We start from the raw sequence: 62,125 nt of genomic DNA, 5'->3' as shown, positions 1-62,125 counted from the left end.
TCAAACTAGCATTATATCCTTTCCTGTCTCTTAATGTAACTGCAGGCACAGAGAATGAAATTATGTGCTAGGTTGTGTCAAGAGGTGTAGATAACAGAAGCCTATGGCAACCATCCTCACTCTCTTTTAATCACATACACAATAACAAAGCAACCCTACCAACACTCCTTTTGGCTTTCCCTTACCTGCTTTTAGCTTGAATATCCATGTAAAAATGGTATGTTTGTGAATTGCTATATAAGCTTCACAACTGACTGACACTAGGAGTGAGGGTGAGATGTCTCCCAAGAACAAAAATTGTTATTGTTTGTTTTCAGGGAATTAGCAGTTATGTCTCCTCTCTGGATAGCCAATCAAACTCCTGTTTGAAAGTAATGAAAGACTGGTAAGACTATAATGAATATTTAAACATTTTAGACTTGGGAGAAATTTAGATGGTTTCTACTTTATTATATAGCTGAAGTAAAATAAGTCCAATCAGTGTCCACCATTTTGTTTAACACCTTGGAAATTCACCATTTTTAGATGTGCCCTAAAGTTCCAGATATAGAGGCTTAGCAATGTTCCTACTCAAATGTGAATGAACACAGGCACTCTTATCTTACATGATCCTCTTCTTATATAGCTTATTAGCAGAATTTAGCAGTAGGAAAGACTCTATTTCTTAGTGCTTTTGTGCTGTGTATTTTTTTGTTGTTGTTGGGTGTGTTGGGGGGTTGGTTTTGGTTTTGGGTATTTCTTTTTGAGGCTAGTTGTAATGTGAATACAAGTGATAACAGTGAATCATCAGGAAAAAAAAAACCCTTTGGAAATAAGCCAGAGTCAAATTCTTTTCTCGTGCTCTGTTCAATCTGCTTCCTCTTTAAAAGAAAACTTTCACATTAGCAGAAAAATAAATGCTTAGCCAGAGTTCTTTTTGTGTCCCTTTCAGCAGGGAGAAGGGAATGAGTGTGCTGAGCTCAATGCCCATGCTGGCTTCCTCCTGCCGTGGAGAGTTAACACTCTAAAGCTTTTTCTTCCCCCTTTATTTCTCTTTCCATTTAATTCTTATGAAAAAGTTGTGATGTTACAATTTTAGTATTGGAAACTAAGCACAGAGTTTTGTTGTGAGGAACTGAAATGCTTTGATGTAATCCTAGATTTTTTCCGGGAGAAGTAACTTATAGTTTTTAAATAGTTGGTGTGGCTAAAAAACAGCATTGGTATTACAAAGCTCTGAAAAGCACCTCCAGTAAATAAAAATATACCTGTGTGTAGGATATCTATGTGCCCATTACAGAATACAGATACAGGGTTCTGTCAGAACCTGCTGGTGTGATCTCAACCAAGTCACTTTTCCTGTAGTTGTAAGACCAAACCCCCATTCTAACATAGCTAAAGCCTGCTTTGGGAAATTATTACCACTTGAATGTTCTTAATGTGAGTACAATTAATTTTCATCAAGACATGCAGACTTACCCACAGCAAGGAATTTTGCCTTTTTTTTTCTGGGTACCTACAGCACAGGTGTGTGTAGCACAGGCTGAAGACACACACCCTTTCTCCTTAAAAACAGAGATAGTTTATTTCTTTGACATACTCAGTAGTAAGTATAATATGCACTATTTCTTTGGCATACTCACTAGTTAGTATATTTTACATTGTAGCTGATGCATGGGAGTTGAGAGTATTGTAATCTCTTAAGTACCATTGGTTTTATCCCCATCTGTTTTTCTAGTTTCTAAAATCTCATGTCTAGCTTTTGATTTCTATTTTTCTTTCCAGTTCTGAAGAAAAGTTATGAATGAGATGAACAGTTTGGCTGATGTCAGGCTTAACTAAGTTGCTAATTAAGCCTGACTGCTGAAATATAGCTTCTGTTTTCCCCTGTACAGATACCACATTCTACTTGTTACATACTGGGATCCACAAAGAAATGTTGTTCCTGCCATAACTTGGAGTTCCCTGATATCTGTGCAACAGCTGGCCTTGCTGGAGCTCCCTTGCACCTCCCAGTGAGTCACAGCTTGCTGTATAATGTGCAAGAAGACGTGGATTTTGTAAATGGCAAACCTGTTTACAAACCTAAACATGTTGGCCTTTTTCCTCAGAAACCAGTTGCTGCAGCCAGAAGAGGTACTGGAGGTGTCAGACTAATGCTGCTAGTGCTTTTACCTGTAGTTGTACTGAGCTCTGCAATGCTGTATTAGTGTGCTTTTGGGACATGGAGCACCAAAAATAAAAAGTGGGGAGAGAATCTGTCTTGTAGTTGCTCTTCATTGCAAAGATCATTCAGCAGCTGCTGTCAGCTCCCAGTGGTGAGATGAGGGAGGTTATGCTTTGTTTGACAGCCTTTCTGGAAGCACAGGTATTTTTCAGCTATTGTTGGCGAGAATGAGGTTCCTTCACATCTGTCACAAGAGAAACCTGGGTATGAGGAACCTTATGGGAGCAAATGCTAAGGGTCCTGAAGTAGAAATGTTGTTAAGTGAAGCAGCAGCTAAGGTGGATCTAAGTCCTGAGGTCCTGTGTAGAGTTAATTGCCTGTGGTTTACTTGGAGGTGATGTGTGTGTGCTGCTGAGAGCCAGAGAGGCTGTTCTGGTGACACAGCTACAGCTCAGCTTGGAGGCAGTGTCTGTGTGCTGCTGAGAGCCAGAGAGGCTGTTCTGGTGGCACACAGTCACAGCTTGGTAACTGCACTGTGCTCAGCCCAGGGAAATCTGGGGGAGAGCGCGAGTCTGGGAGACTGAGCTAACAATCTCAACACTTCCCAGGTTTCCTTAAACTAAACAATCAAGAGAGAAAATGCAATTCAAAAATGTCCATTAAATAGGAAAAAAAATCCTTTTTTTTGAATTGCCCCTAATGACCCTAGGTTTACCCACACCCCTTTTACTTTCACCCTAAATGAAAGTCTGGTTTGAACAGAAAATCTGATAGCATAGACCAGCAGTGCTATTTATTGATGTAGATAAATTTACTTTGAAATTATTTAAGTAGTGCTTTAGCTAGGGAATTAGATCTATCTAATAGGATACAGTATAGCTGGAGGTGCAGAAAACATTCTTACATGACAAAAATGCAAAGGGTTTCCTCCTGGTCCTGAGCTCCTCTGATGCCTTTTGTTACAGTTCACTGCTTTGTTACAGTTTCATGTGCTACAGTCTGCAATTGCTGAAAAAGGAGTAAATGATGCTGGAAAGTAAATATAATTTACAGCCTTGGTTTGAACTATAGGTTCATGTTCAGCATATTGTATATTTCTTTATTTTTCTTGAACCTGTTAGAAGAATGTTCCATCTGAGCTGTTGTTCAAAAAGCAAATGAAACATAAGGCATCAATGTTTGTTCATGTGTTAGTTCTCTGAGATAAAATGCTTTGTTGTATCCTGCTAATAAATCCTAAATTTTTTTTTTGTTATCACAGACCTACACATCAGAGACTCCAGACTAGAGCAGGCTGCTTTCTTGAGGGATACGAGAGACATTCACATTGGAGCACTCCTTCTTAACCTCCAGACAAACCCTTTATCTTCACTAACATGCATTCTTTTACTTTTTGCAGCAGATACCCCAAATTCTGTTTTGCCATCTGCTCTGCAGCAATTGAGGCTTCAGAGGATTGGCTATTTATTACTTAATAGCCATGGATAGAAATACAGTAAATTCTTTACAAAATAAAAATCAATACTCACTGACATACTGCATATTGAGGAAAATAATTGTTTATGGCACACAGCTTAAGCTGTTCTGGTAATCACGTTGAAAAATACAATATTTATTCATTAGATCAAATTTAATGAGGCCTCCTGGCAGTAATTATAAAAATTACTGTAGCAGTAAATTACTAATGAGTTGTGATGTGCTTCCTACCTGTGAGGAAGGACTGGGGGTTGAAAGAATTGATATCCAGACAACACTAGGGAGGGTGAGATCTTGAGGCTAGGAGTCAAGCTCACAGCAGCGCAGAAGTTGTTCACTGCACCGGAATGGTTAAAGTAAAAAAAAAAAAAAAAAAAGGAAAAAATAGCTGAGAGACTAATAATCATGAGTTTCACTTTAAATTGTAGCCCTACATTTGTTTCCAAACTGACACCTATAGGCAAGGGAACAATGTTATCAATGGGAGGAACAGACTTCTGTACATCCTCTTGCTACAGACGCAGCTGAAGTGACCTAATTTACTGTAGTAGATTTTAGGCTGGGAGCAGCTTCTTGCTTTCCAGTTCTTATAAAGTTCCATGCAAAACACAGCAAAGAGGACAATGTTTTCTTAGTGCCCTTAAATCTTCAGAAGAGTAACCTAAGATGTGGAGCTAAGACAAAGGTTTAAATCCCCCACCAGCTTGCTTTCAGGCAGGGGAGTTTGACCCGGATTTCTTTCTTCTGAGACAAAGCTTTAAGGAATGCAGAGGCTTTTGGTAGCAAATGGTACACAGTATGAATAACACCAGGGCAGAAAGGTGTAAAAATGGTGCCTCTTCTATCAAAGTCCAGGTTGCTGCTGAGCACAGGGTGTTGCTGCAGTGGCAGAGGCTGGCTAGAGAAAGGGGTTCTGCTGCATGCCAAAATGAATGCAAAAATGAACTGGCATATAATTATATTTCTATCTGTAGCTTTTAAAGGTGCCGTAGATGTGACAGGTGGTCTTTGGTATAGTAAAACCCAATTAAATTAGCAAGCTTTTAGCAATTTCTTTTGCAAAAATATTTTTTAAAAGACTTTTTAAAATCTTTTGCTGCAAAAGATTGATTCTGGATTGAAACATCTAGCCAAAATCAAATGGAAAAAGGCTGTGTGTTTTTCTCTCTCATGGCAGAGAACTGCTCTTAAATACACTGTTGAGGCTTTAAAAGGTGTGGGGAAAGCTAGCATGACTTATTTACTCCTATATTGGTGTGTTTTATTAAAAGGAGCCACCAGGCGTGGATACTTCCACACACTCTTACACATAGTGAAGTCAAAAGGGTGAGAAGTGTGTCAACTCACCCTGTAGTCATCTTCCAAAACCCTTGAAAGAAGCAGAAATGCAGGTCCCTTGGACACAGAGATGCAGAGATGCTGGCTTTTGTGGAGCTAGGTGTTTCTTAAGCTGAAAGAGCCCCTAAGAGTCAAGCATTACAGTACTGAGCCCAAGACCCTTTGTGGCTTAAGCCTCACACCTAAAAGGTTATATACACTGAAAATGCATACAAAGCCTTGGGCAAGCTAGGAAATGAACAGCAACCTGTCGGCATACAGCAGCATTATTTTTGCAGTTTCCATACTTTCAAGACAAGGGTACATCTTTTTCCCCCCTCTAAAAAGCAGTGGTTTGCAGTGGTTTGGCTAATTCTCATTACCTGGCTTCTTGTTATTGTAATAAGGCAAGAAGAGCTTTTGCCATGATGCAATTACAAAAAGACGTCTCTCAGCCACTCAGAAATTAACCTTATTTAACTTCATTGCCACTAAATCCACAGACCTACTCTGTCTGTGCTGTTATGTCACACTGCAGAGAAAACCCATCTGGTTTTGGCTGTGAGATGATATCTCTGCTGCTCAAGTCCTTAGTTCTTTTCCTAGCGTTGCCACACATTTCCTCAGTGGCTTTAGGAAATTCTGTCTTCCCCTGTTTCTCTTTTTAAAGCACAGAAATCCTCTCCAGGCTTTCCCTTGCAGTCTGGTCCTGTCTGGAAAAGAAAATAAAGTGTGGTTTTTTTATTATTAGCTAAACCGAATTTGGCAATGGGCAGATGTTCACTTTGCATACAGCTGTGCTGGCTGAAGATATATTTTTCTGTCTTTCTGGAAGCTAAATTAACACTGATAGAAAATTCTGTGGACTTCAGATAGAAAACACTTTAGAAATAGGAATTATTGTGGGTTGGATTTTCAGAATTGCAGTCAGCCACAGCTGAAATCAGGGGAAGCTGTGGGCTGAAAAAACCTGGAGCCCTGAACTACAATAGTTTACATGAATGTAGAAATAGTTAATGGCTTGCACAGGATTTTGGATCAATCTCCAGTAAAAGCTCTCAGGTAAATACAAAAGGTAGATGTGGTGGAATGCTCCTATTTGGGTTTTTTTTCCTGCGTTGTTTTTTGATGTTTGTTTCATTTTTTTTTAAACTGCAGAATGCAGGTCTGAGGACTTACTGCCCAGAAGGCTATGAGCTTTCACCATAGGCTGTCTGTCTATTGTCTAATGATGCAAAATAGGTTTTTGGTTTGTATTGTGAGTTCTTAGGGCAAAATGAGAGCAATTTACCTAATGTTTCTTCTTCTACACCTATGAAATTAATTTACTGTATGTGGAGGAAGGGGGGGACACTGGAACTAAATCAAAAAACTAAATAATAATGATGAAGCTTTTAAAAGAGAATGTCTCACGATCTGACATAAGTAGTAAGATTGTTGCTGTGCACTATTACTATAATTAAATTACATTATGCTATTGCATTAAACTAATCCGTCAGTAATACTGTACTTAGCAGCAAGATTTTGTCACATAAACATTATGTGCCTTTAAACTTCTTCATTTTGTCTTGCAAAATGCAGGGAAAATACAGAAATTGGAGGAGCAGAATATAACATGAAAAGCTATAGTGCTGGAAAAAGGCCAGCTGGTTCAACATGCCAGTCCTTTTAAAGCAGGTAAGTAGAGTGTTAGAATACATTTACCAAAAGGGTGGAACATGAGATGCATGCATGAGGTGCCTGCTATTACTTTGAAAATGTTAGGTACTGATCTAAAAATTATCTTTCCAGCCTTTTCCCAAACAACAGAACACATAAGGCTAAATCAGAAGCTGCTGAGGGTAAACTGTTAAGAAAAACATGCAAATAAGAACTGAAATGAGTCTGCAATCTTTTATCTGAACAGAGGCAGAAAAAGAAGGGGGCTACGGATCACTTAGACTATGATCAGTGAAACGGCAGCTGATCAGAGAGGTGCAGTCTTTAGAACAACGTTAGCTTTTGCAGACCTAGGAAGCAAAATAATATTTTTCAAACTGAAGACTTCATTCCCATCGTAACAGATCAAACCATCTTTCAGAGCAGCAGATCCTGTCCTCTCTCTGCCTGGTAAGCTGTTGTACATTTATTCTGGTGCTAGTTCTTTTCCAAATGAGTTACTGGTGCTTTCATCCACATCCTGTTGACAGCTATCCCTTTCTCACCTTTGCAAAATACAGACTGTTAATTGTTCCTTTTTGTTATCATGCACAATTACTTGGATTTTAGCAAAAATTATCAAGAAAAATGACAAGCAGATTTCTGTCCCTTTGCTTACCTCTCCCATAGATAGCATACAGATACACACTATAAACTTACTGTATGCCAAACTGCTGTAACTAGGACTAGAGCATTTGCTGTCCTTCCTGTATTTGCCTCTGCCTTAAAGTGTTCACTGAACCATCCCAGCCTGCACTCCCTGTGATCTGATTGTGCCAGCAATATGCCGGGATGGACATGCTGTTCATTAAGGATTCAGATGAATATAGGGGTTCTCTTCCAGCTCCTGGGGGCAGGAACAGGATGAAAACATTGTGAGACTTTATTAAGTCTTATAAGACTGCCACCCCTTGCCTCTGGCAGCTTCAGGGGTGGGAATTAGCCTTTACAGGGAGGTTATCATCTGTAATACATATTTATGCTGTGTCCATCCTGTATAAGAATGCTCTCAGTAAAACTTAGGCTAGGCTGTAATAATACTTTGCACTTCTTTGTTGCCTTTCATCTGAGCATTTCATTGTGCCTTTAAAAGCTTTCATTAGCTAAAATTCACAACCCTGTTGTGCAGTAACTGTGGATTAACACCTCCACCACATGCAAAATACAGTTCAGAGAAGCAAGGACTGGAGTAAGTGGTTTAAAAAGCTGGAAAGAATGGGGGGTGTGGGGGGAAATGGAATTGATTATTTCCATATCTGTGTGCTAGCTCTGTGTTTTCTGTCTAAATATCTTAGACTTGGATTGATGTTCTGGCTTCGTTCTGCTGCATTTTTAAATGCTGATGTGTGGCAAATTTAGCATTGTTTCAAGATTCTGAAGATACTCATTTGCAGGTTCATTTATTATCTGCTGGAAATCTATCCTTTGATAACTGGATGCAGATGTAGCCACGAGAGTGATATAATTGCCTGTGGAGCTAGGTATGCATTTTAAGTATTGCTAAGCTACAGGGTCTAGTTTCCCTGGGATATGTATGACTCTTGTGAATGCCAGTTACACACATTCCAGAGAAGAGAATATGCCCCTAAAGCTACAATGTTCTTCGTGCATAGCCTCCAATCCTCTACAAAGCTTACATTTCACAGGATTGAACATTATTGGTTCTTTTGGGATCAATGAGAAACTCACCACCCATCTCCAGTATCTCTGAATTACAGAGCAGAACCAGATCAAACACAGTAGAGTTCCCTCATTTATCCTGCCTCTGTAATACATCAGAGTGTGTGCTGCATTCATTTTGTGTAGGCGGGCTGGTGTCTAATGTACTCTGTGAACATATTTATAAAGGATTAACCTGTGCCTGGTGTTCCTAAAAACTGATTTATTTAAAATACATATTTTATTCTACTTGTCTCAACCATACAAATCATTCCTGTTTAGCTTTGATGTTAGTCATTTTTGCTGCAGTGTAATGCACTGCACATTATCAGTAGTCCTGCTATGTATGACAGGCTTTTTTCCCCCAGCCAATACTTCTCAGTGCATTGTATCATCTGCGTCTGAAAATTTTAACCTGCAGTGAAAGTGTTCACTAATAGAATGTACTGCTTAGCAAATGCTGGAACACTGAGGCTTTGAATAGGGTGCTGTTGCTTTCAAAGTGTTTGGAAGCAAACTGGGTGTAGAAGTCAGGAATCACAGGTGCTGGAAAAGACCTGGATGCACTTTGTACCTGGAATGTTCTCCGTGGTCACACACACTCTGACCTGGCACCTTCATGCTAAGAAGGATCCAGTAAAGTGAAGATCCTGGACTGCAAACAGTTACAGCCCTACCTCCCACCAGCCCCAAGTTGAGTATGTCTATTTAAAATTATTTACTTTGACACGGGCAATATTTAGAAATTTGTTTTGTATAGGAAAAGGAAATACTAATGAATAGCTTGGTAACAGGGAATTCTTACCTTCACCTGCAATACGTGAAGATACTCCAAAATGTGAAGGGCAGTTTGAGAAGTCACTGACTAGGAACTTGGGATAAAACTGAGGAAGGGCAGACTTCTGATGAAGGATTAAGGGTAATTTATTGAAGTTATCCACCATAGGGAAAATGACCAAAGCAAACACTGGAAAACCTGTTTCTTCAGATATTTGAAGACTTAAGGTTTCTTCTCACCTTGATCTTCAACCAAGAATTCAGGGCTTGGTTTGGTTTTGGTGTTTTGGTTTTAATTTTCTATCAGCCTATACTGGGATAGCAACTGTGTGAAAAAGCTTTTAGAGTTTTCAGTATCTTCTGAAAGGAATAGTGGTACTTGATTATACTTTTGTTGCTCATTTGATTGCCATTGAATTCAAGGACTGCAGGCCGCTGTAAATTTTTGTATAACTCCTGTGTCAGATATTATTTGTTGTACCATCAGTCCATCTTATCTGGATATAAGGAAACACAAAAATCAGTCTGTCTAGCAGGGGGAGGAAGATTCTTCTCAGCAGCCCATCAGGCAGTTTTTCTAGTTCATTTTCTTCCCCATTGTTCAAATACTAACTCGGAAGCTTGCAAATGTTTCTGTTTCTTGCCAAGACAGTGGTTCTTTTGCCCTGGCACACATTAATGTTTTTTTCCCTTTTCTTGTGTTTTGAGTGCAGCTGAACAACAAATTTCTCTCTGTTTAACAAGCAACTTCCTCATATTAAAAGTTTTTTTCCAAACCAAACTATCTTTTTTTTTATTTCAGCACAGTTCTGCATTTGTATTTGTTAATTAAATACTGACAAGTGAAAAACAGCAAGTGTAGCAATATTGTGTGTTTGTGGGCTTTCAGAACAGCCCCTCTGGAACCTGAGCCTGTCTGTCTCATGGAGCCACAGTAACAGCCATTCTGTGAGAGGTAAGACAGTAAGACAGCAAGTTGGTATTCATGAAACAAGAGTGGCTGCTTCAAAAGAAATCTAACCTCTTTTCTGCCATTCCATGTGCATTAGACTCAACAGTACTCTCAGAAATTTTCATGCAAGCTACACCCATTTTGCACCCCTCCCTGAAATGGAGATAGTTTTGTTTCACAGCAGCAAAATAATTTGCTGCCTATTTTCTCCCCAATGTAAAACACTTTCTTTAAGTGGAAGTTGGCTCATTGGAGGCCAAAGGAGGACATGGATAGATGGATGGATGTGTGTGTACGTGCATCTGGAGTTCTTTTGTTCTCTCCCTGCTAGCTTTGACTGTTAAAACAGCCATTTCAGTAATTTCTTGGCTGGCTTTGCAGGGAATAAAATCTTGGTCTTTGCTGTTCCTGGAAGAGAGGTTGTCATAATGTTGCTCCCCCACTTGACTGACAGACACCTTTGCGAACACACAGCATGTTTCATCTCAAAGCACTCGATGAATATCCTTAACCCCCCCTCTGGACCAGCCCACCTCTCCTTGCAATGCTCCTTGTCTTTTCTCGCAGGATCGCAATCCTTGCCTTTTGTTCCTCCTTCTCAGGAGTTAATACCTCCCCACCTTACAAGTCAGCAGCAGATTCTGTCAGTTTAAAACCCTAAATAACAAACCCTCCTACCCTGAAGGCCTTTTCCTTTCAAGCCTGTATTTTTCTAGCCTGTGAGGGAGTCAGTGCCATAACCCTGAGTTTTCATGGAATAGTTTCTAAGCCTGTATCTGTGTATCATGAATATCTTCCAAAGAAGGAATGAACATCCCCTCTTCTGGCAGCTCCTGTATTTTGTGCCTTCCTGCCCTCCCTCCCCACCATCCTCTGCTCCTTATATGCCCCTTCACTTCATGCCCTCTACATGTGATGTCTCCTTTCAAGCCCTCATTCACTGCTGCTCTCACCTCAGCCTGCTCCAGCCGTTACCTGACAGTGCAGTCACAGCCCAGAACCCAAACATTTTTTGCCTCTGTTAAGGTGTCCCACTGTTGGTCTTTTGCAGATTTCCAGAAAGCTGGATGACCCGTGACACAAGTTTCCAATCTTTCTCTTTCCTCCACACTCTATTTCCCTAGCTGTTGAAAAAGAAAGCAGAAGCTTGGTTCTGTTCTTTTTACCCTATATAAGATCTCCGGCATCACATCCCCACCTTTCTAGCTGAGGGGTTTTTTGCCAGTCTGTGGTATTGCTTCTTGCTTCCTAAAATGCTGCTATTAAGAAATACTAGACACATCTGCCCTGGGGATAGTTGAGTGCATCTAAGCCAGAGACAGGAGACTGCTGGCTTAGAGGCAAGAGGTGACTCCTCCACAGAAACGTGAAATAGGTGACATATAGGGCCAGCTTACAAAGGGAAGCATTAACAGAATTCGTGTTCATTTCAAAGACACAGAAAATGATCCTGAAGGTAAACTGAAGATCTGAGATTGTTAGGTGATCTGACCATCTCTGTCATTTTATCATTTGTGTTTGCTGTTTCTGACACGTTTGCTGAGCCCAACATGCTTAAACTGTGCACATATTCTGATTTTTCCCTTTACCTCCTCACTCTGTCCCACCTTATTTTAAAATGTCAGCTACTTAGAAATCAAAGGAGTTTTTTCAAATGTCTCAGATGGTGGCATGTCAGGTAGGTATATAAGAGATAGAGGATTTGAAACAGGAGGATAAAATTATCATGATGACTGAGGACTGCATGCTTTGCAGCATGCACGACAGGGAGAATGTCCTTCCCTGGAGGAAGTTTACATCTCCTGCTACTGACAATTACTATGGGGTTTTAGACATGACAGTGATTCAAGTGCTGTTTTCATTCTCTTTTGGTTTTTTTCACCTCCCCAAACCCAGGGACTGACAGCCAGGCTAAGCTGACCACTCCACCAGTGCTGGCTATGTGTAACCTCTCTGGTGCCTCCCTGTCACCTGCTCCACAGTCCCTCCCCATGCATGCTGTGCTCCAGCAGGGAGGCTGTCTTGGAGCCCAGCTGCATAGCACTGCTTCACAGCAATGATTTTGCTCCCTGGTGACTCACTGCATTTTGCACCTGATGGTAAAAGATAATCTGTCACCTTAAATCCTACTAGTTCTGCAAGATAGCTTTTATATAATCAGTGGGTACTTTTACCCTCTTTTGTCCAAACATGAATATAAGGTCCAGCTTGAATCCCCCATATATTTTTTTAAAGAAAGCAGCTGTGTTGTCCTTCAGGAAAACAGCTTGTAATTTAGCATTACTGTGTTATATCCCCTAGGCAACGCTTTCTGTCTTCAGGACATATATTTATCACAGACATCACAGTATCTCTATGGTGGTTTAGTTTTCCATCAAGCAAAGCTAAAAGAGCATTTAATTCCGTAAAGCTCTGATTGATCTTCACCACAATGTACCTCTGGTGCTTTTCTCAATGTCTCCTCTGCTGAACAAGATTTCTTCTTCCACTTTTGATCTCTCAGAAGTCTGAACTGATCTCAGAAGTGTGGGCTTGCTTTGCCTTCTAGCGCTACCTGTCTTTGTGCTTGGTCCTTTGGTCAGCTCTGGAGTCCTGGTTAGCTCCATCAGCCAGTGGCTCTTTGCCTCACTCGGGAGGCTACCTGTGGAGAACTGAGTGTGTGTAAGCAAGGACATAATCTGCCAGCCTTGGATGGCTTTCACTTTTTGTTTTCAGTTTCATTTTTGCTATTATAAAACAGTCATGGTGAGTAGATAGATGGACACATCTTAGGGTGCTCAATTAAGATGAACAGAAACATCATGGCTCCACTACTTGCTCTGAAACTTTTCTCTGTTCTTAGCAGAAGCTACTTTGTTAATTGCTCCTTCTTCTGGTGATCATTTCACCCTTGAGCTCAGAGCAGTGCCCTTTTTATTGTTACAAATTCTGATCCCAAAAACCAATAGAAACCAAGCTTGGTCTTCTGCATAGCAGATACTGAGTGCTACAGCATTTGTCAAATGTATTTGATCAGTGCACACAACTTGAGAAAAAAGAAAGCAAGCAAGGAAGAAGTGGAAATGCAAATTTTAGAGAAATCTTTCAAAGTCTGCAGTAATTGGCAAGGTAAACGCAAGGCTCTTTCTGCTTTTCATAACACTGGTAATATCAGTTTATGATAAAAACCTATTCTGAGTTACACAAGAAGGTAAGATATTTGCCAAAAAAATTCTTTCATTTCAATTCTATTTTTTTATAATGGACATGAAGTGCCATCCATGGTGAATGACTGTTGGCATTCGACTCACCACTGAGCAACTGTATGTTGATGGATAAGCCAGTCTCATCCAAGTGTCAGGAAGATTATCAAAAAAAAAGAGCTGTCTGTAGTTGCTCCATCTCTGAGGAGATTGCCAACTCACTCTAACAAAAGAAAACATTAGTGTGCTATTTGCGTCCCACAAAGAGACTGTGATAAGATGACATGATAAATGATAGAGGGCTTTTTTTTTCCCCAGGAAAAACACATAAGGTAGCTAAATCGTCAAGTGTAAAGAATATTTTGGCTCTTGCCACTGGGGTGAGTAATTTATTTTTTAAAAAGGGAAACAGTCAGAAAAACAAGAGTGTAGGTTCTGGGTTTTCACTCTAATTGCATTAAGTAATTATATGATATAGTAATTCATATACATACACGTGGAAGCACCCACCTACGCGTATGTGCAGAGAGAAAATGATAAAGGGCCAAATTACTAACTTGCTTTCTGATATCCCACAGAAAATTGTACATGCAATCAAGCTACCATTCTGCTGGCTTGCTTGCACTAATGGCTATTTGAGTGCCCATGTTTTGTTACTCTGAATTAAAGATCGAAAGGAAGGTAATTTTAGGTGGCAAAAAAAGAGGTCTCTTAAAAAAAACTAGCTCTATGAATTAGATTTTCAGTACCTGCTTTTGGAGTGGTATGCATTAACTACAGCTCTGCATGGATTTACCACGATTGTCTGTGTAAATTGCTAGCAATGCCTAAGAAGCTATTGGTTGCCCAGTTATGTGATTGAAGATATATTACATGTTAGTGCAGCAGGTACATTGCTTTTTAAGATTGCTAGATATTATGAAAATTTGGCCTTCTGTGATTAAGAACATTACATGTTGCTATTCAGCACTTTGTTGGTGCTGAGAGACATATTATTACCAAAAACTGCTGAAGATGTGTGATGAGTTCCCCACATCCCCTTTTCCCTTCTCTTCACTGCACCCACCAGATGCAGAGTGAGCCCAGAATTTGGGTGCTGCTGATGCTGCACCTTCACCTGCAGTTTAATGGCCATCTCCTAATGATGGTCAAATGCCACATCCTGGTGGCTTTGAAGATGTTGATCATTTAACCATGTGCCTTTTCCAGCAGAGATCTATACAAAGTAGTGTTTGTTTTGGATGCCTCAAAAGGTCTCTTGAGGCATCCAACAGCCACCTCCCTTCTCTCCTATGGACAGCCTAAAACACAAGTGAAACATATACCATAACAAGCAACTAGATCTCTTTGCAGTTATAACAGAAGCAGCAAATTTCTGCCATGGCAGAAGAGAAAAACGTACCAACCTTATTTCCATGTCTGCACTGAAACAGGAATCAGACCATAATAAGAGACCTTGCATTTTGCTTCCTTTTATGCAGAGAGAGGATTTCAGTGTCCTGAGCTGTTTAATGCTGTTTTTTCCCACACAAATTAAAAGAATTTGATATATGGAGGTGAGTTACATGTTTGGAGTAGGCAGCTTATGAAAGCCCAGTTTTAAAAGAAATTACATGAGAAATAAGCTTCCAAAGTGTCACAACTGCCTGTTACTGGCATTTACACTGATGCTATTTAAAGCCATGCATCCCCTAAGATTAGTAAAGCAAAGCACACATATCTTCAGACCGAACTTAAGTTCTTGAAGAGAATGCCTTACCTCATCTATGAGTGGATCCAGTCTTCATATCCTGGAAAACAAATCAGTTTATGTGAGTATCATTCTGCTGATGTTTGAGTAAAATATCTGATCTTCCTTGCTTCTGAAAGATTTTTTCTTTATGTTGTCTAGCTCTGCTTTCATCCTCAAGAGATACCATGTTGCATGAGGCAACTATCTCTTGTACCCACAACTGCATAAATGTAAAGGAAATTATAAACATTGCATAAATGTAAAGGAAATTATAAACTTTGTGTATCTTAACTTCATGCAGTGAAAGCATTTCTGTGCCTTCATGTCATAGTACGAAGGATATGGAGGATTTATCCTGTGAAATGGAGAAAGAGAGGAAAAACTGTGCACATCCATGCTGTTAGGAAGAAAAGCAAATTCTGCCTTACAGTTTGGAAATAATGGCATTTTTCAACCTGACAAAGGATCCTAAATGGCACAATGCTATTAATATATTGTAACATTCCAGCAAGATCATTTTTTCTCTGTGGTGCAAAATAATGCATATATTTACGTCTCATGTATACTAGAGATCCCTCACTGCAAATTTCAGATTGAATCCCTGCAAAAAAACAGGTAGGAAAATATCTATTTCTATTGAAATCAGTTCTGTAGGAGGAAAAAAAACCCCAAATAAACCCATAGACATAGGCAAAAACTGTCTTGTGACAAATTTGAAGCCTGCTTTGTGTTTTGACTGACCTTGTCTTCTACAGCTTAGGAGACTCCTTCCCCAGTCACTCCTTAGTGACTGAGTATTTGAATTGCAGCTCTAATAGCAGATGGAGCATGTTGTCTGCAGGTATTACAAAAGCAATCTCCACATTGGGGTGCAGGCCACAACATATGGCACTTTGGAGAGGTAGTATTTTATCCATATTTTTATGGTAGCCTTCATAATCCAGGTTTGAAGAGACTGCAAACCCTGAAGCAAACACTGACTTCCTATCAAACTGTCAAAAAGATAATAAAAACCTTGTCACTAAGACACTGCTGGCAATCCTCACTAGACAGAATAAGGAACCTGCTTAGGCATAAATGAAATAGTTCTATTATGGAGCCATTGTTGAGAATGAGACTTTTATATCACTATTATATCTGTGGAAATTAATCTAATTTGTTCCCCATTTTAATTAGCCCCATTATGTCACACCCAAGTTCCGATGCTTGCAAGAAAAAAAGAGGAATTTTTTAATAATCAGATTGTCCTTCTGAAAGAAAACAGCTGAAAGATAATTTTAATTTAAAAATAAAAAGACAGGAATATTTTTAAAAGAAAAATGTTATTTCTTCCAAATTATGAATTGCTGCTCTCTGGTGTAACATTATTATTCTGTGTAGCAACTTATTAAATGAAGCAATTTATGGTAGCATCTCTGAAAAATGCCATCCTTTATTGAAATGAAAGTAATAGCATAAGGACTGTAAAATAAAAAGGCAGAATATCTTCTTTTAGACCATTACAAAAATACATGTATTGTCTATTTGAAAATCAATACAGTATCATAAAATAAAATGGAGCTGTGGTATCATCATCATAATTTCTATTTCAAATGGTTTGCTGAGAGCCAAATTGTATCTTTTATGGAAAAAGAATGACAAATGGTTTAATTCAATATCACACGCATGTGTATATATGAGCTGAAATTCTGCTACAACTCAAAGCTGTTAGGCAAATATTTTAGTATCACCACAAGTTTAAAAACAACAGACAGTGGGAGTGCATCCATTTATTTACACTTGTACTGACTTAAAATTCAAAATGCTATTTGAAGCTTTTAAAGTACTGCTGTGGGATGTTAAATTACTGCTGAATTCTTACTGTTCTGAGATACCTTTCAACCTGCCAAGATGCATGATGATGATAATAATAATAATAACAGCAGTAGTGTGGGGATCTTTAAAATAATGTGGGGCTTATTTCTGTAAGATAAATACCATTTTCACTAACCCCTGTTTTATGATTCAGCATTTCTAATACAATAAAGTGAAATAATGAAAGTAAAACAACAACAGGTTTGTGTGGGCTGGGAAAGGGAAAACGAGCACGTGCATTGTCAGAATTTCTGCAGAAATTGTAGGGGGAAAGAAAACCTCATGTAAGTGGCGCTTCCCTCTCTCTTCCCCATGGGGAAAATTCCTCCTCTTGTTTTTAGTGTTCGCTACATTTCCTTCTTTTATTCCTTTTTCTGATCTCGTCCTTTTGTTCCCCTTGTCTCCTCGGATGCCTGTCCTTCCTCCCGCAGCGGGAGCTCCCGGAGCGGGGCCGGAGCGCGGCGGGCGCGGGCGCTGCAGGTGAGCGGGCGGCGGGGGCGGCGGGGGAGGCGGGGAGCCCCGGGCTGGGGCCGCGGCCGTGCGGGGCCCGGAGCGCTCCTGCCGCCCTTCCTCCCTCCCTGCCCTCCCTCCTTCCAGGGACAGCGCGGGTGTGAAGCCCCCGCCTGTGGCGCTCGGAGCTTTCTGCACCTGCCTTGCTCAGGGCTGCGGGGGAGGAGGAGGTGAGATGGCAAACGTGCTCGCAGGTGAGGACGGGGGCTGTGACCCACCCGTCTCCGCCGCGCTCCGCTTGCACGGGTTGGGAAGGAGATTTTTGCTACCTGCTCCATCACCATCTGACAAATGCCGGGTTCAGTGAGGAGCCCTCGGCCCGCCAGGCACGGCCACTGCCACAGGCATACAGATAATCACCAAATGCCCCACAGATGTTGGGAGAGGACTTTTCCGCCTCTCTCTTGCTGAAGTAGTTTGTCGCACCTGGACCATTGGTGATTATCGCCGCTCGGCCGCAGCAGCGCGGGCACGGCACTACAAGAAATCTTTGCATTGCTACAGGATCAGAGGTCACCGCTGCAGGGGACCAGGGCTGGTTTATTAAACAGCCAAGTCTGTTTAAGGTGTAATTCCTCAGGAACAGCAGTGTGCTTGTGGCCATTTAAACGGGTTAACGGAGCGGGCCCGTTCAAGCCCGTGTGTGCTTTTCCCCGAGCACAAAGCCCAGATCGGGCTGACGCCCGGGGTTGCGGTCGGTCGAGTCGCCTAAGCCCCGCAGGTCTGTGACCTCCGGCTCCTGCCCATGTCACATCCCTGCCCTCCGGGTGGAAACTGCAGAAGAAAGTGCAGGATGCAGCTGACACCGCTCCGGCCGCGCTGGCTCCTGCACTGGTAATGACCGGGCTGACACAGGCGCCCGGGCGGGAGGCTCCGGGTGGGGGGGGCGGGTTACACACTCTGCCCGCCGGTGTTGGCAGCGGGTGCTGGGAGTGCGGCCCTGCGTGGCGAGTCCCGTATGCCCCCACTCCAGCGTCCCCACGAGCGTCTGCGAGAGGAGAGCTCCCCTGGAGGCCGAGGCCGCCGTCTCAGCCCCGCAGCGCTGCCCGGGGTCAAAGGCGCTTCCCGCGGGACTCCCCCGGCGGGTCCGGGCCCGGCCGGGCCCCTCGAGCCCGCCCGCGCCTCGGCCCGGCCCGCGGGCAGCCGCCGGCAGGGGGCGCTCTGGCTCCGGGAACGCGCCGCCGCTGCCCGGCCCAGGCCGCCACGGGCAGGGGGAGGGCGGACCGGGGCACGGGCGGCTGCCCTGGGCGCCAGGCAGGTACCGCGGGGCCGGGCTGCCGCAGGGCAGCGAGCCGGTGACGAGCTCCCCGGCAGAGCCGCCGGCCCGGGGGGACGGCCCGGGAGGTGCGGCCCGGCCCGGCACCCCGAGCGCAGCTGGGCGGGCGCGGGGAAGGCGGCGCCGCGGGGATGGAGGGGCAGGGCCCGGCCCGGGCCGCAGCGGGCCCGGCGCAGCCACGGCCCTGGCAGAAGTTGGTGCCAAACGGGCTGAGGCTGTGGCTGCAGCCACGGGTTTCTTTGTGCGTCTGTCTGTCTGTCTGTCAGCACTTTGGGTGACATTCCCTTCGCCGCGCGGGTGGCTGGCGATTTTTCCCTTTTTTACCACTGGAAGACGTTATTCTATACAAGAGAAAAAGAAGAAAAGCCTTTGTAATTTTCACAGAGGTTTTTAGAATATAGTGCCGAAAAAGCAATTTGTTTGGGTTTTTGTTTGGTTTTTGTTTTGTAATTGCTGAGTTTTTTTAGCATTCGGATGGATGCTGGATGCTCTTTCTTTAGTATAGATTTATGTCCTAAAGAGATACTTGATTTCTTTGACCATATCTGTGATCATAGCTTACAACTACTACCTATACACACCTGTGTTTGTAAGTATCTTTTAAGAGTCAGTAAGAAAAATTGTTTTCCTTAAAAGCCTTCCAAAACAAAAATTGAAAAGGACAGAGGAAAATATGATAACCTAGCAGCTGAGCCATGCTTGCCTCTAATGTATGATCCAAATGTTTTTGACCAAACACATAGGAATATAAATTGGTGTAGTGAATCTCACTGATTTACCTCAGCTGAAGACCTAATTCTAGTGCACTGCATGCCCAGAATGTGTAAAAGATATTCCAGAGACACAAAACCACATGGTTGTGCATCTCAAGATAAACCAAACTAAGCTAAACGAAACCAAAATAAAATCTTGTTCTGTATTACAGTAATTACCTGTAGCGACTGCAAATTCTTCATTTCCCATGCAGACAGACAGGTACTTAGCTAGAAACTGTATGTGATGCTTTAAAATTGAAAGAATAGTTTCTTGTTTGATTTTTTTTTCTTTTTTGGTGATAGATGTGCAGTCACTCTATGATATGTGGACAAATCTTTAAGAAATTAAATTAATTCTGCTTTGCTATTGCATGTCCTGTAAAGGCTTTTAGTGACTTCACTGTTTCAAGTGGCTTTAAAATGACAAGTTGAATACTCATATTTTTAAAGTTTTTTTTCTGTGGTGGTTTGCTTGCCTGGTCAAATTTATCCAGTGCAGCACAGTGATCAGGCAGTATTACAGGTAGTGGCTTATCAGTTATTTAATGGGAGATTTCCTAAATCCACTCTGGAATGAAATGTGCTGTAGGGAAAGGAGCAGGTTCCCCACTCTCAAAACCAATCGCCCTGCTCACTTCCTTCCCTGGTTTTCTTCAGTAATTTCTCTAATGTGTCCAACCACTTTACTACAAAATAAATATTCAGAGATAAGGAGGGAGAGGGGGGAGAAGGGAGGAAAAAATAGGCCTCCCAGTGAGCTATTGATTTGAAATTTCAAACATTTTATTGATACAAGAAAAACCCAGACATAAGGAAGCAGTTTGATATTGCACAATATTTGAAAAAAAAATGTGTGCATCTGTTTAGCACAATACACTGCATAATGACAGCAATCTTCCCTGTTTGTATCTATTCATCTGATTATACAGCATAACAATTCTTTTTGCTACACATTTATTTACTAAAGGATTTTTTTTAATGGATAATAAATTAGTAAATCAGATATCATGTGCTTGGGAAAATATGTGAGTTGACTCTCTACATGCAAGATAGTTGCAATTCATATTTTATGTGCTATTCAGCGATCTCACATACAGAGATGAAGTTATGTGCTTCCCTCGTGGCAAAGACAAAGGAAGTTTTAAATCACTATTTAGTACTCTTTCATCTAGGCACATGTTATTTTGAAACGCTTCAGTTTTTAGCACTGCAGTGCAGCACTGATGTAATGAAGAGCTTTGACTTACTTGAAGTATAACCCAGTGGCCTTCTTTTGATGCCTTTTCCACAGCTATTTCTGCTGCAGCTTCCTGTCCTTGACCCAGCGATACATTGTGAAGTTCTCCTGAGTCAATGGTAAATTCAAACTTGTTCCCTAAACAGAACAATATACTGTACTACTTTGAGCCAAATAATGAAGTGTTCAAACAAGCATGTATTCTACACATAGTGTTAAAATGGCACCACATCACATGAGTCACCAAAGGAAAAAACAGCCCTCAAAAATACAGTTTCAATCAATCAGCTGAGCTAGGATATTGTGCTGCTTTCTGGCTAGGTATTCTGTATTAGCAAAATGCTCCTCTGTCTGAAAAGCATCCCAGAGTGAAACAGTTGATTCCTGATCATGGCTTTCCTACATTTTGCCTATATGAATATTTCAATGCACACTGAAGTGGATACGTTAGAAATTTATCTAAAGAAAAAAAATAAATTAATTTAATGTTTCACTGAAGGTGACATTACACACAGGCAATGAAAGGGATTTAACAGAAGTCTTTATGCTGGCATTAGGAAATAGTTGGATCAGAGGAGGGTTAGCAAATTTTCAGTAGGGTCAAATCTGTTGCTCAGGTATACTTGTGCAAGATTGATGACTTGTTGATACAGCAAATACAGAAGAGCAAGCAGCTACCTCTGATTTCAGAAAGCAGCGAGTGTTCCCCAGGCAGCTGCCTGAGCCAAGCACTGAAACTTTCCTCAGACATTGAGTGCTGGAGGTGTAATGCCATCAGTGTGTTAACGTGTGACAACGCTCAGCAGGCATGGAAAGGCCTGGTTTATTTCTCTGGTTGTGGTAGAATTTCTAGGACCAGTGGTATTGCTAACTAACTTGCAGGAAGTTCTTTTATTTCATGGTAAGTGTTATGTTTTCTCATGATTTTTAGTAACAGTATTTAGTCCAGATTGATCTAATAGTTCAGAATTGATAAGGGGAGCAGTCCAGGAGATAAACACTACTGGGGAACAGCACTGCCTTCTTTGGAAGTTTTTGTGAACACTGGGCACATTTAGTCCCAAGTTACATTTGGGCTAAGTTCCCATAAATGAAGAATTGCAGTTGACAAAACCTCGTGAAAAACAGCAAGGTGTAAGACCTGTCTGTGGGGCATAATAGTTTGTCATGACTTCCATTTGGTAGAGATCCAAATTCAAAACACGTTAGGGTCAGTCACAGTACAAAATCTGCCCTTCAAAGGGCTGAGCCTGGTGATGCAAACTGACAGCACAAGTCATCCTGGACATTCTGCTACCTCACATAAATAGTAGGTTGAGGAGAGAACTTGTCACTTTTCATGCCTTTAGAAATTTCTCCTTTCTGGACATTTCAAATCCATTTCTTTTGCTTGTTCTATCCAGGAACCTTCAGTAACTCTCTTCAAGTAACATAATTTATTTAACATTGTCCACAATTGAAAAACTAATATATGGAGCCTGTACATTTGAGCACAAGCATGTGGATTTTAAAAATAAATGTAACTGAAGTTTTTTATTTTTAAAAATAAATATAATATAAATTTAAAAATATAAAAAATGTAGGGTCTAGATTATTGTAGACACACTGTACCCTGATTTCTTTTCATGGAGAGTTAAAGAGAAAGTCAAGTAAATGTTGAAACAGTGATCTAAGTTCAGAATGTTCACAAAACATGAGTTTGTTTTTTGGTAACTAAAAGCTTTAGAACAGAACAGCTGTGAAATTAATAGAACTTATTTGTAATATTTATCAGTGTTTATTTTCTCAATGCTTTGGGGTTATTTGTGGCCAGTTTCCTCTTCAAAAACATTTAAAAATCTTTTAAAACAATTCTGGATAGCGTAAGCTTAAATCAATACACATATAGAAACATCCCTTAGTGTTAGAGTATATGAATATGTTTACAGATGATGGTTAAGTGTGTCAATTTATAAGACCAGCTAAGCCTTCACTATAGTATGGACAAAATTCTAAACATAAAGAAATTTTTTTCTGAAATTTCTGCCTGAACAAATTAATGTGGATTTTTGTGTGTAAGACTTTTAGTATGTCAGCAAGGCTAGAAACACTGAATTGTGCTGAGAAAGAGTATTAATACAACATTCCAAGGTCAGTTGAACTCCCGATTTCTCTAGAAGAGGAACAGTTTTTATTAAGAAATTGCCAGATCAAAGTTATATGCTGAAATGCTTAAAATTTTAAAAGTCTGTAAGAACAGGACCTAAATTTTCCACCGTTGTAAGAAACAACAAGAGAGCTCCACACCATTATTTATTGTGTTGTACAGGGGTGTGCTGGGTTCTGTTGCTTGGTATTTAATCCAGAGGTGCATTCATCTATGTATTAGTAGCGAGCTCTGAGCCATTAGAGCAGCAAAAGATAGGACAGAAATAAACTGTTGGCTGCAATTGCCCCTTTGAAAAAGAACAGGAATTTTGAGAGGGGAGAGAGGGAGATCCCTTGGCCTCGGTGGAGTTTATTATTCTCTGGAAACAGGTAAACCAACCCTGGCTCAGGAAGATACTTTAGAATAGGAAATGTTTTGCCTTTGAAATGTACCAGATTACATGTCATTTCAAATAGTGTTCATGGCAAAGATACCCCTGGGACCACCTTACAAGAGCTTTATTTCTTGCCTGCAAATTAGTCAATTCAAAACACTTCTCCTCTCATCTCTGCCTTCAGCTCTTAATACCACACACGCCATTCGGAAAATAGCGGAGAAGAATGAAAAGACCCTGGATACAATGGTACAATTAAAAAAATAAAACAAAAGACTGTAAAAGCAAGAACAAGATGGGTTTCAGCAGACAAGGGAAAAAATGAAATGATTTTGGTGCATTTTTGGAGGCATTTCAATAAACCCCTTTTCTTCCATTTCAGCGGGGGCTCATTGAAACAGCTATGTTTTCCAAGTGCAGGCAGACAGCCAATAGCATCTAAATTATTTTTAAGAAAGCACTTATAGCACTAAGCACTCACTACTACTAAATCCATCTTAGAGGAGAAGGGTGGAGTAAGAAGAAAGGTCAACAAATGTATCAAGTTCTTTGTGTAATGCTTCACTGACATTTTCCAACTCCCTCAGCTGGCTTTTATTTTTTTATTTTTTATTTTTCAGAATCCTGGTAAAATGCAGTAAAGGATTTAAGGTTATCGTCTGTCTCTCTCTAACTTCTGACATCTCTTTATAACAAGAAAGAGTCACAGCCAACTGTAACAGGAGGGCAACACAATGAATCCTGGTAAGACAGGGAAGGGGGGAGGTTCAACTTTGCTGCCCCTTTGCCCCTATTTCTTCCTCACAGAACAGAAGTGCCATCTGTTACTAGTCCTAACATGCATGCATTTGATTTCCATTCAGTAATAACTATCACAGGAAAAAGATTATCAAGTGATCTAAAGCACTATCAGCATTAGCAGATCTTCCCATCCAGTGTTTTGTTTGTCCCTCCAAAGATGTAGCAGATGAAATGGATATGGGCAAGTGTCTTAATTGCCTAGAATTATTTTGTTTTCTTGTAGAGGACCATATGGTCAAGGTGTGGATTATGACCAGACTGAGGATACTTAGGTGCTTAGGTCAGAAAGAGATTTAGGAAAATCAAACAATCAATCAAACATCATACTGATGTTTATATTCTCCATTCTGAACTCACTACAGTCTTTATTACTTGATGTTGTAATACATCGTCATAATAATGGAAAATAAAATCATAGCATGTTATGTGAGGGTAGACAGTCGTAAAGTATAAGACTGTTTTAAAGCAATCTGTAAAAATGCTTCTTAGGCTTCAGTCAAATTTATCACATTCACAAATAAAAGTCCCAACATCACCAAGCACCTTACAGCCCAGCAAAGTCAGTTTAAGATTGTGCTAGTTTTGACTGGGGTGGATTTTCTGGGTTAATTTTCTTCATAGCAGCTGGTGTGGGGCTGTGTTGTGGATTTGTGCTGGAAACAGTGTTGATAATTCGGAGATGTTTTAATTATTGCTGAGTAGTGCTCACACAGAGTCAAGGCCTTTTCTGCTCCTCACACCGTTCCACCAGCAATGAGGCTGAAGGTGCACAAAAAGTTGAGAAGACAACAGCTGGGGCAGTTGACCCCAAGTGACCAAAGGGATATTCCCTGCCATATGGCATCATGCTCTCTGTATAAAATAGAGATGGAAGTTGGCTGGGGGCTGCAGCTCAAGGACTGACTGGGCATTGCTTTGAAGGTGATGAGCAATTGTTTTTCACTGGCATTACTTTTTCTTGGGTATCATTTCTCTCTTTTTTGGTATTATTATGGATCCCTCAGCTATGCCCAGTTTTGCCTGATATCTTGTTGAAAGAAATGGGGTGCAGCAGCAGATCTCTGCAAAGGAAGGGTGCCTACAGTGTGCTGTTTGCAAAGCAGGGTAATGATTAAACAACTGTTGCAGTGGGAATTCTCTGTCAGAGCCCTTCAGGTATTTCACTGCTCTTTCCTCAAGCTGTCTATACCTGATTGTTTTTTAGCAGTCTCTCGTTTCTTCAACTTCACATCTTTTCCCCCTTTGCTCTTGCTGCCTGTACACCTTGTTACTTAAAACACTTCTATGACCAGAAATTGGCTGCCCTGTCAGATGCCAGCTTTCTTCCCAAAGGCTGGGGAATGACCTCAAACGTGGGAGATGCATGGCCAATGCTGTTAAAATGTAAATAAACATGTAAAATGGTTCAAGAGGAAAAAGCCAAGAAAATTATTAGCAAGTAGCTTGTGCTTTAGACTAGCTTAATTTGCTCAACTCAAATCTGAAGCTGATCTGTCTGGCAAACCTACTGATGCCTACATTGTCAAAATACATGAGACAACATTTCATTTCTCCAAATTTCCATTAATTTCATTGCCTTATTTTCTTTCTTTTCCTCCTACACGGGGATGACATTTTTGAAGTGTACTTTTAAGAGCATAATTTGATCAAATGATCCAAGGGAACTCCCTATAGATATCCATGATTTAATGCTAGACGTGCTCTAAAGGTTAGCATGCCTGACAATGGCAATTGGTTTAACCCCAGTTAATTTTAAAATAATTAATAGAGTGTGTTTTTTCTGAGCAGAACTGTATCTTGCTTACACAACTCAGTGAGAAAGGCAGGGCCCTGCCATGTGGTGGTGAGCATTCTGAGCATTCCAGCCTCGACCAGAGCAGGTCTTTGTCACCTTGCTGAAGTCAGTCATTGCACGTGTCCTCGTGCGAGATGCTTGTAGCTGACCTCCAGATAACCTTGAGGATACTGGGCAAGAATTCACTGGCTGGCTGATTTATGTTTCAGTATAGTAGATATTCTGGGCTCTGAAAATAAGTGGGGTCAGCATCTGAATTTCTCTGTCTTCCTTTTTCTTCTCCATTTGGAATTTTATTTTCCAGCTCAGAATACATGCACTAGAAGCCAAAGAAATCTCTTTTTTCAGGTTAATATTTTCATCCTAGTCCTGGTTCATATGCATGTAGGCTTTGGGCTCCTCTGCTCTGTACCCGTTTGTCACTCTTTTCAAAGGCAAGAAGGAAACTCTTGGTATGGGTGCAGAACTTAGAAGAGATCTGTGCCGAATAAGAGCAAGAACGCAGCTGCACAAGACTCAGCACACTTCTCACAGACAAAGTGCAGAGAAGGAAAAGATGACACTTTAAGCTAAATGAGAGATCATTATACAACACTCTTTCCATTCAGCTCGTTCTAGGGGGAATATATACATGTGGCAGCAGCACTCAGGACATGAAGAGCTACTTTGAAAGTTGGTGCATTTCCCAGTATTTGAGATGAAGATGGAAAGTAGAGAGTGAGAAAATTGCCTGTCCCTTCAGAGGTGCCCCCCAGCCACAATAATATTTGTGAAACCATCATACTTCTCTATCCTTGACAAGAAAGCAGCCTGGACTGGTTCAGAGGAAAATGCAGTTTGTAGGAAGCATTTCAGACTGATGTTCTTCCCTGATGAGGGAATTTTCCAGGGGCCTGGCAGAGCCAGCTGGCAGCATGAACAGCTCAAGCTACAGCAAAGGGACCCAATCAGAACTAATCAAACAGAATCAAACTTGTCCATATTCCGTTGTGCTGTGCTGAATTGGGAAGGCAGGCAAGGGAGAGCTGAAAACCTTAAGGCAAAGGACTGCTCTGTGGGCTGCTTGGCCACACAAACAGGTGTACATACACAGAGTGGTGAATGGGAGCTCATGCAGGGTTTGTGCTCTACTGGGAGAGCTAACTGGGCTGTGAAAGTAAGCTCTACCCTTTCAAACAGACCAAGGTAAATGACAGTTGAGAGTGTTACACAAGCATTTGGGTTCTTTACACTCAGCCTCATGTTCTCAGAGTGTTTTGCTCACTGCACTGCCTTGTGAAATCAGCAGTAAAAGCCTGTGACCAGAGGGAAAGTGGTAAGCCAGTGGTAGCACTAGTGGTAGCACTGATTAAAACAGCAGCACGCAAACACACTGACCTCTTCCTGAGTGGTGACCTTCAGTGGGAGCTAATTCACTGGATTGATTTTATTCAGCTTGTCCATGAGAAAACAGAGCACAGCAGCATTGACTGCAACTGGCCAAAAGTGCTTGTGAGCTTCAGGGATCTTTATAGTGCTTGTTTCAGCTTCCAGGCTGGTGATGTTATGATGTGCTATTACACTCTAAGTCTTCTGTTTGGCAAAAATGTACTGGCAAAAGGCAAAAAAATATAAACTAATCTAAAAATTTATTGTTAGTCCAGTTAATGTTTTTAACAGTCTAATAGTCAAAATTACTTAATATATAGGAGTATAGGAAGGCTGTATTAAATATAGAGTTAGAGTTGCTACACTAAAAATTCCCTCTTGTCTGATGTTGCACTTACTCCCCCAGTTCTCCTTTAGATTTTAATATTGGTATTCCTCAAAAGAAATGGGGGAATATTGTGATGAATTATCATCATAATATTCGTGTGATACTCATGGGAGAAGGAGGTCTTTCTTCTGAGCCTGGTGTCTGCTCAGATTTAGTTTTATGTTTACTTAACACTATAATCTAACTATGATTAAATGGCTGATTTGTGTCAAATGTGTCTGCACTCTTCCCCACAGCTGACTCTAGAATTGTAGGCAGTTCAGTTCACAATGAATAACCATTTGTTATTATCCTAAACTAGAGTTAAACTGAAACAAATCTAGGCAAGGGTGCCTCACAGCTGGACAATTGCTATCACAGCTAAACCAAGTTAAAATCTATCTAGGCCCAGAAAAAGCCAGAGCACTGCCGAGTCCCTACACTGTCACCTCAATACAAGCCCTGTTGCTTTTTACCAATAATGGCAAAATCATATTTATTGGGCTATAAAGTCACTTTGAATAGTCTGTGAAATGCAGAGCAAGGATTTGCAAACCCTGCTATGACTGCAGAGTCATGACTGAGCAGCAGATCTTGGAAACATTCACACTTCCCTAACTTCTCTTGAATTAGAGTAATTCAAAGTCTGATTGACTTGTAATTCTTCATTGCCATCAGGAGGCCAGCTAACAAAAAGTATTTGATTTTCATTGCCAATATAATTTTCCCAATCAGCAGGAATACTGTGATTATTAAACTGAGAGCTATAGTTTGTAGTGCTAAGTTAAAAATTCCTGTAGCTGCAGAGGACCATAGTGTAACCTGATAAAAGTATAGGATAATTAAGAAACATGCATGAATCTAAGATACAGCAGACATACAGACACGCAGACAGGCACTAGCAGGCAGGTTTTACATGAGGTAGTTCACAACAATTTCTGAAGTTGGGTCTGTACACAGAAACAACTAGATCTCATATATATGATTTGAGATCGATTAGAAACAGAATGAGAGATGTCATAGTCACACCTGTTTACCTTTTGATCTAAGTAATCATCTGAAGACTGGAAACTAATATCTTCATGCTTCTATTAAATATTTCAATGCTATTTGTCAGCATTCTTCTGAAAAGACTCAATATTCAGTTTATTTTGGCAGACTGTGTTCACAGATGCACACCTTTAATAACAGAAGCACTTGTTATACATTTCCAAAATTACCTGATCAGCTTCCTACAAACAAGAACTTTTCCATCAATTTGATAGATGACTGTGTATTTTACATATATGCAGTTTTCACCATGTACAAAATTTACGATGCTTTAAACCACCTCCCATACAATTGTACATAAATGGTACATTTATTTTGAAAATGGGATTTTGCAATGGCAAAAAATTACCCTGTTGATCCATCTTTTCTTTTATGTTTTAAAAGCACTCAGAGTTTCAGCTGTACTTTTAAATATATATCTTTTTATGTTACAAGGATAGATATTAATATCTAGGTGATCTGTTAAATGTGATTACTCTCCAGAAGAGGACATACAGACCTTGTCATCTGGAGATGAGGGAGTCACAGCCTTCCAGGGATCATCTGCCAATGTTTCACCACCCTCATGGTAAATGATTTTCTCCTAATCCCTGGTCAGAATTTCTCTTGGTCTGACTTCTGCAGGTTGCCTCTTTTCTGTCCATGTCCACATCTAAGAAAAACCTGTCTCTGTCTTCTTTGTAGCCTCTTGTGAAGCATTTCCAGACAGCAGGAGATCCCCCTGCCCTCTTGGCCTTTTCAAGGCTGAAGAACCACAGTGCCCTCAGCCTCTCCTTCACAGGTTTCCTGCTGTAGCCTCCACTGGAGTAGGTTAATATCTTTCTTGTACTGTAGGAGATGCAGTAATTAAATTTGAATTTTTCATTTATAACATCTATTTTTTGTTCATACACTTACTGGTAGTGTAACACTCTTAACACCTCCTATAGCTGTACCTTCTTTTTGAGTTTTGTCCTGTTTGGTGTAGTTGGATGTGCTTCTACTTCAGCAGTCAGTTTTATTCTCTGATGTCCAAATTTCTCCTTGCACTGCCAGTTCTTCAGTTACATCCCTTGCCACTAACTAGACAACCCATGTTTCAGCATGTTACAGGCTTTCCAATTGAAAGCACTCTCCCATCATTCCCCCCACCTCTTTATTTCTTTTTTTCTTCCCTTTTCTACTTGCAAAATCTTGTTCTACTTCTTGCAGGAAGCTGGAACCGAAGGGTATGGTTCCCTCAACACACTGCCCATGGACCAACAAAGTTCAGGACAGAGAATACCCAGAGGAGGGGATCCAGGATTTTAAAATGATAAGAGTATGAAAGCTCCTCTGAGTTTGACTTTGTAAAATTTCTGACAGCACTTGGCTCTGCTGTGCTGCTGTATGGAATGCTTCTGAATTTCACCTGCAAGTCACTGAGAACAGAGCATACTCAGGACTTAGCAGAAATTATTCCTCCTTTTGAAGGATCAAGCTCTTGAAGAACCCCCACTGTTAGAAATATGACCTCTTCAGGTACTTAAAATTACTTAATTAGCATTATAAACATTAGAAAGAACAAGATCATTCTAGCAAAGGGAATAGAGCTGTAATTGCAGGTGTTACAGAATTTAGTACAAAAGATGGGCGTTCCCAATATTTGTTTTAAAGTATTTTACAAGGCTATATAAAGAAGGAAACAAGCAAGCTATCAGGTAGTGGGGTTTTTCCCCTCCATGTTTTTGTGAGCTAAAATTAGAGGGAACACATAACAAGCATCTTGCTATTAAATTTGCCCATGACAAATAGTGCAGCTGCATGTAGTGTGCAGGAACATCTGTAGAATCATGACACATGCAGAATTCCCCCACACTGAGAGCGTGACACTATACTGAAAACAATTCAGTTGTAGAAGCAATATAAATATATTTTATATAATCTTTCTCCACCTTCTCCTCCCCCTTGTCTTTTGAATCATGTTAACTACAGGATTCTGTCACTTCTTCCGAGCATCAGTAAAAAAGTATAAAAGTGACTAAGCATTTCAGAATTATGCTCTTCTTTCATTAGCAGCTAGGATGCAGACATTTCTTATCTGAAGAAACAAAAAAAGAAAGAAAAACCAGTGGCAGAAATGCACTAGAAAGACACCATAGCTTACTCCAAATGGAACTTGACCTGGTTTGAAGATGCAATTTAACTCTTGAGAAATCAAAGGGTGATTTTCTGTGTCAGCATCTCACGTGGTTGTTCAGTTCAAAGTGAGCTGTCAGATTGCTGCCAGTCTTTACTTCACCCATGTAAGTGATGACACAAAGTACTGTGATACATGATATCACAAAGTGCTAGGGAAAAATATGTCTAAAATCTACAGATTTCCAAAGTAAGGGGAATCTCCTTGCCTGGGATTTTGTGAGTTCCCACAGTATATCATCTGAATGTAGTGACGGTAGAACTTAGTCGATGACCCCTTAAGCTCCACATGGTCATAAAGAAGGACTGTGCCTTTTTCAAAAGCCTTGAAAGCTTTTCCCAAAAATTATTTTAACAAAATATTTGCTTCCTTCTTCTAAATATTCTATTGTTTGCTCTATGAAATAGTTGTTCTGCAATCTTTAGATTTTAGAAGTAAGAAATTTTATAATTGCAATGCAAACACTGATTTTTGTAGTGTCTGAGGTTGTCTAAATTTAGACTATGTGATGATAATACCATGAGAAGGCAGACACATGCATGTTATGAAGACTTGGATCATCATCAACTTGTTTCTTTGAAACATCTTACTTTCAGTCATTAGGACACGTCAGAACTGATAACTGTGTGAAGCTCTAAGATAATTTCCAGATTTTTTATGCAGACTGCAAAGCAGACATGAAGCCAAGACCCAGCTGTCTTGGTCGTAATTTTCAACTCCTTGCCTATTATATTCCTGCAACCCAACTGCAAAAACACTACCCTTATGACATAATCCCATTAGGATTTTATTGATAGGATGCATCTTTAGTTTACTTGCTGATACTCTTTGGTCAAGTTGTTTGAACTCTTGCTTTATGCATCACCTAAAAAACCCTTGTTTTCCTCTTTCAGAGAAACATACTGTCCATAAATGAGAAGGTTTTTAAAGCACTCTGATGACTGGAAAGATATGCAAGTATAACTGATATTGCCTGATGACATTTGCTTACTTGTAAGGGTATATTTATTCCTTAATTGAATTAGATATGATTCCTCATTTAATAATACAATGACTTTCAACATTCATGCCCTGGTTTGTGTGTCCAGTGACTGCTTGCACAAGTTACACAGTCATGTGCATCAGCACAGCAGAAAGAAACAGCATACATCCTGCAGAGCTGGAAAATGCCTTCATTAACTTTTCAGTATCCACAGCTTTCTTATGGAGAAGTGCACATCCTGTGGCCAGATGTAACTGCAGTCAGCTGTGGCCACTCCAAGCTAGAAATGTGTCTGAGCATCCTACTCACTAACCCTTCCACTGCAGTGCCTGTGTTCTGGCTGGTCTCTTGGGTGAATGCTTCCTTGTAGTCCTGGGCTCCAGTTAATAATATAAACAGAGGCACAATTTTCAAAAAGTTAGCAGCATAAGGAGCTGTAGAAAAATGTACCAGGGAAAGCTTTGTTTATATGATATGTAAAATGGAGCTCTAGAATACCCCTCTTGCAGATTTTACTTTAAATAAATTAAAGAGTTTTGTGGTAATTTAAAAAGTTTTATTTTGTTTTCCTCATGATGGAGATGCAGTGATTCTTGAAGGGAGAACACATACACATGCATACATTTACCATGGATAAATGAATTGAAAAATAAAGACTATTTCCCAAAGGAGCCAAATTCAGCATCAAAATGATTAATACTATAGCTGATCTAATTCTTTTAGTTGTTTTTTCTTTGCTTGTATTTTTGCTGCTGTGTCTTGTTTACAGCTTCTCAGCCAGAAGAATATCCTGCAGCAAATTACTGTCAGAAGCCAAAAAAAGTATCCATAATTCATCCTAACGCACTGTCAACTTAATTTTAAAATATTTTTTCTGCTTTATGAGTTCTGGCTGAAGTGGTAAGTTTGCAAATCCATAAATCAAACCATAGGAAATAAAGGAAATACATACCTCTGTTTAAAAGACTCTGTTTTCCTACTTCATTGTAAGTATAGTTTTTATTAATTAAAACTTCAGTCACTAGGAAGAGAAGAAAGAAACAAAATTGTGGACTGTATTCTTTCCCCTGTACACATCTGTGTTGTGACTCCAGAGCCATCTCTCTGGACTTTAGAGAAGTTTTTCAAGATTTATAAAGCAGAAATTAATTTAGATTGTGTATTCCAGTGAGCACTCTGAGGAGCACATGTGTGTGTGGTGTGAATTAGGCTGAGCCTGTTGAGGCCTGTAAAAGGCACAGTGTGCTGTGAGGTCTCCTCCATTTGCAAGTGCTGGTCTGGGGCCCTGTGCAGGTGTGCAGACACTCACAAAATGTCCTCAGTTTCCAAATATTTCCAAACTCACCTCACACATCTCGAAAAACAGTGAAGCTGATTCAAGTTCTCTAGCTGTAAGAGACACATTAGAGAGCAGGTGGAAGCCTTCTGTGAATCTTCTGAGAATCACTGAAAATTTAGTGAAACCTGTGTCCCCAAGTGCAGGAACAGCAGCCTGGCAGCAAGTGTGAGCATGGACTTGTTTGTGCTTTTCTGCGCACGGGGAAAATCCTGCAGAATTCCTTGTCCCAGGAGTCAGTTTATCATCACAGGGGGAGTGGAGCCCCAGTGTGTGTTCCAGCTCAGAGCTGCCACCAGCAGCTACTGAATAGCACCACGTTCTGAATCTCAACACACCATGAAAATCCTCCTTTAATCAAATGCTCCCAGGGGAGCAAGAAATTCAAGATGCATTTGCAGCCTGGGCTGGTGCACACCACTAGGTCAATACTTGGCATAAAGAGCTTTCTGCTTGTCTCTGCAGTGGAGGGGGGCCAGGGACACTCGTAGCAAGCAAAATCAACAGGCAGCACATGAGGTAACATGACAACATGAGGGCAGCAAGAAAGAGGCAAAGGTACAGGACTGAGTGGGGCACTGTGGTGGCTGGATTAGAAGGAATTTTGCTTCTCAGCTTGAGCTGTTTAATTAAGGAATTTCATAGTAATTTTGACTAAGCTTAACAAGTAACAAATTCAGTGCTCTGGCTCACTAAATTCTTTCTTGCAGTCTAAATAAGCTGCAGATCTCGGAGCTGGAGGAATTAAGTGCCTTTGCAGCACTTTCTTTCCAGCCTGCACTGTAGGTAAGTGCTGTCCTGTGGCAACCTTTTTGGGGTCAAGTGATTTAGAGAGCTTAGACAAGGCTGGGGTTCAGGATCCCTATATTCAGACATGATCCTGAGTAGCAGAGGCTGTGAGAAAATATTTTCTGACATTTACTGGAGGGGCAGGGGAGGTAAGGGAGGACTCAGCTCTAGGAAAGATAGTAGGTACAGCTAAACTAGAAGGAGGGGAAGGACTCAAGAATATAATGAGGAGGTGGGGGAAATGACACTGGAATAAAAGGGCGAGTATGTGGGATACACACTCATCCTGGCCTTCCTCTGTTCAAAGCACTCCCTCCAAGGGTGGGTATAAGACTTGAATAGAGGGGATGGATGTCAAAATATTTCCATAAGGAATATAGTGCAATAAATCAGAGAAAAAGGGCAGAATGGAGGCAAGGAGCAAACGGTAGGAGAATTATTTTAGTTCTAAGTGAATGATTATGTCTCCTGAGTGATTACACATCAGGATGGTGGTGTGTTGGAGAAGATTGTTCAGCTAGATAGGAAGGAGTGCTCAAATTGCAGTCATTGAACTGTAGTTCATGCAAAGGTGCAAATAAGATAAGAAAAATAGACAAGTAAAAATCCAGCTGGAATGAACATGTTTTGGGCACTGCAATCCTTGTGAGTTAATGTAACTATCGTACAGGTGCAGGAAGAGTTTTCAGAGGAAGCTATTTGGAATACTTGTAGAACATAATCAGAGAGAGACCAGATGAAGAAAATAACAGACTATTAAAAATACTCTGAACATAAGTTGCAAGTAATGGGTTAAGTACAAGATGAATAATTTCTTCCAAGTTTCTGCCAGAACAGGATCACCAGCAAGAAATACCTGCAGTATGACACAGCTATGGAGTCACCCCAGTACAGGGCTGGTGAAAAACAAGAGATAGAATATCCCATTCATTATACTGCCATGAATGGAAAGTAGGAAAGGGCTCGAGCAGAGTTGTTATGGGCATTATCACCTTGGGCAATATCAGGCATTCAGAAGAAAGAGAGTTGTCACGTTTCCTTCATAGCTCTGCATCAGTTTTACTCTCACTAGCACTGGACCCTTTTTGATTAAAATAGATAATTTATAAATTGAAACAGATGTGACTCTTATCCAGTTTTTCCCCAGTGCTGAGGTTTGATCTTATGCCAGTGATGACTGTAAATGTAAGACCAAGGACTTTTTATGTGGCCATATTTTTGCCAGGCACTGCTGTCACTTTTCTATTTAGCAATTGTTGTAGCATCCATCCACTCAGTGGCTGGATCGAGACCTTTTGTTCCTGTAATAGGGACCTGGAATAATAAAGGTTAAGTTTTAAATTTCTACTTACAGAAGCTAGTATGTCTCAGAATTCACTCGCTTGTGTTTTTGTAAAAAAAGCAGCATCACTGGGAAAAATTTATTTATCCTCACTTCATCCAAAATTCAAGAGATAAAAAAAGATGAAGATTCCTGCACTGAATCCAACAGTCCTTCTTTGGTCTCCAGTCGGTTACTGACAACTTAGTAATGGGGAAGTTCTGAACTCATCTTTGCTCCATGTGGAGCAAAGTCAGCAATTACTATTGCCAGTTATTCTTTCAGATGTTTAAAATTACAGTTATATCGCTTTATTTATGCTTGTATTTTATCTCCAGGTGTTTCATGAGAACGTGGAGCTGCATGTCACAGTCCATTTTTTCCATGAGTTAAGGGAAACTGTTCTAACACTCCCAGCTTCTGCTGGCCAGGTACCTTCTGCTGGTGCAAGCCTTTGTTACCATGGAGGGTCAGTCACACAGTGCTGGTCAGATTATGTGCTGCCTGTTATGTCCACAAGTATATGGGAATATAGCAAAGAAAAGAGAATAACAAAGCTTTAGTGGTTTGCTGTCCCTGATGTGTATTAAGTTGGAAGAAACTGCAAAAACCCTGAGTTATTTTCCTCAGCAGTCCAGAGTTCAGGGAGACCCAGAGCACAGGAACAGTTGCTGCCACTGCACGCCATTCCCCCCTTCCCCAGTCTGGCTTTCTGGCCAAAGTTAATGATTCATAAGATTCTGCACTGATTTCACTGTGAGCTTACACATTTGCATAAGTAAAAGCTTCTGCAGCTTCTGTAAGGAGATTCTTAGTGAAATTGCAGCACAAAATATTGATATTATGTAATTATGGTAGTTCATCTTAACTTAAATGAAATTGTTACTTTAAACTTGCTCTAAGTGGCTCACAATGTAATTTTTGTATGACACACCTACAAAACAAATGAGTTAATCACAATATGTGTCATTTTTAATTTTTCTCTTTCATTTTTCTTTCAGTCATTCTCTCTTTGTAATTAGCATGAAGACTACCCTTCAGTCAAAACTAGCCACCTGGAAAGTTTCAGCTTGTAATATGCAGCTTTTTTTGTGAATTATGAATGTGCAAAAAAGAGACCTTTCTCCTTACACCCACTTCCTTGCATAATTCAAATATGAATGAATGAATTTTATTCAGGCTTGCCAAAAAATTATATTTCAGCTGATAACAAGCATGAAAAATTTTAGATGAAAGGGATTTTTTTTAAAAAAAGAATATTCTGAGCATGGGAGAACAGCAGGTTAAGGCAGAAGTCTCTGTGCAGCCTAACTATAACAATTGCTATCAAGCAAATACCATATCCAAGCACTAAATCTTGCTTTGTGCTGCCCTAGTGCACAGTAGCAGGGACAGAGTAGAATAATAAAAGCTGATCCCCTTATGCAAACAGCACGGCACAGCACTTGAGAGAATACAAGGAGAAGGTGAGCCTGCCTACTGTTCTGGCTTGCTAACCATATTCCCAAGGTCTGTGGGTTAGTTGTCTCCTCTAGCTCCAGTCAGATAGCAAAAGGTACTTCAAACATTAGCAAAGGGAATGTTTTGGTCCTTTCCAGAAGAACATTTTACTAATTCCTTGTCTCCAATGTACTGTTCTTTTAAATAAAGTATTTGAAGGAATTCATATAAGCAACATCATGGTTTAACGGGTCAAAAAGGGAACGGAATCAGTGCCAGGCATTTTTGTGATTAAACGTATATTTTAAAAATATATATCTGTGAAGAAGGTATTATCTGTGCAAAGCAGAACGAGATTTGGGCTCATGCCAGTACCGCTTTGAAGATATACTATCACAGTGAAGAAATGTTACCATCTGGAACATTTCTGCATCATATTTTCTCTTGTTCCCAATAATGCCTTGGTGATAAGTCCAGCTCTCCTTTTCTACTCAGAAAACAGGATGAAAACTCCCATTCATTTACTATGTGTTTGTTAGAAAAAATGCGCATTACAGTGGCTAAACAGCAGTGAATACTAAAGTATTACCTTGCAGATTCACAGAGCCACATTGATTAGAGGATCAACAGACAGGATTTGCAAATAGGAAGCCCAGGCATAGAAATCCTCTTCCAGTCTAATGTGAGTTGACTGTTGCAAGTTGAGCTTGGCAGCAAGTGACCAAAATTGAGTTGTCAGCATCCTCCTGCACAGTGGAAGAAGTTGTCGCTTTCTTGTGCAGATGCAAGAGTTTCTGTGGGAAAACAGAACCTAATCATGGTTCTGAATGTCTCTGTGGATTGGTAATGTCTCTAACACATAGATCACTTGTGCAAATTCAGTCCCAGCTGGATGGGAAATTATTGAAAATGGTTGTTGTTTGATTGATATAAAATGAGTTGTCAGCTTGATTCAGTGCCTTCAGGGCAGATGTCCACAGCATAATTGGCACCTGTCAGAAGCAAAGAATTCCTTGGTACAGAGTAACAGCTACTCATGCAACCACCCAGAACAGTCCTTGCATGCCAGGGCTCAGAGAAGAAGGCAGAAAAAAAAACAACTTCTGGGCAGGATCTTTTATGCCATAAAGTCAATAAGAGATTTGATGTGACACTTGGTGCAAGCTTTTCCCTGGGATACTGGCTACACATGATCAGCTTTTCTGCTGTTTGGTCAACACTTTCCCTAAGAATTAGAAGAAAACTCACATATTTGGTGACTTGCTATTATTGTCATGGTGAAGGTGGGTTTATAAAGACCAGTTAATAAAGAAATGTTTACATGTTTGCTTATTATAAAAAAATGCTGTGAATAATTTTATTTTTCTATTTCTTGAGAAATTCTCCTCACAACAATACAACTAAAGAAATAAGAGAGTGTCCTCTCAGCAAAAAATAAGGCAAAGAAACAGCCAGGACTGACAGTACAGCGGTGTCAGTATTACACTCTTTGCTAATAGTAAACAGTGACCTGTTGTTTACCACAGAGTAGATTAAAACAGATTTTTTCCTATAAGTCACTAAATAGCTGTCATATGGTTATTACTGCCTTTGACCAAGTGTGGTACAGCTAACAACAGGAATGAATTCTATTTCCCATCACCAATCTGTCAAGCTGGCCACCTTCTTCCTGGGGTTGGTGCTTTGGGAGGTACTAGCTGAAGGACTTTCCATTAAAACTCATTTTACTGTCCTCATCTAGCACATGGCTCAACTTTCCTTCTCTCCTTTCATCTCTGTTTCCTCCTTTAGATTATTTTTCATTATGCCTCCCCCCCCAGCATACCCACACTTTGCCTTTCATCTCTCTATGTATGCTATTCCAGCACTTGTCAGGCCCAGCAGGAGGCACATGGGAGAACCAAACAATATGATATGTTAGGTGGAAGAAAATATTAGAACAATCATTTATTGTCACACTTTAAAGAGTTCTGTTATGTTATTTATTTTATTATTCTGTATTAGGTACATGGTTTAGTTTTACAGGCATTATTAATCACTAAAATACATTACACTTTCAACCAGGACATTTAACATTTTAAATGCATTCATCTTGCTTCTTTAAACAGAAACAATGGGTCTTCTGCACTGCCCTCCCTCCCCTTTAGTCAATAAATCCTTTCTATTGATTCAGGAAATAACTCTTAAACCCTCTTTTATATTTTAAGTTTCACTAGCTACACTCAGCCATAAAATTTTGCTCAATAACGAATAGATCTTCTATTTTTGCTGTTTACTATGTGTTTGGTTATCAAACTCAGCTTGAAAGTATTGGGTAGAAGAGGACAAAAACTGTAATGGCAGTAAGCCACCATGAGAGATTTCCTAAATGAATGTTGCAATAAAATAAAGTATCTGTAAAAAGTGTATGTGTGTGTGTATAAAAAACAGTCTCATCAGTAGATGAATGATAAATGAAAAAAATCCATCAGTGAGTATGGATTCCCTTGAGCCAGCCTAGATCAACAGACAATATGGATTTTTGATAATTCATGTCTTTGCCATTATTTATTCTCTCCTGAAATACCCATTGCAAATCTCAGAAAGATAATTAGAGAATTATCATATTGCTTAACTAAGTAGTGCAAATTGTATTAGATTCTATGTATCCCAATCCTGGGCATAATCATTAGTGTTGTTTAATTGTTACAAATATAGTCATTGCATTTTAATAAATTGCCTTCATTGTCAATATCCACAATTGACTACTTCCCTTAATGTTGGTGGATAGGTTAGTTACCAGGTAATCTTACAGTTAAGATACACCACAATGAAGCAAAAATGTAAGAAAATGCAAAGGTCAAAACCATGTTTCTGTTATGAAAAAAATGAATGATAATGACATAATTTTTTCAGCTCATCAGGTTCTTTGCTAAGTGCCTCTGTTATTGCCAGATCAGTAGTGTATAACAAAGAAGTGCTTTCTGTAGGCTGCTTCATTAGCCTGCCCTGTAGGACCTCACCTCAGACCTTTCACTAATCTGTTGGCCAGCTCAATAGCCTTGTTAGTTCTATTCACTTCTTCCTGGCAGCGGATTTTCTCAGCTGTAGCTCTCTCAAAGGCAGTGGTTAAGGCAGCCAGGATTGTGTCTAGTTCCTTCAAATAAAAACAGTAACAAACAACTTCGGACATTGTAAGAACACATAAAAATATTTCTGCTATCCCATTTTATATTGCTGAAAATTAAATTACACAGTGCAAGAAAGGTGTAAACATTTAACTGCGCTCAGAATTTCGTTTAGGTTGCGGTCCAAAGGTGGATTCAGGAAAACCTGGGGAACAGTGGGGCTGGTCTTCTGGTTTCCCCTAGTCGTTCAAAACTGCCTTCAAAATGAAATAACAAACTTGATCTTAATCAGTAAAAAGGAATATCCCCTTCTCCCCAAGGATTCTGAAATGAATCTAAATATATTTCTTATTACAGCTGTATATCTTCTATAGCAGATCCCAAACTAGAAAGGACAGCTGTTTGGAAACTAAAGAAAATAGAAGGGTTTAAAGATGATAGACAAAATACTTGAAAATGCACAAGTCAGTGCCCTTTGCTGACTTTTTCTGTTTGATTATGCTTCCCAGTGCACACACTGTTTCTGAAAACAGCCTGAAATCCCCAGCCACCTTAGATTTGGGAGCAAGCAGCTCAGTGCCTGGTACATCAAAACATTTGAGCACACAAACAGTCCCACTAGGTGAAAGCCTTGGTTATTCCCAGAGGGAGGAGTGGAAGATAATTCAGCATGGGTGGCTGAACATGGAGACAAGGCAAGAACGACGTGCAACTCCAGAGAGTCATGGGCAGAGCACCCGAATGACTCTGAGTGCAGAGGATGAACTGCCTGGGCAGCTGATAAAGGAGAGGTCAGAAGGGTGCTGTAAGGTCCCAGCAGAGCAAGGCACTCCAGAACTGGTGTCACTGGGTGCCTGTCAACAGAGCCAGGGGGTGGGGCTGGGGCAGCCAGAGAAATGATTCTCTCCAGCAGCAAATCTGTATTCCCTTCAGCCTGGCAAAGGTGTCCATGCAGCTCTACTGAATTCCATAGTATTCCCCAGGGAAAGTCAAAGCTGAGCACAGCTTCTGGCAGAGGGCTGTACTTTATCCCAGCTGTGCTGCTGACAAGCTCTGTGCACCTTGGGGAAGGCCAAGGCCCAGGAATCTCCCGAGAGAAATGCTGAATGGGGGCCTCAAGTCCTCCTGCCTTGAGGACACCATGAGGTGGAACCTGTGTGTATAACAGGACATTAAAAGGAGCTGTGTGATGGGACAGATGGCTATTTTATTGGGTAGGCTTGGAGAAATTTGGAGTAAATTACAGCACAAGCATTTTTAAATGGTGCCCAAAGATCGCCTTTAAAGAAGGGCCCAGCAGTTTTGCAGCAGCCACGCAGCCCAAAGGGGCTCAGGAGTGGGCACAGTGGGGACAGGCTACCCCTGCTGCTGTGTGAGGGGAGCATGGGCAGAACCTGTGTTAGGAATGTGTCCTGCTGGCCAGGCCTGCTGACTGACTCCTGCCTCTCCTTCCCGCACAGGGAAGATCCAGGCACCGACTGAAAACTCACCATGCATGAAGAAAAGCACCTGCTGTGGTTCCAAGGCACATTGTGGGGCTGCAGAGGCTGGGGATGTGATCCCATCATTTACCTGAAACTCAAAAATGTTACTGAGTGATGAATTACACTGACAAATACCTTTGCCAGTATTACAATGAATCATCTGGGAAATACCTCTGACAGAGGAAGGTATTACGTTTGCTAGAAATAGTAATTGAATTTTAGAGGCTTCTAAAATGACCAAAAAAGTATTTTTTGGTACATCTAGTTGTCCTGACTCTAAAGTTCATGTCTTTGAGCCAATTATGACTCCAGCTTTCCCCAAGATTTCTGTCTTCCACTGCAATACACTCCTACAAATCTTGATGCTTGATATGTATATATATTACCAAACAGAAATTAAGGTTGTCAGATGGATAGCAATAGGTCTGTCTTCAGGTGAGATCAAGGACTAGCACTTAGGCACCAAAGCTAAGGGAATGCAGAGAGGAAAAAAAAGTGGAAAAGCTACCTGCTGTTCTGAGCATGGATGCTGCAATGCTCATAGTGGGGTGCAGAACTTGCTTAAAAATTTTTCAGAGGTCAGGTTCAGGAATTGGGAAGGATTTTTTACTGCAGTTTTGGCTCTGCTGAGCCAGGCTGAAACACATTGTGTGCTTCTCTGCCCATCTAGTGTTTGGCAAACCTTCCTCTAAAAGAAAAAAATAAAATAAAAGGAAGTATTGGAAGCAAAAATTAAAGTTGAGAATAGAGACATAAAAGAACACATTTGTGTATATAAATGTATGTGTGTGAATAGGTATGTATATCTTTATGGTGGAACAGTACAAGAACAATTCCAGTTCATGAAGGTCAAACCCAGGACCTGTGAAAGGTGCCAGAGGCAATGAAAGTGCTGGCAGGAGCCATATGGGGAACTGGAAGTTGCCAGCTCCTCCATGTATTTTTTTAAGCTTTTATCATATGAAACACTGTGTGCCAGGAAAAGTATGTAGCAGCTTACTGTTGTGTACCAGGTCTTCCCTCTCATCCTTTTCTACCTCATTTGCAATACCCTTTCTCAGTACCTTGACTCTGCTGGCAAGATATCTGTGATGTGCAACTGATTTGGGCAAGGACAGAGAGGCCAAACTGCAGGTGAATAGTGGAGCTGCAGAGAATGACTTCCTATCCAAATGGAAGCCCAGAACAGTCAGGCCCTTAATGTGTTACAATTCATTTGACTATCCACATTTTTGACTTTCTGTAAATAATGTGCTAAATGGATAAAAGAATATGCCATTTTTCCTTCTTTCCTCTGAGTTACTGATAACAAGACAAGTTCCTTCCCTTACAGTTTGTGCATATAAATGTGATTAATGTAAAAAAAAAAAAAAGTGCCAAAATCTCTTTATCTTTCTTTTTTTTTTTTTTTTTTTAAAGCATTGCCCTTTTCAAAACAAGGGGAAATTCAGTATAGTTTCAGTGCCACAGTGATCAAACAGTGTCACATCACTATGGCAATTGCTGCCCAGGCCAGGAATACAGATCAGCTTTAATTGTGCAACGCCTTATTGCTGGTGCATGTCAATCAGAACCTATGAATTGAGAAAAATTTGCTCTGTTCATTCTGTTAAATGATGTATCCAATTAAACCTGTTAGAATTCATGATCTTCAGTCAAGGTTAAATGAAAGTAGTTACTCCTGTCAGCTAGGTGATTAAATGCTGCCTACATCAGGCACATTTATGTGCAAAATTAAAATTTTGGTATAAAGCATGAATCTTTATGCATGCTAGTTAATTATCTTGCAGCTCCTCCATTTATTAAATGCCCACTGCATTTCTTCTTAATCATCAGCTTCCTTTCAAAACTTATTTCAGACACTACATTATACCAAATTTCAATGTTTAAAATGAAACGCTTTCTCAATGAAAACTTCCTCTTTTCAAGGGTTTGGCTGTTGCTACGTTACTAAAGATGGCCATTAACAGGTTTTGAGTCATTATGCCGAAGGTCTATTCGCGTTGTTTTGCTCCGTTCTGAGAGAGCGTTGCAGGAATCCCTGGAGTTGCTGCCCTGGGGCAGTTCCTATTCCCCAGTAGGATCTGAGTTCTGCCGCACATCAGCCAACTCCAGCGCCGGCTGGCACAGGCGGCACGGCCGGGGCAGCGCAGCGCCGGGGCCGGGGCCGTGCCCGCCGGGACCGTGCCCGCCGGGACCGTGCCCGCCGGGACCGTGCCCGCCGGGACCGTGCCCGCCGGGACCGTGCCCGCCGGGACCGTGCCCGCCGGGACCGTGCCCGCCGGGACCGTGCCCGCCGGGACCGTGCCCGCCGGGACCGTGCCCGCCGGGACCGTGCCCGTGTCCGCCAGCCCAGCCCAGCCCAGCCCAGCCCGGGCTGCGGCTCCCCCAGCCCCGCGGCCTCCAGGCCGGGCAGGCACCGCTGTGCCCTGCGCCGAGGGCTCCCCGAGCTGGCCCCTGCCCTGGCAGCCTCCAGAGCTGCCTCAGAATTCCCTTTGGCTTGGCAATCTGATGCGTCCTGTTTGCCCCAGGCAGCTCCCGTATTGCAATATCATATTTTAATTAGAAGAAAAAATTATGTGTTGCATGCTTGAATTAAATTAAATTGCATATTTATATTTATAAGACACGGTATTGGCAGGATTTAAATGCTATATGAATTGAAGAACCAGAATACAGGTGTATTATAGTGATTTGTAGCTGAAACGTTTGCTAAAAATGCACACAAAGCAGAGCAGTACCAAATGCTAATTTAATACCCTAAGACAACGCTGTGCTCTTGCAAGCACAATTTCCCATATTCCATGTTAGCATTTATCCCCTTTCATTATGAAAAGGTATTAAGAACCTTTGTTACAAACAAGCAACATAAAAAATATGTCATACCACTTCACAACTACTAATGAATAATATCATTTAAAACAGACTGGGAAATAAACTAGTATAACACATTCTACTCTACTAGTACTATAAATATTCGCAAGGTTGTTATTAAAGATAAATGCACACAGTAATTTTCTACTTGTAGGTTTTACAGGTATAATTTTGAATCATACAATATTTTTTAAAACACATCACAAGGATGGAAACCAACAAAAAGACTGACTGGCAGCAACTCCTTGTGATCAATAGCTGACGTCTCCATCTATCTTTGAGGGCCCACATAAATGATATTGTGGCAGTATGAACCTTCAAGAGGAGCGGTGTGATTAACTTGTTCAGGGTCACAATGGGGAGCGTCTGATCAGAAGGAATTTATACCTGTGGCATTGCTGTTCTGCAGCCACATTTGCAGGATACATTCTGCAGGTGCCAGCAGCTGCCATGAGGTGCTGCCACGGGGAGGAAGGGCTGTGGACAGGCCAGCCTCAGCTCCATATTCCTGGGGCAGCTCGTTTTGTCTTCACTGAGATCCAAAGCTGAGAACTCTGGCTCACGGCAGGTGAGGTAGGAATGTCACACACAGATCCCTACCCAGCCTGAGCCTCCCTGGGGAACCCTGGTGCAGTTGCAGCCGTGGCTGCCCCAACCTGCCCTTCCCAGACCTCAATAGCCTCCACCCCAGGCTTTGGAAAGCAGACAAAAAGACCCCTCCTCTGCCGCTCCCCTAGAGCTACAAATAATGGACTTCTCTTTCCTGGCAGCTGCAGAGAAAACTACAGATATTTTTTCCTGTTTTGTTCAGCAAATACAAGCTGTAAGTGAAAGCACAATATCTTTAGATACCTCAACAAAAGAGGAAGAAAGGGGATCCACACTTAAAGAGAATAATTCCTCGGGGGCACTGACAGGAGATGGCGATGTGCCAGGGCAGGTAGCTGGAGAATAAGCCTCTTGGCAGGATTCTGAGATGTCTATTGCTGAACTGCTTCAACGCAGTTGAACTATCTAGAACTCAAATTTAATTCTTCTTCTTTCTCTACATGTTCTTACTTTCACCCCAGTCCTCCAAAACCAGATATCATAAGCTGTGAAGCCCAGGCCCAAGGTGCCTTAATGTTACCCCATGAAACAATACTGGCAGGACAATTTATTTCTGCTCAAAACAATTTCCCTGTCCTAAAATTGTGATTGTTAGGTTAGCATCCCATTGAGATGAGAAAAGGAAAGAGCTGCACTTTCAGGTTGTGCCTAAAATTTTAAGGAAGGCAAGCTGCACTGATTTATCCTTGGCATACTGTTTTATACCCATAAGAACAAAAAACTTCTCTTTAGTGGCAGATTAAATTGTGCAGAAATGGACTGACACTGAGAAGGCAAACACTGCAGTCTGCTTAAACAGGCTGAGTCCCACATCAAAGGCTACTGGGTCACAAAAATATAAGTGTGTACAGTGTGTACACACTTATAAAAAAATTGGCGTGGAATTTTATCTTTTTAATAGAGAGATTTGCAAAGAATTTGTGATTTAGATTATATTCATTTTCAGGAAACTTGCTTACAAAGTAATTAAATGTATTTTATCCATTAATTCTCTCCTTTTTTTTTGTTTTGCATTGTGCTACAGGAACAAAACTAAAAACTATGGAATGGAAGGACTTTTTTTTTTTTTTTTTACCTGAATATTATAAATGAATAGAGCAAGAGATGTTAATGTTTGTCATTTTCCTTATCTGTACACATGAATATGTTATATGCTCATTTCCATTGCAAATGGAACAACGGAATGATCATTGCAAACTGAAATATACTGTACATTTCATTTCTTCATTTCTTTGAAAATACCACTGACAAAAATAATCAATTGCTACTATTCTTGTTCTAAAGCTCTGCATCTCAATGAAAATTGAAGGAAATAATGGTGTCCATCTGGAATAAAGCATGCAGTGTGTTCTGGAGGGTCATTATTATTCACTGCTGAAACAAAGTCAGCCTTTGGAGCCCTGAACCATGACTGGGCAATTGTGCAAGGCACTGTACAAACATGTAGTCATCCTGTTTCTTGCACACCTCTCTTGCACCTTGTTCACAATTAATGAAACAAAAACATGCATCATAGCTACATCAGTGAGGAAATACTAAAGAAGGAAAAGAACCTTTTGAGGTAAAAGACAAGCTTGTCACAAGAATAAACCTGAGTAAAATGTTGGTGGTAAAGTCATGATTAAGAGGATTCCATCCATCTGAGCAGTGGGGTTCTGGAGTAGCATTCCTATAGGAGCAATGGGGCACAAGAAACCTTCCAAGGGTTAAGAAAAAAATCACCCTCTGAGTTTCTTTAGTTTTCCACTACTCTGTGTTTACTTTGCAAAGTACAGTAATGTCTCCTTCTCATTTAGTCCTAGAGACTAAAAAAATACAGTGAGAGGTAGTGCCTAGCCCAAAGTATATTTTAAATCATCATAGACAACAGAACCAAAGGAAGAAAGATCTGTAAGTGCAAGCATCAGCTCTGAGCTCAAAATGACATTTGAAGATACAGTAAAAAAAAAAACACTAAGGCAGGCAGGAGGACTGGTACTTTTCACCAGAGATAACTCACAGTGATGAGGCTCTCTGGGACAGAAACCAAAAAATACGTAGAATAAATAGGAAGGAATAAAACCATAGGATGAATATAGGACAGGAACGTAAACTGCACCCTGCTGAACAGAGTGGGGCTGACATCCACGTGTGCCTGGTCTTACTGCTAATGGGACACTGGGTCACATCCTGAAAACCCTTACTTATGCAAGTAATCCCACTAAAATCAATGGGAACCATGACTGTAATGACTGCTTCCATGTCTCCACTAGGGATTGCAAGGTCAGGTCCATTTTCTGTGCAATATTGGATGAATGCTAGAAAATCAATATCTCTATTGAGACTTCTTCTTTTGGAGTAAAAATAAACCTGGACCATTTTGAGTTCAAATGTTCATTGTTCCTGGGTGTTTTTATAAATTCCTTTTGAAAGCAAAATGGTCAAATCAAAATGGAGTGAAATGCTCATCTTTCTGGTGTGTTTTACAGCTTGTTGTTATACCTAGCTTTGTAATACTATGAAGATTAAAGGCAACTTCATAGTTTCTTTGTATTTAATCTTTATCTGTTAAAAAGAGACATTTTAATTTTAGCAATTCCTCTATTCAAATGAGTCATTGGTAAGTGGGGAGAGAGGAATGGTGGAATCTATTTTTGTTGGAATTTTGTTATTAGATGAAAAACGTTTTGGTCTTTTTGCCATAGAAAATTCAAAGGAAGGGGTTTTTTCGTAAGAAGATTTTGGTGCAGTCACAGAAATATAAGTAATTGTTATAAAGTATTACTTTGGTAGCATGGGAAAAAACCCTGCTCAAGTCACATTACAGGTTATTATTATACTTCAATCACTGTGGAGCACCTTCAACTTTCATTTTGTTTAAAATGCCTAAACCTAGCTTGGGGTATTTATTCTTAATTTGCTACTACACTACAATTAAACCTACTTGTAATTGTGTCCAAATTGAATTTTCATACTGAAATATGTTAAATTCATGTGTTTGATTCCCTTATACGTCAATTGTGGTGCATCAAAATGAAATTATTCCAAGGCATACAGATGCATTATTTTAAGGGTTTTGTAATAGATTTATGTTTTTCTGCAAGCTCTTGATGGTTTGAATGAAATTTTAAGATGGATGTCATTATGTTGGAGAAGTGATCAGCTTCATATCTGGTATGAACAGTGGTCTACAAAAGAAGTCATTTCACAGAAAAAACCAGCTAATTCCTAATATATTAGAAGTGTAATATCCTAATATATTAGAAGTGTAATATCCATATCAATGAAGAGACTAACAAATAAGAATTAGTGTGCTTTCTCTCAGAGACAGTTCCTTGAAATTTTGAGAAAATACATCCCCAATCCATTCTAAACCTCATGCATTTGGTTGACCCAACTCAAATATTTTTCCCAAGAAATTTCATTCAACAACAATTCATGGAAGGATCAGTTCTCTTTCAATCTAGATTAATGGGAATTATGGATGATCAAGAAATAATAATGCTTTAGTGCCCAGGTTTCAGCCAAAGTGATTGTATTTTTTCTGGGACCAATACAAAAGTACGGATTTATCCTAGGATTCCAGCTCAGCTGGATTAACTGGCATGCTGGGGAGCAAATCCAAGAATGTGTTCAGTGCTCAGTCCCTTTTACCCACCTCTGCAGGACTTGTTTCCCACCTGCTGTGTGACACATTAGCCATAACTTCTTCCCCTCTTGCACCACTGCACACGGGACTGTGGTTTGGCTCTATCCTGCTAACAACATTATTGACAAAGCAATGCTCCTAAACTGTAACAACGAGCTGTTGTAGCACTTATTTATGGAATAACGGGCGCTTTTCAGATACTCCGTGCTTCTATTGGTTTTGGAGCTGTATTCCTCACACAACATATTTAACTAGCACTAACAGCTTTACAGTACAAAAACCATGTAATTGGAAATCCAGGAGAACAACTGGCACCACTACAACCCCACACAAGCACAGCACAACACTACAGCAAGTAGTACCTGTGTCTTCACGGTGTGCCCTGCTTTGCTTCACTATCTGATTTCTATGTTACTATTGCAAATGAAATTAACCCAAACCCCAAAGCAATGGACAACACTTTCCAGTCTGTTTTTTTAGCTAACTATGCTGCCTACAGGTTAAGATTAAAAATATTCCAGTATATATTTTTTCTTTTATATATTTTTTCCTGGAAAAGTATAAAAATTAGGCATCAAAACAGGTCAGATACTTACATATATCTTTTTGATGTGCTCATATGATAGGAGAGCAGATTGATAAAGGACAGAAGAAATGCTAAATATGCACTATGACAAACAGTGAAAAATTAAGTATTGTAACTAACATTAATTACACTCTAGTAAGATGAATAGGCTGCTCATCATTAATGAGAATGTACACCTTTGTCTAAGTTTCACATCTACCTGTGATAAATGTGCTAACGGCGATAGAATACATCATAGTAACATTTGAATTAACAGCACACTAATAGATTGACATACAAGTATGAATAAAGCATTTAATCATAAACATTATACCACACCCAACAGCAAATTTTCTTTTTTGCATATATATCAAATAAAATGTATAAACATTTATTTCAGTTTATGGTGAGATAATCTAATGGTATTACCTCATACTATCCTAATATTCGTAATCCAGACTATTTGATACTTACGTGGTGGCTTTTGGGAGACATTCAGGCAGTTTAATTAAATAGTAAGGGGAATTTCTGAACAGAAACGGTAGGGCTTGATCTAGGGACAAACTACCCACTGACTCTTGCCCATGTGGCAGGGATGGAATTTTCAAACAATCTTCATAATGGGTTGGCTCCAATACTTATGAAAGTATTACTTTATTGACTTGTAATGAAAATTGAAGCAAGTCTGCTAACCTATAGTTCTTATCTATGTCTTCAGTAGCCTTCTCTCCTGTGTTTCCTGGTTTTTCTGGCCAGAAGGCAGAGGGCTGATGGAGCCAGGCATGCAGCAGGAATGGCCAAAACTGCCTCCTGTGCCTGCAGAGCCCAGAGATGCAGGCAGCCGGGGCCTCCCCATTTTGGAGGAGCTGGGATGTGCAGATGCCATGGCCGTGCCATGCTTCCACAGCAGGTGAAGCAGCAGGAAGGTTCCCCAGGTGACAATGCCAGACCACCGTCCCTGTTCACCCACTGCCCTCTGGCAGCCCATCCTGTGTCCCTGGGAGGGCCACCTGGCAGTGTGCCCACACTGCCTAATGGCACCGCTGCGAATGCCCATGGAAACGGCCGTGCTCTGCTGCAGGACCCAGCCGGGGCTGAGCAGACACTCAGCTGAAGAGCTGGACAAGGAAGCTGGGAGGACAGCTTGGTTATGCTGCTCCAGCATCTCCCTGTTCTCCCTGGCACAAGAGACTGAGGTGCCCTGAGAGAGCAGTGTGGGTGCTTGGCACAGAGCAGAGTGCACAGGTAACAGCTGGCACAGGGATCCTTCCTCGCTCAGGGGCAAGGCTGCAAGCACGGCTGGCAGGGAGAGGGCTGGATTTCACTGCCCAGCTTCTCTCATGCACTGCTCCCAAAGTCTGCACCTCAATGAAGAGCTTGACAGGCAGAGATGAGAAAGCAGAGGGAAGAAGAACAGGAAAAATCTTCTGGCTCAGTAGCAGCAAGCAGGGCTCTGTTACAAGTAAGACTAACAAATGGTGTAAAGACAACTGTAATTCACAGAACAAACATTGTGAATTAGTTAAACATTGCAAGAGGGAATTGCTTTAGCCTAATAGTTTCCTGAAGATCATTCAAACAGTGCAAGCTCATCAGTGTATTTTTTAAGCAATTAAGCAGATGGTTTAAAATACTTTAATTACTGCCAGGGCTCACCTAGGCTGCACAGTAGATGCCACTGGACTTGTGTAGTGCCTGATACAAAATGCTGATATAAAATACAGAGAAATATTATACAAGCAATGTATGAATACTCTAGCTCAATGAATCCATCTGCATGGACCCCAAAAGGCTCTGCAGGTCAACAAGCCTAGGGACACAAGTGAAAAATCATGTTTGCTGTCATTCTTGTAAAACATAGTGTGCCAAGAGACCTCAGGCTGATGATTTGCTGGGGGAAAGCAAAGTAGCATTCCGGGGGGAAGGAAGTCCCCACATGCAGAACAAGGCACACACACGTGGTCAGAGCACTTAAGTCTAGCTTTTCCCTTCTGTCTAAACTGACAGATCTCTCCAGGAGAACTGGAGGTCTTGAAAACTAGCGTAGGGATTTCAAACTGTTTGTATGTTTTATACTGTTCTACTGCCACACCAGCACACAAGCCAGCAAGATAATACAGTATGACTGCACTGGTAGCTGCCATACTCACATTGAAAGCATATATTTTCTTCTTTGTTACACTAAATGGTACATTAACTTGCTTTCCTTTGCATTCCAGCTGGCAACTTATTGATTAGGGAACACTTCTGGGCTTCTCCCTCCTATGTAATAATCTTTATAATTTCACATTTCTAAATGTTAAAAGCACACTAATGCAAGTGGGAAGAGTTTCCTCTGCTATTTCATATACTTAAGGAGAAGATGTTATCGATTCATATGCTTTACTCTAGAAGTGCTTTGCAAGGGCAATAAGTATTATTATTTTCATTTTAGCAGAAGGAGAATGGCACACAGATTGCCCAAGGTCACCCTGCAGATCAGTTAGAAAACCAGGATTAAATTCAGACCTTTTGGGTCTCTGTGCAGAGACTCTTCTGCTGAGCTATTTTTGGAAGCCTCCATATGAAGCATGGCCATGATACACAACCCATTTTCACAGTCTAAAAGTAATTTATGACATTCAAAATATTTTTTCTCTAGTATTTTTAATGGCTATAACTATGAAGTGAGTTCTTTGCAATAGCAGAAGAGGAGCTGGAAGAAGCAAAATCTTAAAATTTTGAGCTGAAGAAATTTACACTGGTTTAACTCCTACCTCCTGGACTCTAATGATGTTAACTCAAGCACTGTGTGCAGCAGCCACTGAAATTTTCTTGCACAAATTTTGAGTTGAACTCTGGGTCATGGAGACAATCTTCTTTTACAATAACTGCAGAAATGTATTCCTTATCAAAATTAATGCATTTTGTGCAGAAATCCATCTACCTAAGAAAAAAAAAGGAAATGGTGTGTGGAGATAGTAATCAGGTAACAAAATTTTAAGCTTGTGGAAATTTCAGTATGGTTCAAAAAATACCAGCTTGACAAATTGTCACTATCAGAAATGGTAAAAAATTATTCAGAACTGTTTTTCATATGTATTTTGATTATTAGTTTGGATGCTTCTCTTGACACTGAATCTGCTCTTCTTTCCAAACCTTCCCTTTACTGAAGCTTATTGTTACCTGCAAATGCAAGTCTTTCTTTACTAATAAATTGTCTCCCACTCTTTTTCCCTATCTCCCTTACATAAACACAGTATCCTGGGGTTTAACTAGTAAAATCTAAAAATTAAATTAGTGGGGGGAAAATTAAATAAGTGACCTTACACACAAAGAAAGCAAAATATAGTCACATATTGGATTAATTATTTTTAATTTTTGTTACAAATAAAAAAACTGCTGGCCTGTTCTCTGATCTCAACAAGTCTTCTGAGTAATCTAGCAATTTCCTAACAACAGCCTCAACAGAGAAAAGATAACAGAAAATTTTCACTCTACATGCAAACAATGCAAATATTGTACATCTCAATAATGTATTTTGCAATCACTGTTTTAAATGTCTGTGATCCTGGAGATATTCTGGTTGTTCCAGGGTATGAGAAACAATCTCTGGACACAAACAGTAATTAATTGGACTAATGGCTGATTTACTAACATGAACTCTACTTAAAACTTGCAGTAATTATTTTTTGTTATTCACCAGGGACTGTTGCCTTTCAGAAATCGATCAGTAAGCAATCAAAATGACAAAATTATTTTTAATATATTACTTTGCAGAAGCACAACTTTTCAATGTTTTATCTTAATGAGATTGGTGGGTCCATGGGTCAATCATTAACCTAATTTTAAGCAACAGCTTGATTTCTCTTACTTTCATCATTGATCAATAGATCAAACAGTCTTTCAAGTAGTGGCATGAATAATCCCTAGGATAGAACTGACTGCTAAACTGTTTATGAGCAATAACTTGGGATAAACTAAAACTCCACCTATGCAGTAGTCAAGATATCATCTTCATACATAGGGTTTTCTGACTTGCTTTGTATTCCTCCATGGGACTTCTGCAGAAAAATGCGTGTGCAACGCTGCACTGACACTACCTTAAAGCATATGGGAAGATAGGCAGCTGAAACCCCATACTCTTTTGGGGCATTCAGCAGTTTTATGGTCAGCTATGACTGTCAATTATTTTACTTTTTAATTTGTTACTTTGTGTGGCTATCAACAGTTTTCTGGTTACTCCTTTTAATTGAAGACTAAGGTTATATTCTCAAATATATAGATAGTGACATCTGGACATTTTGAAACCTAAATATGTTGCCCCAAACCCCTGTCTTGAACTCTTCTAGAGCAGTAAGGACCAATATCACGAGCCTTTGATTTTCATTGCCCCAAGGAAGACAGGGAAATCTGTGAAGTGTATATTAGTATCCACCTCATAGCTGTCTAACACGTTTTTGTAATTCCTCTGTCCTTTACAACACCATCAAATTAAAGAGGCAGACCTGGTATGTTTATATCCTAAATCAGAACAGAATCAGAAATTTTGCAGGCTAATATGACAGGAAGTGTGTCTTTTTCCTGATGTGTTTTTAACTCTTTCTATTTCTACTTTTCAATAATTTAAGTTTAGATAACATGGGCTAGGCAGTGCAGAACTGAAGAAAAGAGCAGAGACTGGAGGCTGGAACACAGCCCTGACACTGAGATCTGCTATGCTGTGATTGCAGTATTGCTGCTGGGAACTGTCACAACAGCACTCAGGGAAGCTGTAACCTCACCCACCTGAAGGCATCCAGTGCATCATCCTGCCGTGTTCTCAGCCAAAGCCATGGGTAGGGTTGGTGCCGTTACACTGCTCCTGGCAATTAGAAAAGAAATCCACAATATTTTATCTCCCATGAAAGCTTCTGAAAATGTTTGCACATTCCCTTTCAGGGATGTGGGGCACAAAGGAAGTGTTTTATCTTCTAGGAAATTTACTATCTATATGTTAAAGCTCTATTTAGCATTAATGAAAAACTATTTTTCTCTCCATAACTAGCAGCCATTGGTATATAGCAACTAAAGGCTTTGAAACCTTACTCTCTATTCTGTATCTCATCACAGCTATTAAAGAAAGACTGAGAATTGGAACCTTATGCTGAATAGGTAGGATTCTATTTACCCATGCCACTTTACCAAGCAAGGCTTCAACTTCAAAATGTGCTGGTGCTTAACTGAGCCTCAGAACTTGCCAAAGCTGCAAGGAAGACTGTGTTGAAACCAAACCTTTGGTGCCTGACACTATCAGGTACATGAAATTCATCAGCATGATAAGTGTTCCTGCATGCAGTATCAATAGCCATCTTTCTTACATGATACAAAATTAATCCTTCACTTGAAGCAACTTTCTCTTGGTCACTATATCTTATTTCTTGGTAACAAATGGACAGGATGTGCTACAGAGGAATTCAGCACAAAGGAGATGAGACAACGTAAACTGACATGCTGTAAACCTCCCACTGCTCACCTCTTCAGCATTTCAGCACTGCTGTCACCAGCTGCTCAGATGAATGATAAGAGTTAGTGCTTCCCAAGCCTCAAACAAAGCAAACAGGAGCTTTTTTCACTTTTCATGTGTGGGTATTACTTGGAATTGGAGGCCCCCAAGCTATTGCAAGAAGAGGGTACACTGTTGGGTAGGCACTGGCACTTCTCTGAATCCCTGCTAAAGCTACATTAGAGCAAGTGAGGCTGAGCACTGAGTTCTCAGCCTGTGGTTGCCTGACACAGTCCAGTGCAAACAAGCCTGATAATGACAGCTCTTTAGAGAGCTGTCACAGCATCACATTAATAGTACACATTAGACTGAAATTTCTGAAGCTTCTTTGGAAAAAGATTTTCTCTGGCACCCATCTGAGGAATCTGGTTTTTTGACATACATCTTGGAGCCTTTATACTTCCTTAAAACATACTGACATTTAAGAATCGTATTCTTTGGCAATATTTAAATATGTCACATTTTACAGAAATAAGATGGTAAAGGTGCTTGCAATTTACTTGGGAACAATTTTTGAATTTGACAAAATCCTGCTATTTCTGTGATCTTTGATATTTTCTTGAAATAGCACTAGGAAACCTATGTCTAGCAATAAGACCTCATTTAGTTGGACTGTTCAAATAAATCACATTTCTTAAATGTGCTCGCAATATTTTTTTCAATTACCTTCTCCCCATATATATTTGAGATTTTCCAGCCTCAGATTTTCCCCCACAGAGACAGATACAAGGCTCCACAGTGCTGCATCACACTGGTTACAGTTTGAGTAGGTTCAGGAAAGTTCCCAAGTCCATCAGGTTTACCTAAAAAGCTGACAAGATTACAAAGCTCTGTTGTGAAAAGTATAGATCCAGAACTTCCAAGTGAGGAAAAAAAAAAATCTGATCATTCTACCACAGAGCAAGAAAGAGAGATACATTATTAAATTTAAAATATTTTAAGCAGCATTTTCTGCATTAAGAACACAGTCAGATTTAGCGAGGTCATCTTTAGACTCTTGTTGCTGTTTCTAACTTTTGGCTGACTAGTAACAACCCTGGAAAATATCACACTTCCATTTTCATACCCAATGCAGGCATGCTGCATGGCAAAAAATTGTTAGAAACAAATGGATTCAGAGCCCAGTGAAACCAATGTATTTACAGCCTAGTCCAGCACAGGAAACTCCTCAAATTCAAACTCACACAGGTGCAAATGAAAGCCTATTTAATACTTGATTTAAATGTCTTATAACATCTTATTTATTAAAGACTTATTAAATATACTATACTTCTAGCTCTGAAGGATACCTTTTCTATATGAAAGATTTTTGAGTAGTCTATGCAGTTAAATAAAAAAATAATTTTGACATCTTAAAACATAAGTATCATCATTCTAGGAAAAATTCAGGCATACTAAGTGTCCATCACAAATAGGATGAATTTATGTATATCTGTAAATGAGCAGGTTACTTGCTAATGCAAAATTGTGAGTAGTACATGAAATCTGTAACATCGTGGCTTCTCTAATATTTTGCATTTCTTTCTTCCATGAACACCCAATGAACATGCAGCCTGAAAGGACAGAGCAGTGTTATGAGGCTGGCTGTCAATACTGGCAGCAGGATTGCTCACAAATGCCTGGCATTTCAATCACAGGCAAGGCATGCCACTGGACAGAGTGAACCAATGGGAGTTGATTCCCAACTGGATCCTGTGCCAAATCACTTGAATTTCTGCCCAGTGGCAATTGTGCAATAGCTGGAAGTTTGGATGCACATCCCTCATTGTGACTATGGTCATACTAAAAAGGGTGAATTAAATCAATACAAAGCTGCTTTCAGTTGGATGTGAGGGCCACAGGAATTTGTTCCAGTTCAAAGCAGGGGAGCAGACAGTGACGCTTGTTACTAAACAGTGGCTGGCAAACACGGCACAAAGAATAGACCTGAGGCAGCAGTCTCCGTGTTGATGGGATATTTATCACTGAGGGAGGAAATCAAGAATATACCATTTTCAAGATTCCTTGTCTTTTTCTTGCAGCAAAGGCAGAACTGGGGGAAGGGTGTGAGGGGACACAGCACCACAGTGCAAAGAAGCTGTATGCACTGTTCTCTGCTTTACCTTTAATGTAAAGAGCGTAGACTTTGAGGGTATAGAATCTTCTGTAAATCAGACCAAAGAAACAGATTTTTTCCATACAATGCTAGCTTTAAAATTGCTTACCAGGAGCTTTATTTGGGGTACAAAGCTGAGGCCCTGTCCCTGACCTCATACCTCTGAAACAGGGGTAGAGTTGCTGTTGTGAGCACTTCTATCAGTCATGGAGGAAGAGAGCAGATTATCTTGTTCCAAAGTTCAGCCTTAGAAAATAAAAATATATCCACAGGTATTCATATAGCAGAAATTCCTGATAAAATGTGCCTACTCCAAATATCACCTGAAGCCTGTAGCCAGGCTGTCTTTGAATTTGGAGTTACTCACTATTACACCTGTTCTGAGCAGCCATCATCTCCCAGAAAACAGCCATGGAACAAAGAGGATGAAAGCACTGCTCCTGCAACTCCCCTCCCAGGTGGATACAGCTTGAGCTATACCAGCATTAATGAATAAACCACCACCTATATATGAGTATGTATGTGTGGATGTAAATATTATTATGTAGGTTTATATATACTCTGGTCTATTTATATTTCTGTCACACGAGACATCAGCTCAATTCCATTTTATGCGGATGTTTGCCCTGGGTTTGGCTGGGGCAGAATTAATTTTCTTACTAACAGCTGGTAGAGCAGTGTGTTTTGGATTTACTGTAGAATTCTTGTTGACAACACACTGATGTTTTGGTTGCTAAGTAATGCTTCCCCTAAGTCAAGGACTTTTTGGTGTCTCTGCTCTGCCAGAGAGGAGCTGCACAAGGAGCTGGGGGAGCATGGCCAGGAAGGAGACCTGACTGGCCAAAGGGATGTTCCATGGCACACAATGTCATGGACAGTGCATAAACATGGGGAGAGGGATGTGAGGGCCTGATCACTGCTGGAGATGGGCTGGGTCTGGGCAGGTGGGGAGCCAGTGTATTGGGCATCACTTGCTTTCCTGGGGGTTTTTCCTCTGTCTTTTTCTCTTTTATTATTATATTTTTAAACTATTTAAATTGTTAAACTATTCTTATCTCAACCCACAGATTTTACCGGGGAGGCAGGAGGGGAGGGAAGGGGATGAGTGAGTGGCTGCATAGAACTTAATTGTGGACCTGAGTTAAGCTGTGACAATGTAGATAGACAGAGTAAGTTCTGTTCTTCACTGTTACCTGTGATGACTTTTCTTTTACCAAGCTTTTCTGTGTACTATCTTGTTTTGTCAATCTGTGCCTTGGTGTCTTTGTTTCTCAGATGAAGTTCTCTCTCTCAAACAGCAAGCTTAGACCTCAGCTCTTCCACCTAAATTATGGAAGAGAATTGGTAATTAAGTTTTAACAAGATTTAAATTATATTAAAACCAGACAGTTAAAAGGAGACACTGCCTTGGGCTTTGTTGTAAATTTGTATAATTATTTTTAGTTCTCTGGAGGATGCATGATTATGTTTCTGTATTTATAAAAATACTGCCCTGGAGGCATGAAAATGAATTTTATAGTCCACTGATTTGCATATTAATGTCAGCCTTACGGTGTAAAATGTATATTTTAGCAAATAAATGTCCATAACAATTATCAAAATTTCCAAAGAATTTCGTAATATATTTGACCTGGATTCATTTTTTTTAAGTAAAGACAAAATAAGAAAGCCAATATAGCACAATGATAAAGATATTGGAGAAGAACGAACCAGATGAACTAAACAAAACAAGAATGGATTTTAAACTATGAATTATAATAGATCTGGTAAATAAGCATTAAGTCCTAACTCAGATTCTGATCCAAATCTCTTTAAAGACTCTTGGTCTGTAGATTTTCTGACAATACAGTTCTGTATGTTTGCCTTCCTGCAGAAACACAATCACTGGGAAAATCATTCTCTAGATCAAGTGTCCTTATATACTTTTCAGAATGAGAATAAAGAAAACCAGGGACAAAAGATATTAGTTGCTACAGTCCAAAATCCTAATAAGGAGCTGGAACTGTAATGTTCAAAGCTTGTGTCACCAGCAGAGCAGAAGTTATGGCTTTATGGTGGAAGATATGGAGGTAAAGCCATCTCTTCCATGCTGCCATGTACAGGAAAATATAGTTAGGTTAATGTTTGTTTTTCTCATCTCTAAATCTGCCTTGCAAAATCCTGATAAATTCACAGTTGCTCTAATTCCTCATTTGTCTTGCATTTCATAATTTTTCAAGAGTCATTTTGAAAGCCAGAAATCCTGGGCCTGAAGTGCCAAGTAAAGCTATAGGCTTTTGGAGCTTGTATAGACAATACAGGATAACAGTAACAATATTGCACTAGTGCAGAATCCAGCCTTGTTACATATATGAAGACAAAATTCTTACCAGCATTCAGTCAAAAGACAATGAACTCAATGGGAGATTTCTTTGTGCATGGATGGAAAAATTACCATCATAGTTAATAGTAATCCATTTTGTTATCAAGATAAATCCATTGGCCTTGCAGTTTATCTCCCCATGGAACTAATGTATTGTCAGCTGAAATAATGTGTTATTATCACTACAATAATTATCATTGTAATAATCTTAAACAATTATTTGGATTAGAAACCTGTCATATTGTCCAAGTTTATGAGGAGAGCTAAATACAAGTTTTGTGATTTTTCCTCACAGAGAGTAGAGATGCTTGTTGTGTGCCAAAAACTATAAGAGAAAGTGCCATCCTAGTGTCTAATAGTAGCAAATAAGGTGTATTTTACAAAAATGACCAAATGCCAGTCAACTGCTGCTCAGGGAAACACTTGTTAGGCCATAAATGAGCTGATTGCATGTTCAGAACTACAATTTCCATAAAGTCTCATCCAAGGAGATATTAATAATCATTACTTAAATGTGACAAAATGCTGTCAGAGAGGGAACATACACCTGACATTCTCCAGCAGTCCCTTGCAAACATGACTCCTGATATACAAACTTTTACCCCATGCACGTTAGCCAGAATATTTAGAGGTAAAGCAAAAATACTTTAAAAATAATAATAATAAAAAGCAGTCAAGACTGAGCAAAATGTTTCTGTAATATTCCAATGTTGATGGCCAATCACATATATTATTTTGGGAATGAAACATGGTAGGCTGAAGAAGCAAGCACAGAAAATTATTGTTTTTCTGTTTTTCTTTTTTTTTTTTTTTAATCAAGGAATCTTTGTTTACCCATGGTTGGCCTGGGTTTAAAAATAAATTCAGAGGAAATACTTTTACACATACACAATCTGCTTCATCATTGAGATAAAGTTTTGCAGGCTAATGTTCAGAATTGCTATCTGTTCCAATAATTTTCTTTTTAATTGATGTTGATAATTAGGGATCAATTACTGTTTGGCCTGACTCTGTGTGTGTGGCAGCCGAAAGATAAACAAAGAAGGGATGAAGAGATGGCCAAAAGAGCCTTTCTTGTCTTCAGTCAATCTGCAGGAAAAGTCAATCACAACTGCAGTGCTCTGGGCCAGCCCATTCTGTCCCATTTGGACGCAATACTCCCCAAAAAAAGGGAAAAGGGGCCATTCCCATCTGTGCCATTGTCATGGATGAGCTTAGTTCACTAAAAGAGTAGCATCTGAGTGGGTCTGACAGTACCCCAAGATGAGGAGAAATCCCAAATATTTGAGCCAATATAATTCTGCCCTATCCCCTATTCTAGGTTGCTTGGACTGTGAACTGTTAGGTGTAGGAAGACAGAAGGTAAAACTGCTGCTAGGGTTGTCTTTGGTCAAAGACAACCCTAGCTGCACAAAACCAGCACCACAGAGAGGCACTGGAAATCAGACAACAGTGTGTAGCTGTGTAGCCACATACCTAATGGAATACTATAGAAAGCTGATTTATTACCAACATCTTGTTCCAGGAGTTTGCAGCCCTGTTTCATACTTTGAATGCCTCATTATACAGAATCTGCACCTCTGGACGCTTCCTTTTCTGGGTGCTGTCATTTTGAAGTAATACATTACCAGTTTCCATCAGCTGGTGATGCATTACAAGAGCACATCAGAAGAACAGCTGGCTCAGTCTCTCAATCCTTAGAGTCCAGCAATGCTGACTGTCATGATATATTACATGAACTCTTCAGTCTATCATTGCAATACATCAAAACAAGACACTGGTCTGAAGGTGTATTACTCAAAGAAAGGCAAAGCTGAATTCTCCTGTCCAGGAGAAGGGTTCTGGTTTAATTATGGAACAGAAGTTACAGTACACGGCTCAGAGAAGGGTTGCTAGCTTCAAATTTTTGGTGCAGTGGTAAAACACATTTTTCATTCATATAATTTGTGCTATAGGAGAAGGTCACATTGCTGCTCACTTTGGAGACAATCTCAACAAACAGAGTTCTGTCAAAACACTGCAATGTGCTCTGTATAAGAGAGGCTGTGCATATAAGGGAGTCATGCAGGATTAGAGTTCAACTGTAAGCACCAATTCCTATTCTTTTCATTTCTTGATGGAAATCCCAGACAAGACTCTCATATTTGAGAGTGGTAACTGAGAGCATCTCACCAGTGGGTTCTTGCTGCTCCTTCATTTGGTGGCACTCTCAGTGGGCTCCAGGTGATGTTGTGAGTCTGCAGAAAAGCAGCAGCAGAAAATAACGCCTCAGGCATTGTCAGGGAAAGAGCTGGAGCTGAAAAAAATGAAAAAAGAGAAAGAAAAAAAAAGAGAAGAAAGTGACAGTCATCTGCAAATAAATATAAAAGATTATTTAAGTCAAGCCTTTTCATCAGAGTTGAATTGACTGTGGCTACTTACATCAGAGTTCACTTTGATGGATGAGCAAGAATCTCCCATTGGTCAGGACTGCAAACTTGACATAGGAATGTCTTGGGCTGTTAAACTGAAGACAAACCTGTTTCCTCCTCTTGGGTCAGAAATGGTGGCTACATTTCTCTTCATTTAACCAGGGCTTCTATTTTACCCAAAACACAGGAAATGGTCCCAAAATGTTCCCTCTGGATTGGGTTCACACAGAGAGTTGGAGTATGAACTGCATTTTTCACCTGCAAACCCATGGATGACAGACAGGATATGATATGAATCACAACCAGTTAGAACTAAGGCAGTGAAAAGTTCACTTGCCTGTAATGCACAAGTATTATTTCCAGTAATTTTCCAAAGACTCAGCTGCCTAGCCATTTTTCTGCCTATCTCAAGGTCCAGCTTCTTTGTAATGTGGCTCAGGATAGCTCCTTCAGTGTATGCTACTGACTTCACATTGCAGTTTTATTTGTGTTGCTGCAATATTAACCTCCATGGTCCCTTCCTTCTCCTGACTGTCATACTGCTATATGCTCAGTAATGCCCTGAGAATTGAATACTTTCCTGGTGAAAATTCCTGCAACTTTCTGTTCAGTTTCTCTAACTCAAAGTAAACTTTGGTGGGTATGATTTGATGAACATACTAAAACCAGTGTGTAATATGGTATTACTTCAATCTGTGTCTTCTTTACTTTCCCTGCTATACTTCATTGCTCTAGCATACAATATTTTAGTTGGAAAATACTTACAAAAATAATCTAGAAGATCTAATTAAAGAAAAAGATTTTTTGAGTGAGAGTTGCTGCACCTGAATGTACATTACTAGCAGAATAAAACCCCCAGAATTTAACTTCATGGTGAATTGGGAATCTGAGGGCCATACATTTTTCTGCTCATGTTTCTGTTCAGTAGAAGCAGCAAATATCTAATGTTCTTAGGAGGTAATTGAG

General features: G+C 40.2%; 2 long non-coding RNA genes across 7 annotated transcripts; one reads left to right on the top strand and one right to left on the bottom strand.

The window, feature by feature from the left end:
- The first annotated feature begins 5,919 nt into the window (after positions 1-5,919).
- On the top strand, positions 5,920-39,240 carry LOC118688904 (uncharacterized). Of its 6 annotated transcripts, XR_004980531.2 has the most exons (9): positions 6,777-7,048; positions 20,626-20,690; positions 23,714-23,837; positions 28,958-29,042; positions 29,159-29,284; positions 29,666-29,974; positions 31,526-33,736; positions 35,399-35,491; positions 36,062-39,240. It is a non-coding gene; the product is annotated as an uncharacterized LOC118688904 (long non-coding RNA). The 6 variants fall into 6 exon arrangements; XR_004980533.2 differs by lacking the exons at positions 6,777-7,048; positions 20,626-20,690 and adding exons at positions 5,920-6,001; positions 6,521-6,616 and having other exon boundaries at positions 29,666-33,736; XR_004980530.2 differs by having other exon boundaries at positions 29,159-29,280; positions 29,666-33,736.
- A 14,291-nt stretch (positions 39,241-53,531) lies between these two features.
- LOC118688905 (uncharacterized) lies at positions 53,532-56,576 on the bottom strand. Its single transcript, XR_004980534.1, has 3 exons — positions 56,496-56,576; positions 54,958-55,102; positions 53,532-53,610 (listed from the first exon to the last, which is right to left on the bottom strand). It is a non-coding gene; the product is annotated as an uncharacterized LOC118688905 (long non-coding RNA).
- Positions 56,577-62,125: the final 5,549 nt, after the last annotated feature.

The sequence above is a fragment of the Molothrus ater genome, chromosome 7, assembly GCF_012460135.2.
Source record: "Molothrus ater isolate BHLD 08-10-18 breed brown headed cowbird chromosome 7, BPBGC_Mater_1.1, whole genome shotgun sequence".
Classification (NCBI taxonomy): Eukaryota; Metazoa; Chordata; class Aves; order Passeriformes; family Icteridae; genus Molothrus; species Molothrus ater.
Note: the sequence above shows the minus strand (reverse complement) of the source record. Positions and strands in the feature narration are given on the sequence as shown.